This window comes from Chiloscyllium plagiosum, unplaced genomic scaffold (assembly GCF_037043375.1).
Source record: "Chiloscyllium plagiosum isolate Xiang-an unplaced genomic scaffold, Cpla_swu_hap1 HiC_scaffold_221, whole genome shotgun sequence".
In the NCBI taxonomy this organism is placed as follows: domain Eukaryota; kingdom Metazoa; phylum Chordata; class Chondrichthyes; order Orectolobiformes; family Hemiscylliidae; genus Chiloscyllium; species Chiloscyllium plagiosum.
In genome coordinates this window covers 291-72,379 of record NW_028270360.1, presented here as the reverse complement: position 1 = coordinate 72,379, position 72,089 = coordinate 291, and the positions used below count along the sequence as shown (strand labels likewise).

The 72,089-nt window shown below is 41.9% G+C and overlaps 2 protein-coding genes and 1 long non-coding RNA gene across 4 annotated transcripts in view; all 3 read left to right on the top strand.

Annotated features, from left to right (window-relative positions):
• Positions 1-18,127, top strand: part of LOC122557539 (sodium- and chloride-dependent neutral and basic amino acid transporter B(0+)-like) — a 51,909-nt gene extending 33,782 nt beyond the window's left edge. For both annotated transcript variants that reach the window (XM_087985756.1, XM_087985755.1), the window contains 6 exons: positions 3,604-3,729; positions 6,104-6,222; positions 11,036-11,135; positions 13,449-13,558; positions 13,665-13,835; positions 15,250-18,127. In XM_087985756.1, coding sequence (XP_087841882.1) covers positions 3,604-3,729; positions 6,104-6,222; positions 11,036-11,135; positions 13,449-13,558; positions 13,665-13,835; positions 15,250-15,387 — 764 coding nt within the window. In that variant the 3' untranslated portion in view covers positions 15,388-18,127. The remainder of the gene's footprint in view (positions 1-3,603; positions 3,730-6,103; positions 6,223-11,035; positions 11,136-13,448; positions 13,559-13,664; positions 13,836-15,249) is intronic.
• Positions 18,128-28,408: 10,281 nt separating this feature from the next.
• LOC148133728 (uncharacterized) lies at positions 28,409-29,832 on the top strand. The gene is made up of 3 exons (XR_015756185.1): positions 28,409-28,621; positions 28,880-29,059; positions 29,728-29,832. It is a non-coding gene; the product is annotated as an uncharacterized LOC148133728 (long non-coding RNA).
• Positions 29,833-34,805: 4,973 nt separating this feature from the next.
• On the top strand, positions 34,806-71,478 carry LOC148133727 (sodium- and chloride-dependent neutral and basic amino acid transporter B(0+)-like; the record flags this gene model as incomplete). Its single annotated transcript, XM_087985757.1, has 4 exons — positions 34,806-35,528; positions 43,609-43,762; positions 48,126-48,257; positions 71,311-71,478. Coding segments are annotated over exons 1-4 (532 nt in total), but the record flags the coding sequence as incomplete, so codon positions are not given.
• Between the last annotated feature and the right edge of the window lie 611 nt (positions 71,479-72,089).

The window sequence follows — 72,089 nt, the reverse complement described above, 5'->3', positions numbered from 1 at the left end:
TTACGCGCGAGGATTGATCATCTCATACTCAGCGACCCAGAAAAAATTAAAGTGAGAACAACAGCATCTGCTTGAAGCTCGCTTAAAAGTGGCTGAAACAGCATACGTTGACAGACCTTCTATTATCAAATTGCAAAGGATTACGGCCCTTAGGACATCTCTAAACACCACGCTTACCCAAATGGCTAAGAGGGAAATATTATTTGCAAAACAAAGGTTATACGAATTTGGCGATAAACCTGGTAGATACTTAGCATTTCTTGCAAAGAAAAAGAAGGCCCCTCAAACTATCACGTCTATCAAGGAAAATACCGGTATTTTGACTCATGATCATTAAGGGATTAAAGCAATCTTTAGAAAATTTTATTCTGATTTATATAAATCACAGGATTGTGAAGACAGGACTAGGAGGATGCAATCATTTTTTAAAAACCTGACCTTTCCGGACCTAACTCAGGAAAAGGTATCGGTCTTGAATGTTCCCCTAACAATCCAAGAAATACTTGACACAATCAGGCAACTTCAGAGCGGTAAGGCACCTAGCCCAGGTGGCTTTCAAGCTGAATTCTATAAAGAATTTACAGGAATATTGGCTGGTCCACTTATGGACATGTATAACTACTCATGCAGTCAGGGCTGTCTCCCACCTTTGCTGAAAGAGGCAAATATTTCTCTTATCCTGAAAAAAGGAAAGGACCCAGAAGATTGCGCCTCATACAGACCAATATCCTTGCTAAATGTAGATTTTAAAATCCTTTCTAAAATGTTAGCATTGAGGCTAGAAAGGGTATTGCCACATATCATAAAGGAGGATCGGACGGGGTTTATTAAGGGCCGTAGATCATCCAATAATGTTAGAAGGGTTTTGAATGTGATTCAAGCCTGCCATCAGGGAAAGATACCAGGAGTAGTAGCCTCATTAGACGCGGAAAAGGCATTTGACAGAGTTGAATGGTCATATTTGTTTTACACATTGGAAAGGTTTGGTGTTGGAAAGGTGTTTACCAAATGGGTCTCAACACTGTATAGTGATCCCAAAGCAGTTGTGATTACCAATGGATTAGGCTCGGATAGCTTCAGTATGGATAGGGGCTGCCGTTAGGGATGCCCTTTCTCACCATTGCTATTTACGCTAATAATTGAGCCATTAGCAGAAACTATATGGGCTGACCCTAATATAACAGCTCCGAGGATTGGTACAGGTAAACATAAAATTACCCTTCTATTCCTCAGTAATCCTTTGATGTCCATGCCTCGCTTAATCCAAGTTATTAATACATTTAGTGTATTTTCAGGCTATAAAATTAATTTCTCAAAATCGGAGGCTATGCCAATGGGTGGCCTTGCTAGTATACCCCACTTATTGGACGGATCCCACTTTCCCTTTCGGTGGTCCCTGGAGGGTTTTTTATATTTAGGCATTTTTATAACCCCAGTATTTGGTCAGTTATACAAGGCTAACTTTGTGCATTTACTGGAAAGGATAAGGCAGGACCTCCAGCGATGGGGAGGCCTTCCAATTTCCTGGCTAGGTAGAATAGCATTAATTAAAATGAATGTCCTGCCCCGTCTCCTATACCCTATGAGAATGCTTCCGGTGATGCTGCCGAGGCTGGCACTACGTAAATTATATGGCTGGTTAGGTTCCTTTATCTGGAATCATAGACGGCCCCTCATTAAGCTGAAGAAGCTACAGCATCCACAGGCAAGAGGAGGATTGGATTTCCCAGATTTTAGGAAATATCAGTTAAGTTCCCGATTAAGTTACATTGCTGATTGGGTCTTGTCTGACCCGCAAACAATCTGGCTGGACATCGAGGCTTCTCAAGTAAAATGCCCACTTATTAACCTTTTATTTTCAGACAAGAGGAAAATCATTTTGGATCACTGTAAAATCCCTATAATACTAAACACAATTAAAGCTTGGAATATAATGCGGCAAAATGAGGGCAACTCACATAAAACATCCCCCTATGCTCCGATAGTGGGAGCATGGGGATTTCAACCAGGATTTACAGATGCCACTTTCAAACTCTGGAGATCCAGGGGTAGTTCTTGTTTAGGGGATCTATTTAAAGAAGGGGTCCTGATGTCTTTTGAACAGCTGCGTCAGAAATTCGGATTACCAAATGGAGACCTCTTTCGATACTTCCAAATTCGAGATTACATACAGAAAAAGACTACGTTATTAGATAGTCTTTATAAATCAGATAGAGAATGTAGAGTGCTATGGCCAATGGGGGTATCTTCCGTCAGTACTATTTATCATTTACTACATGATGAAGTATCGGGAGATATGGACAATCTGCTTAAAACATGGGATCAGGATTTGGGACTAGAAATCTCTACAGAAACGTGGAATGACATTTGGGAAAACGCCAGAAGAATCACCATCTGCAACAGAACTCAAGCTATTCAATTGAAGATACTTCATAGGGCCCATACAGCACCGGATCGATTGGCAAAATTTAAGGTAGGAGCATCTCCAATGTGTCACAAATGTAAAATAGAGGTGGGCACTCTTGTACATTGCCTATGGACCTGTCATAAGATCCAAAGATATTGGACTAAAGTAGCAAGTGCTCTGACAGAAATCTTAGGAATGGAAATTAGAGTGGACCCTGTATCTCTCCTTTTGGGCTTTTCGAACTTGGATATGCACGGGAAGAGATTATTTTCTATTCTCTCTTTCTGTGCAAGGAAAAATATTTTGGTAAACTGGGTGGCTGAGGGCCCCCCTGGACTTTCAAATTGGCACAGATCAGTTATGGAATGTATTCCCCTTACAAATATGGTGCACCAAAAGACCGAATTATTCCATAAAATATGGCAGCCCTTCTTGAATTATATAAATACAGATATTTCGGCCATCCTAACAAGGGCTTTTATTTAATTGAGATGGCGAACCTGGCTGGTCCGGGGCCCCTTGGGAGAGGAATCCCGCACGAATACATATGATGTTTTGTTACATATGATGTTAATACATTCCGAGCATGTATCTCACTACCCAATTTCTGTGTTATCCGTCAGGTTTTTTTTTTCTCTTATTTGAATAATGTAATTATACATTCTGGTTAGTTGTAGGTTAGATTAGTAGTTAATTGAGTTTCGATTTTTTTTCTGTCGGTATTTTTCTTTTGTTAAAGTTTGGTTATTATTTATTTAAGGTTTAATTGTATATCAATGTTTATACTAGGGTTTTTTTTTATTTTGTAAACTTGTAAAAATGTTAAATTTTCAATAAAAATATCTATAAAAAAAAACAGGTTTCTTTATAATTATTGATTCCCAATGAAAGTAGGCATTATTCAACAAATGTATCGAACTGATTTAACTTAGTTTGAGATATGAAATTACTGGACTTCGACATATCCAGTTCACAATTAAGATGTCACAATCTCACCACTCTGATTTACTGATCTCATGCCCATACATTCATCCTTATATTCAGGGTGTGCCACATGGTATGAAGTAATTGGAATGTCTCAGCTGAGACTTTTTGAATTTGCCTCAACATCAGTGACTATACGGAATTAAATGTAGCAGTGTGTGTTGATTGTACGCAGGATTAATATTAATATTTGTTTTGTATCCATTGTTCAGGGTTTGGTTTGGCCTTTATTGCCTACCCAGAGGCCCTTGCACAGTTGCCATGGGCAACTTTATGGTCCATTTTATTTTTCTTCATGCTGTTCACTTTGGGACTTGACACACTTTTTGCAAGTTTTGGTAAGAATGACATCTTTTAAGTTCAACAACAATGTTACTTAATTTAACCAATCTCTTTCTACTTCTATAAAAGGAACTTATTTAAACTATTATATTTGGAATCTGGGGTTGGGAATTACGGCTGATGATTTTAATGCATGAGAAAATAATGTTATTCTATAGTCAAATTCTCCACAATGTCTTAATGAAACCTCAGCTTGGTTGAATGAAGTGTGTTCCAAGTTGTAGGAAAGAAATATTCAGATCATTGTTACCTAACATCTGGAAGATTTACAGTGGTTTTCATGTTTTTTTAAAATCTGCATTCACGTTCAGTCGCTGTTCACAATTTTGTTTTTCTTTATTCATTCATGGGATGAGGTCATTGCTGGCTAGGCAGCATTTATTGCCCATCTCTAATTGCCCAGATGGCAGTTAAGAGTCAACCACATTGCAATGGGTCTGGAGCCACATCTAGGCCAGACCAAGTAAGGATGGCAGCTTCCTTCTCTAAAAGACATTAGCAAATCAGATCAGCTTTTTCAACAATCAATTCATGGTCATCATTAGATTCTTAATTCCACCAACTGCCGTGGCAGGATTTGAGCCTGGGTCCCTTGGACATAATCTCTGGATTAACAGTCCAATGGTAATACCACTAGGCCATTGCTTCCCCTTTCCTTGTTCTTTCTGTTGTATCATACAACTCATATTTCTGTTTCTGCCCAGTTTCTGCTGCCAAGTTCTAGATGTCTCAATATAATAACTATCATTTTTGATGTACATCTAGATGCCTCTCATCAGGAACGGGATTTGTTAAAATGCATTGAGCCGCAATTATGTTGTGATTCAGTTATCAGACTAATGTGGAGGCCTAGATAAATGATCTGGAGACATGAGATCAACCCTCACCTCTGTGTCAAAAAAGAACTGCAGATGCTGGAAATCAGAAACAAACAGAAATTGCAGGAAGAACTCAGCAGGTTTGGCAGCATCTGTAGAGAGGAAGCAGAGTTAATGTTTTGTGTCCAGTGACCCTTCTTCATAAAACAGCATTCTGAAGGAGGGTCACTGGATCTGAAATGCTAATTCTGCTTTCTCTCCACAGATGCTGCCAAACCTGCAGAGTGTTTCCAATAGTTTCTGGTTGTGTTTCACCTCAGTGTCTGAGGAATTTGAATTCAATTAAATAAACCTGGATTAAATAACACTGCTGTCAGTAATTTTGACTGTAAAGCTATCATTGTGTCAGAAAAACCCATCTGACACCTAATGCCTTTTATAGAAGGAGATTGTGTGTGAGAGACCTTCTTGAAAACCTCAGAACCATAATCATATGCTAGACCCTGGAATCCTTGATATGCATTTTGCTTCAATGCTTTATGTTATTAAAGAATCCAACAGAATATTTATTGCAGCTCACTGTTATATGCAAACATTATATTCATGTACGCTTCTCGGTGAGTATGAAAGTACTCAATTACAACATGCAGCACAGTATGTCATGCTTGAAGTGGCCCAAGTCAAGATAGTTTCTGAGACCTTTCTGCTCTTAGGTCACATAATTATGCAGGGGTTATATAATGTCCTACAAGTTATTATATTAGATTAGATTCCCTTCAGTGTGGAAACAGGCCCTTCAACCCTCTGAAGAGTAACCCATTTTCCTACGTTTACTCCTTACTAATGCACCTAACACTACGGGCATTTTAGCATGGCCAATTCACCTAATTTGCACATCCTTGGACTGTGGGAGGAAACCAGAGACCCTGAGGAAACCCGTGTAGACATCACAACCCACACTCATTCCACACAGACAGGCACCCAAGGCTGGAATTGAACCTGGGTCCCTGGCACTGTGAGGCAGCAATGCTAACCACTGAGCCACCTTGCTGCCCCACAGTGACGTGGTGACATATTAATTGTGAGGCATGAAACAACAACTCTTTCTGAAATAAAGTGGCAAGCCACTCAGTTGTGGTTCATTGCTCCGATAGGAAAAATAAACCAGATGAACTGCCTGGCATCAGAAACAGCAAAGACACAACCTTCCCAATCAGTGCTGCAAACTCTTCTGCAATGCAATTTGGGAGAGCTCTCCCACACATTGTTGAACCAAATGTCTAATATTGTCGTTCCCACTGAATCACAGCTTATAGCCCACATCTCAGAATCTTCTATCACCCACCCTGAGGTGGTGAGTTACTGTCAGGAGACATTAGCAAGCCTCCATTTTCCAAACATTGCTCTTATATGAGCAATGACACCCATAGACAGAGAAATCTCTCCCCATTGGCTCCTTCAGTCCTCTTGGCTGCCATCTCTCTGGTGGTGGATTTATCTAAGACTTGGTATAAATCATTAATTAATCACTGATAACTTTTGTTTTCAATAGAAACAGTAATAACAAGCCTGCTGGACCAGTTTCCTGAGTTCCTTCGGCCAAAGCGCCTTTATCTGACAGCTGGTCTTTGTTTGTTATTTTATTTCCTTGGCCTTCTGTTTGTAACACAGGTAGGTTGTAGTTTAGTCATTTGCTATGTTTCCACATGAGCAATCAACCCTCTCTAGACAAGCATACTCAGTAAAATGAGACACTGTTTCATAAATCACAAAGAATTAAGTTCAGTCTAAATAGGCTCCCAGCATTTAGAACCCCACAGCTGGTTTGGTTTTGGACCAGGGATGATCATAAAAATGGATAATTGGCAGTCCGGAATAAGAAGAATTAACTGGAGGAGAGCTGACTTCAATGGGCAAGAATGGAGCGAAGCCAGAGAGACTGGAACAAAATTATGGGGGGAAAAACAGTCACTGAACAAAGGGCTATGTTTAAAATAGATATGATTCAGGTACAGTCAAGGTATGTTCCCTCAAAAAGCAAAAGGAGGACAAACAAATCCAGAGCTCCGAGGATGAACAAAGGAAATAGAATACAAAATGAAAAAGAAAGAGTGAGTTTATGACTAGTGTCAAGACAAAAACTTCAAGCAGAACACTGAGGTTCAAAGGGGAAGTGAAAAGCATATTGGAGAAGTGAAGGGGGTTTAATAAGAAGATTAAGGTCAGAGGTAAAGCCCCCATGGGCCTACTGTGCCACAGAGAGGTGACGAGTGATGGTTTAATGTGAGAATCACCACACCTCAGGGAAGGGGAGAGGTTGATTCTTCATGGTATCTTCAGCTGGTGCAGGAATTGAAACGCACCTCTGACATCTCTCAGCATTTCAAGACAGCTGTCCAGCCAAATGTACTAACTGATGAGAAAGCACGGTCAGCCAAACATAACAAGGAATTCCCAAGTCTTCTATAGGCACATTGATAACAAAATGAGGATTGAGTCAATTAGGGTAAAAAAGGTGGTTTACACAGAGAATCATAGAATCCTATAGTACAGGAGAGGACCTTTGGCCCTCAAGTCTGTACAACCAAAATTATATTAATTCTACATTAATCTCACATTCCAGCATTTGGCCCACAAGTTGAAATATAGGACATATGGAGACAAGAGACATGATTAAGGTGTTAACTGAATACCTTGCATCTGTCTTTACCAAGGAGGTGGAAGCGACACCAGTTTTAGTGATGGAGGAGGAAGCTCTGTCACGATAAAGATCAATATTCATCAGGAAGAAGTTTTGAGTAGGCAATCAATACTTAAATTGACAAGGTCCAGAAGCAGGTATCATGCATCCAAGAACATTTAAGGAAGCAAGTGTAGAAATTAAAGCACCACTGACCATAATCTTTCAGCCTCCCCTAAACTCAGGGGAGGTGCTAACTGGTTAGACAATTGCAGACGTTACGCCTTTATTTGTAAAACAAAACCTGTGAAGGTAAGCCCAGCAATGACAGACAATTCAGCTTAACTTCAGTGGTGGATAAAAATCTGGAAACAAATATTAATGACAGAATCAGTTGAGGCATAGAAAAATATGTGGGTTAATTAGAAACAGTCAGCATGGATTTCTAAAAGGCAAATCATGGCTGACTATTCTTGAAGAGGTAATAGAAAGGATCGATGAGGGTAATGTCATTGATGCGGTGTACATGAACTTTCAAAATGCACTTTAAGCAATGTTACACAACAGATTTATGAAGAAAGTTATAGCTCACGGAACAAAGGAGATAATAGCAGCCTGGATACAAAATTGGCTGGGTGAAAGGAAATGGAGAATAATGATCACCAAATATTTTTTGGGCTGTAGGAAGGTTTGTAGTGGAGTTCGCCAGGGATCGGGATTGGAACAAAAACAGAAATTGCTGGTGAAACCCAAAAAGTCTGGCAGCATCTGTAGGGAGAAAGCAGAGTTAATATTTCAAGTCCAGTGACTCATCATCGAGAAATGGTAACTCCACTTTCTCACCAGAGATGTTCCGTACCTGCTAGGTTTCACCAGCAATTTCTGTTTGTGTTTTTGATTCAGATGTCCAGCATCTGTAGTTCCTTGTTTTACATCAGTCGTGGGAGCCCTGCTTTTCCTGCTTTATTTGTAGGGTATAGACCTTGTCTTGTAAGGGACATTTTCAAAGTTTGGAGATGACATGAATCTTGGAAGGATTGTAAACTCTAAGCAGGAGAGTTGAAAAGTCCACAAGTTCACAGACATGTTGGTGGAGTGAGCAGGTAGCTTCCAGGTGAAGCTCAATGCAAGAAGTTTGAGATGATCCATTTTGGGGGGAGAAAACATTTGACAGATTGTGTAACATCAGGGGTGCAGTACTTAAGAGGTGCAGGAGTGGTCTGGGCAGATTTTCACAGATCATTGAAGATAGCAGGACATGTAGAGAGAACAGTTAATAAAGCATATGGTATCCTGGGCTTTAATAATAGAGTTATTAGGGTATAATAGCAAGAAAGTTATGCTGAACTTGTATAAGAAATTTGTTAATCTTCACCAGGTGTGCTAAGCACTGTTGTGAATGCTACAATATTCAAAGGATGTGAACACTTTGGAAGAATGCAGAAGAGATCGACAAAAATGATTCCAAAATGAGAAAGTTAATTTATGAGAATACATTGGACAGATTGGGTCATTCTCCTTAGAGAGGAGAGGAGGGGTCAAGAGAAGATGTGACAGACATTGTCAAACTCATATGAGGTCTGAATAGAGTAGATAGGGAGAAACTGTTCTCCTTTGTGAAAGGATCGAGAATGAGATGGCTCAGATTTAAAGTGATTTGCAAATGTAATTAGGAAGATCTTTTTCACATTCAGGAATGGAGTGCACAGCTTTGAAATGTGATGGTGAGTCAATTGAGGTATTGGTGATTATTTAGTTGGAAAAAGGGTGTGAGGAAGGGGTGTGTGGCAGGAGTCATAATGCTTGCTGGGGAAGCAGTGTGGACATAATGGGCTGAATGACCTCCTTCTGTACTGTAACAATCTATGATTCTATGATGCTATGTGTAATTGGAGTGCCCCCAAGTTGCCCCCTGAAAACAACACACTCCCTTCTTTCCTTCCCACCATTTTATGCACGTCTTTATAAACGAAATGTGGATTCCCACCGGCTTGCTTTGCAAAATCCATTTCCAACTCCCCACCCTCAGTACTCTTGTCCCTTGATGAAGATTTCCAATTCCTTCCTGAAAGATCATCATTGAGCTGAAATGTTAATCTTATTCATCTCCCTGTTGAATCTGTCTGCCCTGTTGAATAATTCTAGAATTTCCTGATTTCCATCTCAACCTTCCAGCACCTGAAATTCTTTGCTTTGTAAATCAACTTGCTTTTGTGCCTGGTGCCTGCTTTATCTTGGTTGTGGGGAATGCAGTTTTGGAAAGTGCTCTTGCAGGACACTTGCCGAAGTGGTGAATGTTGAACGTGTTCCATGGTGAGTCAATTAAACAGGCTGCTTTCTCTTGGGTTGTGTCACGCTTTCTGTGATCAGCAAAGTCCATAAGCCTCATCAATTGGATCACAAAACTGTAGAATAGATATCAGAAGGAATGGCCATCAAACTTTACAGCACTGTGGTCAGACCTTACCTTAACTATTGCATTCAGTTCCTCCCAACAAGACAGACAGACACATGGACACTGGAGACTGTAATGCTAGGAGCCACAAGACCGACCCCTAGAATTGGGGTTTTGAGTTATGAGGAAAGATTCAAGAAATTGTACTTTTCAGGCTGCAGATCAGTCCATTTTGAGAGGTGATCTTATGCGGTTATAGAATGTGATTTTACTCAGAATATTAAATTTATGAGATTAGGGAGCTTGGTTTAAAATGAGGAAAAGCAATTTGAGAATTTATATCTGGAATTCTGCAACACATGAAGAATGATTGACACACAGCACTAATTTCTGCATTGAGCAGTGGAGGCTAAAATCTAGAAATCATTGAAGAAGCAATCAGATGTTGCAATATCAGGGTGTTCACCAATTATCAACGTCTGTATGAAGATGGAGTGATGACCTTCCTCATCCAGGATAAAGCTGTGGTCTCTATTATTATTGCTGCCCTTAATTCCCACGATCGCAGCAATAAAAAGAAAATATTTCGACTAATGTTGCAGATTTAATTTAATAAAGACGATTGCAATTTGAGCAGAGGGAAGGTTGATGATGAATATGTTTCAAATGGGAATGTAGTAGAGGTCATGGGAAGGGGAGATATCTAGAGGAATTTTGTGAACATTTCATAAATATCATTAGTACAATGTTCCCAGGAAGTTAAAACAGTGAATAAAATGTTAAAAGGCATGGAAAGGATCATAATATATAAATCCAGAGAGGTGTTGCACCTGACCGAGATCACATCTGGACAGAATCATAGAATCTCTACAGTGTGGAAATACCATTTAGTCCATCAAGTCTGCACTGATCCTCTGAAGAGCTGCCAACCCAGAACCATCCCCTACCCTACAACCCTGCGTTCCCCATGGTTAATCTGCCTAACCTTTGCATCCCTGGACACTATGAACAATTTAGCATGGCCAATCCACCTAATCCACATATCTTTAGACTGTGGGAGGAAACCAGAGCACCTGGAGTAAACCCACACAGACATGGGGAGAACTTATAAACTCCACACAGACAGTCACCCAAGGGTGGAATCAGACTTGCAGTCCTGGCACTGTGAGACAGCACTACTAACCACTGACCCACCATGCTGCTACATACACATTTGATTGTTTATTTCAGAAAAGCAAAATGGAATACAACTAATTCTAGCCCTTCAGGGAATAAGAGTAAATCGAGCAGACAGGGTATTTTGCGGTTGAGAAAAGATAAATTCTTCAAATCCTTTTAATGTCTGTTTTAAAAATTTGAATGTTATGGTTTTTCCATTTAATGCTTTCTAATTTTCCATTTTATTTTAGACTGGGATTTATTGGTTACATTTAATGGATTATTTCTGCACTGGATGGATTCTCATTACAGTTGCTCTGTTGGAACTCATTGGTCTCAGCTGGATCTATGGTAGGTATGACTGGAAAAAAATAATTACAATTGAAATGTATTTATGAGAATACTTTCACCTTTTCAGAGAACACTACAAAATCTACACTGGATATTGTGCAGATAACTATAGGGTTTGAACAGTTAGTGAGGGTTTAGACTTGAGTCAAATGAATAATGACAGGCAAAAGTTTAGGATTATAAAATTCATGAACGAATTTTATTGAACTATGTTTCAAAATCACAAGGCTATGATACCAGATATAACAGGTGAACAACATCATGCATGTCCCACAGTGAAAAGCAAAATTTAGAAACTAGTTGACTTGCTATTCAATCATGCCCTCACTTGATAACTACCCCACAGCAACTGAATCCTTCCAATCCAATTAACCTGTGGCACGCTTGCCTTCATTGGAAGTGGCATTGAGTATAAGGGTAGGCAAATTATGCTGCAGCTTTATGGAACTTTAGTTCGGTCACACTTGGAGTATTACGTACAGTTCTGGTCACCACAGTACCAGATGGATGTGGATGCTTAGGAGAGGTTTACCAGGATGTTGCAGGGTATGGGGATTTTAGCTATGAAGAACATTTAGGCAGACTGGGTTTGTTTTCATTGGAATATAAAAGGTTGAGGGGCAACTTGATAGAAGTTTAGAAGATTGGGATGGCATGGATTGAGTGGAAGGTATGAGGTTTTTTCCTAGGATGGAGGGATCAATTACTAGGGGACACACTTTCAAGGTGTGGGGGGATGTTTAGAAGTGATGTACAAGGCATGTTTTTCACACAAAGGGTGGTGAGTGCCTGGAACACGCCTGCTAGAGGAGATGGTGGAAGTAGACACAATAGCAGCATTCAAGAAGCACCTGGACAAATACATGAATTGGAAGGGAATAGAGGGATACAGATCCTGTTAGTGGGGACAGTTTTAGTATGGAGGAGCAAAATGTGTAAGCGCAGGCTTAGAGGGCCGAAAGGCCTATTCATATACTGTTGTGTTCTTTGTCCATTCTGACTGTTTCAAAACCCCCAAATATTCCCTTCCACCTTCATAACAGAAGCATTACATGGATAGATTCTTAACATTGTTTCAAGACTTCTCACTTCCCTGACCACAATGATGATCCTACAGAACCAGGACATTCCCTTAATGAGATTGTTCCTGTGAGTGTCTTGATCATCATAGGGATTAGGAACATTAATATGCTTCCTGATCCTTTATCTTGGGACACAGGAATAAGAGTAGGCCATTCAGTCCATTAAACCTGTTCCCCAATTTAATGCCATCATAGTTCAGTCAATACTCCAATGTCTTTTATCTGTGCTATCCATAACCATTCATTCCTTTGGACAAGTGTCTTGATCATTTTCTTGCTCTTATGGTGCCCTAAGAATACAGCCAAGGGAATACTATTTACTGATTACCTGTTTACAGGAATTAACATTAGCTATTGTTTCCACTCCCTTAACCATTGTTCACACAAAGATCAAGCTCATCAATTCTAAAGTGATGAATGTAATTTCTTAGCCGACATTTTACATTTCCAGATTTTGGGAGACCAGACATTGGCTGGAAGCTGTCCACCAGGATCAGGCAGATGTCCCAACACACTGGTTATATGGGAATTACCTGGGAATGTATGATACTGATGGAAATACCCAGTGTCAAAAACCCTCTGAATAAGTTCCAACTCTGAGTTAGAGACAGAGACTTCAGAAAGTTCTGACTGACTTATAATTACCAGGAAATGTTAGAGGGATTAAAATCTGCTCTCATTATAAAAATGACTCCCTCAATCATTCACATTGATCTGACAATGAATAACATTAACATTCTCCCACCAAGTCATTCACCTGTGACATCACTTCCCATGGGCATGTGACCACCCACCACTCACTATTCCAGGCAACACATTCCTCTCATCTCCACTATCAAACACTCCCAACTCCATACCTGACCAGATCCAAATCTTCCACAGCCCTGCTCCAGACTCAACCAACATGCCTTCACCACACCATCAATCCCCACTCACTTGGCAACTTAGGCCTCAACCTGCCACCTCACTTCATCTCCCATTCACCTTGAACACTTGTCTTCTCGAAACAGTGTGAGAGTTCCTTCAAAACCCTTAAATCTTGGAGTACAGATAATCGATTTGGTGACAGGGACCACTCTTTTCATCCTGTTTGAAATCTTCAGCGATCCTTTCTCTGTTTAACCTGTTCATCAGTGCCACCTGTACAAGATGAACTTCAACAGTAAACAAGCTGCCCTGAAGACAGGACAGAGTAAGTGATGGTGTCTCTCTGCTTCCTTGTTGTTCACAGGGACAAACAGATTCATCAAGGACATTGAGATGATGATTGGGGAAAGGAATTGGCTCTTCTGGCTCTGGTGGAGAGCCTGTTGGATTCTGATCTCTCCATGCATTTTAACCGTAAGGAGATGTTACATCTTTGAGTGATTTAAGCTGAATGTAAAAATGTACAGTTAGTCCCTTTCATCAGGTTACTGATTTTACTTTCTGTGTTTATTTCACTCAGGCAATCTTAGTCTGGTCCTTAACAACATTTGCCCCTCCAACATATGGACCAATTGAATACCCTGTCTGGTCAATAGCGCTGGGCTGGTGTATGATCATCTTCTGTATTATGTGGGTACCCATCATGGCCGTGGTGAGAGTTGTCCAAGCTGAGGGCGCCACCTTGTGGCAGGTGAGGAAATGTTTGAAAGATCAGGAAACAGTTTCTGTGACAGTCTCTCAGACTCCACTCTCTTTACAGCAATTTTTAGTAATACAGTGCCTCTACTGCTACATTATATCCCACTATACTCCCAAGAAGTGTCATAATGTAAAATCTCACATCAAACCTCATGACATATTATACAAGGAGAAGACTAGAAGCTTGGCTGAACCAGTCAGTGTGAAGATATGTTGAGAAGAAGAAAAGAGAAATAGAGAGGTGGAGATATATGGAGCAATTCCAAAGTTTAGAGCTTTGACTGCTAGAGACAGACTTGGAGGCATGTAGATATCTCGAAGCTTGCTGGATTTGAGGTGATTACAGAGGAAAAGTCCTGGATATTCATGGAAAAGGGAGCCAGGTCTATGCCGAGTCCAAACCAATCCAGAGTCATTTAAAGATGGCAATGGGTTCTGATTCCAGACGTCAGCCCCCTTCCAGGTGTGGCCAGTTATCGCTGGTCTAGAGTAAGTGCACAGTTAACAATCCCACACCACTACATTCCCAAGCTGACTGGTTCCAAGAAGCAAGAACCTTCAAGCAACCCTCAACTTTTAGTGAAGATGGGGCAGCTTCACCATGGCCCTGGTTCACAGCCTCTCACAGGCTTTAGACATTAATCTGGATTTGGGAATTTTTGTGAAAGGTGAGAACAAAACCTCTTATCTATGTCTATTCTGTGTGCCCATGCCCACTGAATGTTAACCCATGCTCGTTCACCCAGGTGGTATTTAAAACAAGATTTGTGAATGGGTATTTGCTTTTGTCAGCAGCTGCATAGTTGCCACTGTGTTTCTAAAGGTCATTGGTTATATGGTTTAGTCAGTAAGTTTGGTTGTCTATTTCAGAACAGTCTTTTGGGGCTGCTCTTTAACCCACAGTAGCTCTTGTTGGAAATGCATTACCACAATGTCATCAGTGCACAATGTGTCTCGAGGATGTGTGATCAGGGTTTTGTTAAAAAAAACTGACTAATTAGTGTTGTGTTCTCAATAAAATGATAATCTTTTAGATGTAGTAGCTACTTCATAAGATGAGAATAAATTGATTACTTGTTAACGCTGTTTACATTGAAAAACTGTTCCTGCAATAGAGCATTTTTAAAAAATTTCGGTTCGACTTAATTTCAAGATTATTTGGATATAATATGTGTCTCCAGAGTATTTCATTGCAAATGAATATCACGATTCAGTCAATTTAGACATGGGAGTCTGATCTCTGTAATAAACACACAGATTGAACATGTTTCACTATAATATGACTTGCCAAGTATTAGAATAAACTGCAATATAATATGATTAGGAACAGCTTTCTTTTACAGTGGAATTAATTGGTGGATAAATATTGTGCAGGAATTGTTAAATATTTCACTTCTGTTTCATAGAAAATTTCTGCTGCATGTACATCAGCTCCTGAATGGGGCCCACACCTGGAACAACACAGAGGGGAAAGATACAGGAAGAAGCCTGACTCTACAGAAGCTCTGAATCATGTGCAACGTCTTGTCACTCCTGAGATTTGAGGAATTTTGAGAAAATGTTTTGTTCACTTGGCCAAAAAAGACCCTGATAATTGCTTTTTCTTGTTTAAACCCTCTGTAATTGCAATGGGAGTTTTTCAGAACTGTTTTCAGCTCCACCAAGAGCCAGGGATCACCTTGGTTAAAGTTTTCTTTGAGCCTTTTCGCCTCTTAAGCAGTTCCTTCAGGTTGAGGATGGTAAGGTTGATTGGTAAGTCCAATGCGTGATCTGTAGACTCAGCCTCATGCGGTTTAGGTGGGCTGTTTGAGGCTGAGTGCACTCCTTCTGATGCTTTAATTTCATTTCTGCACACTCGCATTGATTCTCTTCATCTGTTCGGTGTCCTCTCAGATAAGATTAGATTAGATTACTTACAGTGTGGAAACAGGCCCTTTGGCCCAACAAGTCCAAACCGACCCGCCGAAGCGAAACCCACCCATACCCCTACATTTACCCCTTACCTAACACTACAGGCAATTTAGCATGGCCAATTCACCTGACCCTGCACATCTTTGTGACTGTGGGAGGAAACCGGAGCACCCGGAGGAAACCCACGCAGACACGGGGAGAACGTGCAAACAGGCTTCACCATTTTGGATGTTCACAAACTAGATACTCCTATGAGACAGCAGAGGTCTTTTATCTCCTCAGGGAACACTTTGAGGACATGCTTCAGTGTTTCTGCTGTCCTCATGGGAGTCTCCTGCAGTGACTGAGACTGAGTAGAACAGTTATGGGGAAGTTTGGTATCAAGCATGTGAAAGCTATGGCCTGCTCAGTGCAACTGATATGAGGTAATTCTTGGCAGGTTTGCTTTGGCAAAGGCATTGTTGATGGACCTTTCTTGACATTGAATGTGGAGGAATTTGCAACATTACCGCTGCCAGTACTTTTGAGGTGGTTTCTGCCAGTTCTCCAACTCTCTGAAGCATATAGGAGCACAGAGTTGCTACTATCTAGCAGGACCTCAGGTTGCTAGTGTTTTAGATTAAGTAACATTTGATTTTTTGTGTCATGAAACTTCAATCATGCTCCTGCTTCAGTCCCTGGGTGCTGATTCATACCCAAGGATTCCAACCATTATATATTGTGGACAGGAGTTCCTGCTCTCAGAACAACCCCCACCTACAGTCTGCAATGGCTGGGTTTCCTTCTATAAACCACAGGATGTGTTAAGAATTTCACGGGGGGTCCTGCTCCACATAGATTTTTATCACTAGCACTGACTGAAAACACTGTCTGACCATGTGTGATGCTGATGGTAGTGTCCTGCTGGCACAGTTCAGTCATGACTTATTGATTGGTCCCATCTCTTCACAAGGACACATGTTTAAATCCTTCAATCTCAACTGATCAATCCAGAAACTGGGGAAGTCCTTTCTTTGCTGTTAGTGAATACTTGCGTCACTGTTGGCAAACCATCAAAAACTATTAACAATGTTTCACGGTGATAAAACCAGTTAACTCAATGCCCCCAGTTGGTCAAGTTTTTGGAAAATTAGTGAAGGTTGTCAAGAAGATACAGGGCTCGACCTGACCCCACTCTCGAGACAAGCCAGAGGCAAGTTAGGACATGGCAAAGATCAGAGCAACTCACCCTCTGACAAGACAAAGAGAGAGACAGAGAGAATCAACCCATGAAGAGAGAGGAAAATGCAGGAAAAGAATTAGATGAACCAGTGAAAGTTATGAGTATCCGGTAGGTATTTAAGTTTCTCTAAGAATTGGGTAGTTAGAAATGAAGTTAAAATTATAAAGTTTAGTTCTTAATCTGTGTTGTCTTCAAATAAAGTTGTGACAGTTACACTGACTGCTGGCTTGTGCTATGTCATCTTTTCCCTGTTTCAAGAAGAGTTATCTGGGTAAACTCATTTCACGTGTACTGGTTGACTGAGTCTGCAGGGTCCTAGACACATCGTGAATCAGACAACATTCACCATGTCAAACCAAAAATGAGAAAAATAAAAGAAAAATAATAATGGTCTCAATGACTGAACACAGAGCAGTGACAGCATTAAGAGAGTAACTGAAAGTGCAAACCTTTTATGCCAGAGTTTCACATATCATGAGTCATGTAACTCCAGAAAGGTATATTCTGGCCTGAATCTATAGCATAATGCAAGAGTGAAAATGTGTCTCAGGAAGAACTTTGTGTATGTCAGAATGGAGTTTTAATTCAGTTAAAAAACCTGGAAAGTATAAGTATGATATGTAATGATGATCTATTGATATTTCTAAATAATGGTTTATAATGATGACACCTTGATTCATTAATGTCTTTCTTGAACAGCAAAAACCCTTCCCCATCCCGGCTGTAATTTCTTCCAAAGTCTTCTGTTGGACAGAAGATACAAAGACTTAAACAAATGTATCAACAAACCCAAGAACAGCTTCTTCCCCGCCGTTATTAGACTTCTGAATAGACCTCTCAAATTTCCAATTTAATACTAACCTTGTTCTTTGTGCACCTTTTCTGCAGCTGTAAGATAATATTCCACGCTCTGTTCTAGTACCCTTGTGCATTTTGTATGGTATGGCCTGCCTGTATTGCACAGAAAATAAAACTCTTTATTTTCCATTGAAAGGAGGGTACAGCTGCAGTATCAAATTTGTTTGCACATTTGCCATTATAAATATAACGATAAGATGACATAACATTAAAAAGTGGTCAATTTGTAAGGATGCACAATAATATATGTATCTATAAAGATGGAAATAGAGTAAATGAAACCTCGTATGCACACACACACATACAAGTCTATGGGATGAATTTGCATTTGCAGAATTGTAATTGTATCTAAACAAACAAATATTACTCAGTGAAGAACCCTTTGGTCTCTGACACATAACATGGTTCATTCAAACATCATTCCAGAGTCATGAACATGTAATCCAGGATGACCCTTCAATGCGGTACAGAGGGCATCTTCAAAAATGGGACTGGTGAATTCAAGGGTCCATTTGTCAGGTGGATCTAAATGTTTCCCCTTTTTGAGGCAGTGCAGGAAAGCTGTTTCCAGTGACCCCCAGGGTAATGTTTATCCACAAATATCAATAGTATCTCTTCGCTAACTCATTGCTATTTATTGGAGCTTGTTGTTCTCAAATTGACTGCTACACTTCCCCACATCACAACATTTAATACATTTCAAAGCAACTGTATTCACATTGATATATTTGACAAGTTTTGGTTTAAACCTCTGACTCAAGAAGAAAATTAAATGAAATTACTTGTTTAAACTGTTACTAAGCATGAATTATTCAACAAACACCAACCTTTAACATGTGCACAGCTTTTCACACTCCAACAGCTCCGAGGCTGGCAAACTGGCCAAAGGAACATTCCAGTAAAAACAATGGTATCCCAGCAAGAACCAGCATGAGTATGTAGGGAATAAGGAATGCACCTGGAAAATATAGGAAAGGATTTTAATGGAGGATATAATCATCTGTTCAAGCTGAATCTCCTCCTTTCCACCAGGTAGGTTCCATTGAAATTCTGCCTCTTTGAAAGTCTGACCTGGGTTCAGATTTCTTGTGTAGACCAAGATCTAAGATTACCACAATATATCTCAGGACTTCACTGGCTCAGCTTCCAATACATCAGTCTGGAAAATCTCACATTTGGCATTGGAGTGGATTGTCACAGAAAATCATGGCCCTATTTTAGAGAAATACCTGTTGTATTTCAGTACTGAGGGAAGGTAAGTAAGTAAAGTAATGAGTGAGGGGATATTGGTAAGCGAGTCGGTAAGGGACTAGGGTGTTAGTTAGATGAGGGAATTGGGATATAAGTGGGTAGTGAGCGGGTGGTTGTCAGCAGAGTAAGGGGGTAACACAGCAGGTTGTTGGTTGAGGGGAATGTGACAGATGGGAAAGGGGGTTTAGTGAGTCAGTGGATTGTGGGCACAGGTATTAGATGTCCACAGACAGAGGATGGGTCAGCTATCCAGTGGGCACAGGTCAATTGTTGTATGTTGTTGACTATCCAGAGACTGGCAGCTCATGGTTATGCCAAATATCCATTGATGTATCTGCCAGTCTATCAATCCATTGATCCATGTGTCCTTTCATCTATGAATCTATCATTCCATCTCTCCCGAAACAGCAATTCAAGGTGCTCATTCCCGATTCATTACCAATGATTGCTGTCTGATTTTGGGGTATAAATATATGTTAATATACGGGAGATGATGAGTCCTTGATGCAGCTGCTAAAGTTAGAGTTAACTACAAAAATATTCTCACGTTTTCTTTCTCCTGGAATTAGAATATTTTCCGCTTCCTTACAAAATTGTGTTACGACATTTTTATGCATTTGTTCTTCATATGATCATCATTTTTCATGACATCCTGATCTCAAGGCCTCATGCTGTTAGAACACAGCTTTCATCGATCTAGGGTTCTGGGGTTTTGAAGAGCACTTGAAATAAGCAAGTTAGAATGTAATTCTGAGTTCCAGAGTCTGACTGAGAAAACCAGTAACTGAGGATTTCAGATACGGTGCTGTAAATATACCTGACGTAGATAATGCAAGCATTTCAAACAATATCACTTTAAAGAATATTCAAAATTCATAGATTAACAGTTCTACACAACTGGATTCTGGATCAGTGGTGCTGGAAGAGCACAGTAATTCAGGCAGCATCCGACGAGCAGCAAAATCGGCGTTTCGGGCAAAAGCCCTTCATCAGGAATAAAGGCAGAGAGCCTGAAGCGTGGAGAGATAAGCTAGAGGAGGGTGGGGGTGGGGAGAAAGTAGCATAGAGTACAATAGGTGAGTGGGGGAGGAGATGAAGGTGATAGGTCAGGGAGGAGAGGGTGGAGTGGATAGGTGAAAAAGGAGCTAGGCAGTCGGACAAGTCCGGACAAGTCAAGGGGACAGTGCGGAGCTAGAAGTTTGAAACTAGGATGAGGTGGGGGAAGGGGAAATGAGGAAGCTGTTGAAGTCCACATTGATGCCCTGGGGCTGAAGTGTTCCGAGGCGGAAGATGAGGTGTTTTTCCTCCAGGCGTCTGGTGGTGAGGGAGCGGCTGCCAGGGTTCGGATGTTTCATTTTGAAAGCCATCTATTAGATGTATCTTGTTTTTTTTCCTGATTCAAACCCAAACTCCAAAACACTATACAGCTAAAAACCCACGGGACTGAATTCATCATAACCAAATTCTGAATGAAATGAAACATTTCCCTTTTCTTGTTGACTTGAATATTCTTTCTAAAGAAATGAAATAATTCACTAAATTTTACTTTTCTCCAGATGCATTTAGGATCCATTACAGTTCCTCCTCCATTTCTGTAAACCAGGTAAGGGAATCTCCAGACGTTGCTCAGACCCACAGCGTAACCAATCACTGAGAGCAGGTAATCAGTCTCTGAGGACCAGTTCCCTCCCTCCACATTCTCATCACCTTCAGCCACACTTTCATTAATAATAATCTGAGGGAAAGAAAAGAAATGATCAGTTCAGAAATAAGAATTTCACAGACTAAAACTCATGGTAAAAGTGCAATTCTCTATAAGAATATTAGATAAATGAGCAGAATTAGGCCATTCAGCCCATCAGGTCTGCTCTGCTATTCCATCATGGATGTTATGTTTCTCAATCCTATTCTTCTACTTTCACCTGGTAACCCATGATCCCTTTACTGATCAAGAACCCTATCTTTCCCCTACTGTACACTGGTGTTTTCTGTTTAGCAGCAGTTTGTTGGTAGATTGGAAACACACTCAGACTCTGAAGAGAGACTTTGCAGTTCACAACAATGAAAATCTCAAAACCCATAGTATTTCTCAGGGTTTTACATGGGCTGAATGTCATGTTTTGATAAAATACTCACCCTGTCCTTTGGAGGATGTGTTTGGTGGTCATTCTGTGGGATCCCAAGTACAATCCATTGACTTTGTTCCATTTTTGGACAAGGAAGAATGATTCTTCCACTTGCTCAGGTGTTGGATGGAAGCCTCAAGGAGGGCACTTTTGTCTGAAGCTCCCTAATAATTGTGACTGGAGTTAAAGCTGATACAGCTTCTCCGTTAGAGGTGACACCTCCACAATCGGAAGCCAGTCCCTTAGACTGTCTGAAAGGGGTGTGGCTCGAAAGCTCTCAGCCAGTTCTTGATGAAAATCCCCGAATATTTCTCCTGTTTATTGGTCAATTTCCATATTAAACATTTCTAATGCAGCATATCTTTCAGAACACTCCAGGTCAAAGTGCGGCTATTTTGCATGGACAGGTTTGAGTGCTGCAATCGTTCTGAAGGGAACAGGACAAAATGAATTTACTCCAAGTGGGAGCTCAGGCAAAGCAGAAAGCTGTTTGAACTTATTTGTTTAAAAATGGGACAGTCCATGCCAATACCAGAAAACTAAAGATGCTAATGTTCATTTCACATGTAACATGTATTTGCAATATTTGGATGTGCCCAGTGACATTGAGAGAGTGAGAGGGGGACTGATGTAGTGATATTGTCACTGGATTAGTAATCCAGAACATTAGGTTAACCATGTGGGTGAAGAGTTTAAATCTAAGCAGGGCATTTGGTAACATTTAAATTCAATAAAATGAGAAATTAAAAAGCTGGTCTAATAGTGAGTATGTAACCACTGGTGATTGTCATTAAAATGCATTTGGTTTACTAATGTCCTTCACGAAAGGACGTAATTGATTCTTACTTATTTTGAGAGCAAACAGAACATCCGACATCAACCTAAGCACCAGACAGGACAAACACAGCCCTGCCGACCCTGTGATGTCCTCCTTACTTACATCTGGGGACTTTTTGCTTAATCAGAATAGACTCTCCTATCTCTGCATCGTGCACCATTAGCTAATACTTCCCAGTTTATTTCCTCATATCTCCCCATGTGATAGTAAAGCTCTTTCAGGTAATTTCAATTTTTCTCAGGAAGATAACCCAATCATTTATCCCAATTTTTGACAACTTCCTCATTGTCCCATTTAATTTGAGGAATATCCAATTCAGAAGCCTCTGAACTTGGATCTTCCTTCTGTGCTGTCATCATTAACACCTTCTCTTGCTTTCCTTCCCTGTCAAAATACTTTTGAGTATCCCACAAGACACACTCTGTGAGGTTTCTTCCTGTCTGGGGTCCATATCAAGTAGTTTACCTCACTCAATGTCCTTTCGATTTAATAAGATCCACTAAATCTTGCTTTTAAAGGTTCACCCATTACTGGAAGTACCACTAATACCTTATCCCTGATAGCAAAATAGCGATATTTTGATTTCTTATCCACTTGCTGAGTTATTGCGAGCTGCGGTACTTTTAAATGCTGTCGAGCCAACTCCCCAGCTCAATTTAATCATTCTCTAAAATTTGACACAAGGTCCAAATGGGTGGTCTCTGAATTCTGACTTATTAATTTCTCCTTAATCAATTTTAGTGGTCCTCTCACTTCATGTCCAAAAACTAATTCAAATGGACTGAATTAGTTGGATTCATTTGGCATATCTCTGATCATAAAAAGAACAACCAAATTCCCTTATTCCAATCATCTGGATAATCCTGACTATAATCCCTCAACATGGTCTTTAGTGTTCAATGCCATCTTTCTAGCGCTCCCTGCGATTCTGAATGGTACGCAGTAGATTTGAATTGTTTTATGCCTAAGCTGTCCATAACTTCCTTGAATAGTTTGGATGTGAAGTTTGACCTTTGATTTGACTGTAGCTCTGTTGGTAGTCTGTATCTAGTGAAAACTTTGAGTAATTCCTCTACAATCCTTTTAGCTGTGATATTGCTTAATGGAACAATCTCTCGAAATCTTGTTGATGTATACATTATTGTTAACAAATAATGATTCCCACTTTTTGTTTGTGGTAGGGGACCTATGCAATCAATTAAGAGTCTGGTAAAAGGTTCCTCAAAATCTGGAATAGGTATTAAAGTTACAGGTTTTATTACCGTCTGTGGTTTTCCAATCACTTGACATGCATGACACGGCTGGCAAAATTCAACTACATTCTTGTGCAGTTCAGTAAAAATGTCTTTGTATTTTAGCTTGTGTTTTCCTCACTTCTAAATGACCTCCAAGTGGTGATTCATGTGCCACCTGTAACATTTCCTTTCTATACCCCACTGGCAATACAATTTGATGAATCTCTGCCCATTTCTCGTCTGCTTGAATCTGTGATGGTCTCTATTTCCGAATTAAGACATCATTTTTCAGGTAATAGCACACAGGGATAAATTCAGACTCCTTCTCTGTATATGCCTTTTGATACAATTGCTTTAAATTTTCATCTTTCTGCTGAAACTCAATGAGTTTTGCACAGGTAAAGATATTTGCATGATTATTTGTATACTCCTGTTTTATCTTAACTAACTGCTCAAATACAGTCTCTGCTAATGCCACTTCAGATTCCTTATCTGTACCCTTTGATCTCTCCTCCTTCAACTGGTGACTCTGTGACCTCATTACTATACAAACAGGGAAGATTCCCAAGTAAGATTCTTGCAGTGCTTTAGTTGACCAGGGTCCCTCCTTAGATTATTTAAACGTTGTCTATAGGCTTCTGGTACCAATTCATATGCACTTAAGATTGATTCTTTCCCCTCCTCATACTCCCCAGATACCTGCTCTGATAGTGATGTGAATTCCTCACTAGCTCAACCCACAAGTTTGGTTTGGATCAACAAAACCCACACGCTGACTGGCCATTACATTTGTTTAGATTCTTTTTCAAATGAAATGAAAAGGGCTTCCACATTCTTCTCATTAAATTTAGGCCTTGTTTGAACATACTTAAACAGTTTCTCACTAGGCTTCTGACTACCAGGGGCTTGCTCATCCTCACTCTCTTCCTCACTAGACCTACCTTCAGCCTGCATCTCCATCCTTTTATGCTGACTTCCCTTTTTAAGTGTCAATTTCTAAAGTTCAATCTCTCTGCTTTTTCTTTCTCTTCTGCTAAAGCCCTTCATTTGCTTTTTCTCTCTCTTCTGATTTTAATTGTAACTCAAACTGTTTCATTTCTGCTGCCCTTTCCTTATCTCTCCCCTCCATCTCAAACTGCTTCATTTGCAATCGAATTCTTGCCATCGCTACAGATCCTGATAGTGTTTCCAGCAAATTTGAATACTGAGCTACTGCTGAATTCATCTCATCTTTCCTCACATTAGGAGGTAAATTCAACCCTAGCTTGTCTATTAATTCCTGTAGTTTGGTCTTATCTGCCTTTTGTAAAACCCCCAAGGTCACTTCTTCCACCTCCAGGAACTCCTTGGTGATTGAAAGAGCCATTGCCATCCGAACACGGTTTAAACCAACCAAATCAACACCCGAAATAAAAGACACTAACAACTACCACTCACTGTTTAAATCCTCAAAAAGCCCCCAGTCTGTCATGGACTAGGTCTGACTGTAACTTTACTATTTGTTTAATGAGGTGTACAGTGGATATTCCTGGAGAACATCAGCTTGGTCGACTGCTAGGTTTTAAACAAACAAAATTTATTTGCAAAATTATAAAATGAACAGAAAACAGAATACCCGATAACTTATCCTATCCAAACCCTACCTAATGATGCTGTTCTGAAAATTCTTGCAACAATCCCAGTACACAGATCCCTAAGCACAAACAGTAAACAATGGCACAGGCAGCATACAGTTCAAAATCAGAAGGGCAGAAGGGCAGAGAGAAGGCTTCCAGTTCCCCCCTCCCGAACTGACCTGAACAGCTAGAGGCTGGCCACGTCCTCTTGACAAGACCAAATTTTCAAAAGCTCTTTCAAGCTTTTGATCTGAAGCACTATTTGTTCGGGGAAACAACAAGGCCCCGGTGAACCATTCAAAGTTCAGACACGATGGAGTCTGGCCAATTATCCCCTCTCTGAAAAAAAAACTCAAGGGCAAACTAACTTGTACCAAACCAGCATTGTGACAACTGTTGGGGGCTTATAATCCAACCCAATCAAAGTGATCACCCCTTTCTTATTTTTAGTTCATCCATATAGCTAGACAATCACCCAGGAATATTCTGTCTCAGTACAAGTTGAATTCCCTAATCAAAAACATCACTCCCTCACCTCTCTTGTGCCCCTTTCTATCCTTCCGATAGCATCAACACGCCAAGCATTAAGCTGCCAGTCCTCATTCTCCCTCAGCCAAATTTCTGCAAAGGGTATGATATCCCCGTCCCATTTTCCTACCCATACCCTATGTTCACCTGCCTTACCTGTCAGTCCTCTTGAAATAAATGTGTTTAATTCATTGTTTTTTCCTCATAGCCCGCCATGCTCTTGCCTGCCTTGTTTATTGAACTTTCTCCCTTTATCTTCTGTATCAGCCTCAACCTTCTCTCTTTTCTCATTGTTGCTCCCACCCCTGACCCCCATCACGGTTTAAGAAAGTGCAGTCAGAGAGGAGAAGGGTATTATTAAGCAGGAGAGGGGTCAGAAGGGATTTACCAGGATGTGGCCAGGTATGGAAGGTTTGAGATATAAAGAAAGGCTGAAACGTTTTTTCACCAGAGAGTAGGAGGTTGAGAGGTGACCTGATAGAAGTTTATAAAATAATGAGAGGTATACATAGAGTTGATGGTAGTTGTCTTTTCCCTAAGATGGGGAATTTCAAGACTAGGGGGACATTTTTAAGGTGAGCGGTGAGAAGAGAGAGATTTGAATAAGACATGAGGCAATTTTTTTACACCAAGAGTAGTTTGTGTGTGGACTATACTTCCTGAGGAAATGATGGATGTGGGTACAATTACAGCATTTAAAAGATATTTTGATGGATACGTGAATAGGAAAGGTTTGGAAGGATATGGGTCAAGAGCAGGCAGGTGAGACTAACTTAGTTTGGGATTATGTTCAGCAATGGACTGGTTAAACCAAAGTGTCTGTTTCCATGCTGTATGAGTCTATGACTCTATGACCAATCAGAAAGAGGCTGGCAAAAAGTCAGGAAAGCCCCAGAGTGCATTGCGATCCGGAACAGATTAGTGTTGGATCACCACATTTATTTCTGGAGAAGGTGGGACGTACACAAGTGTTCTGGTTTGCTGAGGGTATTGCTGATTGTGATGGTGGGATTTAAAACTAATTTTTGCAGGGGTCTGGGACACTAAGTGGAGGTTCAGTAAAGGTTGACGTACTGAAAAGTATTGAAGAACCACCACTGCAGTGCAGACATTCATGCAAATATATTCAAGTTAGTGCAGAATGGAGTGTGGCAAAGATGGATGGGATTTTTTAATGCAAGGAGTCTTGTGAGTAAGGCAGAGGAGTTGTGTGTGTTTATTAATGTATGAGGATCTAATATCATTGCTATCACAGAGATGGTTGTGGTTGAGGAAAGAACATGATTGTCAGCACAATATTCTGGGTTATAGAATCTTCAGATGAAATAGGGGAGATGGATGAGGGTGTAAAAGAGCTAGTGTCACAACATTGATCTGAGAGTCAGTTACTCCCGTAAGCAGGAATAATATCTTAGAAACAAACACAAACAATGCTGCAGAACACAGAAGGTCTGGCAGAATCAATAGAGAGATAAACAGAGTTAATTAGTTGAGTCCAGTACAAGGCTTCTTCAGAGCTGAAAGTTGTAGGAAAATGGGCCTTTATACTTTTGTCAGAGGCAGAGGAGGGTGTAGGGGCCAGAGGACCATTGCAAAAGACAGGGGGCAGCAGCAGCAAGAGAGGACCTCCTTCGGGTGATTGATGGCGGTGGCAGCTGCCATGGTGATCGGTCTTCCTGTGGTTTTTTTTATTTCTGCACGGGAGTCGGTTGGGGCAGGGCCCCATGCAGTCCCAGATCCTTGGCTGGCTCTGGCTCTAGCACTGAGGTCACAGATGAGGCCTGAGCCAGGATCCCGATGACTGGTGGCAGCTTCGTAGGGAAAGCAGTATGTAGGAGACCAGGCCCATGGCTCCAGCTCAGACACAGAGGCTTGTGGGAGACGTGGCAATGGTGGGTCCATAATTAAGAACCCAGAGCCCAATGACAAAACCCTGGAGCCCGTTACAAAGACCCTGGCTGATGTCAAGTAGTGAATGGAGGAGGAGTGGAGTGTAACAAGAAGAAGAGGGAAAGATGAACTCAAAAGCAGTAAAATTTGCATTAAACTCAGTTTTTCAAGATGGCGCTGAATGTGGTGACACTGCATTTTGCACAAGAAAAGACACTTTTTGTTGTATTTTTATATGCAATCATCACACTTCCACTGGTGTTTGTGATTCAGCCAAAAGATCATGCACCTAGCAAAGCTTCTAATGAGCCAGCCAGATGGCTGAGCTGATCAGTAAATAACATTTGAAAGCAATGTAAGTTTTTCAGTAATTAGCTCTGGATCTCACACTGAGAGAGCCCTATATAATCATACAATTCAGAATATTGCCTTACCCTATCAATAACCTACTCCAATACAGATGAAGACTTTTTGAATATTAATGTGCTGCTCTTTCAATTTGTGACTTGACGATAGTCAGAGGCAACAGTGTAGGAACCATATTATTTAATGGTTACTTAACTTTTCCAACTATGGAACTATTACACGTCACTTTAGTAAGCACACTTTAGGCAATAACATTTCATGATGGAATGCTAAGAAAGCAACACAGATTTACTTCTCTCTTATAATCTTCCAACTTTAAACATTTGGTGAGAGGTGAGACTGCCAGATCAATGGACACACAATCATGTTTTTCCCAAATCCATGTACATTTCACCTTGTATAAGGATTACAAAACTACAGCCACACATTCAAAACTAATTCAAATTTCATTATGTAAAATGAACTCGGGCAGCAGGGGATGACAATAATATTTCTAATATGGGAGAAGACCCGTTCATTTTTAGAAGAAATCTTAGATAGCTTTTCTTTGACTGAAGTTCAACTTGGTTTGGATTCACTTGGGAGCTATTCCTTTTAAAACCAGCACTTTGCCCAAACTCTGAGGACAGGGAACTTTGATCGTAACTGTTCTGAAAACAAATCATTTAACTCAATAGAAATGTTTAATGTGGAAATTGAATGATTAGCTAAGCAGAGTTACACTTGTTATGAAACACAGTAAGAGGCTGACTTCTGACTCAACAAGAATAATCCATTCATGAGAAGTTGGAGGACTTTTGGCCAAAAGGAGTGTCCTCATTTTACTTCCAATTCTTGTGCAAGTGGAAGAATAGTTCATTGATGTCCGAAACTGGACCGAAGGCATTTATTTCGGTTCTTACTGAATGACAATCGGCCAAACCTTCCACAGGACACGGTGAGTATTTCAACAAAACAAAACAGTAAAAACCCATGTAAGACAATGAGAGATACTGTTGATTTGTAGATTTTGGTCGTTGTGAATTGTAGACTCTCTGTGGACCTCTGGCTGTTTCTAACCTGACAGACATTGCTGCTAAATAGAGAACTGCGCAATTTTCCGATAGTCGTGGGGAGTGGTGACTATATATTTCACTTGAGATCTAGTCTGAGAAAGATTAATGTCTGAGCTTGCCATTTCAATTCTTTCTCCCAGGATACCGCCAATGAACATGGTGCTGTGGGTGATGAGAATGTGGAACGGGGTAACTGGTCTTCGAAGACTGATTACCTGCTCTCAATGATTGGTAATGCAGTGGGTTTTGGGAATGTTTGGAGATTTCCTTACCTGGCTTACAAAAACAGAGGAGGTATGGTAGACAAATTAAAAGTATCGGTGAGTGAGAAAGGCAGAACTAAATGGATCGATTTGTTGACTTATCCTGAAAATTGTAGTTCAGTAAATAACAAATGTTTATTGCACTAAAAATAATGCAGTAAATAATGCAGGGTTAAACTATTCCAATGTGAAATGGTAAATTCAATCCCACAGCTAACAAGTTTGTATACTATTTTCTTATGAAGAGGGAGATATGTCAAGGTAATAGTTTAAAATTAGCAATGTGATGCATCAAATATAGGCTATTTATAAACCAAAGTAAATGGTTCATTTATTAATTTGGAATATATTTTCAAGTGATATTGTTTAGAATGCATGAGCCATCCACATCAGATATATTTACTGCACAGTGTGTGAAATCCTCAGAATAGCAGGCTCCTTAGTCAGGCCCTGTGTTCAGGCTTGTACATCAAACCTGCTCAAATCAGGGCTCTTCACAACCCACATCATTGGATTGATGGAAACCAAGGATAAATGTATAAGAAATGTCACAACATAACTGCGTAAAGTGACCTGAAAAGATATCTGATTGTGTTAGAGAGTGAAATTCACAAAATGGGAATTTGGGCATTCGTAGAGATTTCAGGGTAAATTTTAATCCAACCCACACAGTGTAAGCATGGAGTTTCAGCTTGAAAATTGAAATCCTTTCTGCTATTTTCCAGGTGCATTCCTTATTCCTTACTCTGTCATGCTGGCTCTTGTTGGGATACCATTGTTTTTCTTGGAGTGTTCCTTTGGTCAGTTTGCCAGCCTCGGGCCTGTTGCAGTGTGAAGGGCTGTGCCTATGTTACAAGGTGAATGTTTATTTTATCAATACAGTCACAGCAAATTCAAAAAAGTAATAGTGATGATTTAATAAATAATAATAAACCTCCCTTATCTGACAAAGGTTAAAGCCAAACTTATAAAGTAATGTTGCACTCTGATCTGCCATACACGTTATTAGATGTGGTACATGCTGTCTATTGACTTTTTGGCTCATAGTTTGTAAGGTTTTTTATAAAAATGATGAATTGGAATGCAGGATTGGGGGCCTAACACAGCAGAGTGACATCACTGGTAAGGCATAAGTTCATTGGTTGATAATAGCTACTAACTTGACTTTATTGGCTACTTTCAGGTTGAAGGTAAATAAGGGAAATAAGGTTACAAATTAAAAGATCAGTTGGAATTTTTTGAAAAAAATCAAATTAAGAACTTTTTAAATAAAATCGAGATCCAGGGCTAGGCAATATCTTGTAACTGCATGAAATTGGAGTTGGTGGACCCTACTGAAGTTCAATGTGACCACATCTGTGACAAGTATTGGTTTCTCTTGTGTATGACCTTTGTGAAGAATTTCAAAACATTTTTCATCACAAGTCAATTAGGAAGAGGTCAGTATGTAGTATCCTCAAGACCCTGTGGGAAAAGGACAGATTAGTCAGCAGACTGTCAAAGTCATTTCGCAAAATGCCTCATCGCCAGAATTTTCCAACAAGCGCCATAACATCGCTTGGCTCATGGTGAGAAGGGCAGTACCTGAGAGATTCTTCACGTATGCCTTGATTCTCTGCACCACCGTATGCTGCCTACAAAGTGGCTTCAGGAGGGGGAGTTTGTGACTGTCTCACATCTCCTGCTAGAATATACCTTTGCAAAGGGAGACTGGAGAGAGATGCCACACCTGTGTCACTCGCCCATCTCCACCACCTTGCAGCTGTCTGCACTGAACCCACTGTTATAGGAGTCACCATTCCTCAGGCGCCATCTCATCACTGCTGGGCCCATCTCACTGCTGCCTCCAATATTGGGTAGAGTGTTGGGCCCCGCAACCAGGAGTTCCCACTCCGGTCCTCCCGTGATTCCAGCCAGGAGTCTCCTGCTCCGCTGCTGCCTTGGTGACACCAGGTGTCCCCGCTCTGGGCCTACTGCGAGCTGGAGTGCCTCATTCCACTGACAGGCCAGTCTGCTGCCATGCCAAGATTCCCGCTCCTGCCACTGTCCTCCAATATGCCAGCACTGGCACCTTGAAGAGTCCATCACCTCAGTCTCCAATTGCTGGAGGAGCAGGAGAATGTCCTTGCTGCCATCACTGCCACCTCCAATTACCGGAAGGCTGCTACCACTCCGTGTAAAGCCTGCTGTTGTTGCCTCCGACCAACCCACCAAAGAAATGAAAAGAAAAAAAATCAAGAAAGAGCATAAATTAAAAGATTTTTAAAAAGTAGATGGAAGTGGATGAGCTCTAGATAAGAGTCTGCATGCAGCCCTGCCACACTGTCGCCATCTTGGAAAATTGAGGGTTTGCAGAGCAAAAATGATCCTGATGAGAGTTATGTCCAGGCCTCACAGCAGCAGTCAGGATGTGGGTCAGAAAATAAATCAGGAGATAGAAAAGGCATGTAAAAAATGATGCACAATTACAATAATCATGGGAGTCTTCAAGATACAACTGGACGAGGAAAATCAGGTTGGTAGGGGATCCAATAAAAAAGGGATTTGTAGAATGTCTACGAGGTGATTTGTTCGAGCAACTTGTGACAGAGCCCTCCAGGGGACAGGCAATTCTGGATTTGGTGCTGTGTAATAAACTATAAGCCGATTCGTCTGATCTTGATCATTTGTAAGATTTTACAGTCCATTATTAAGGATGAGATTGTGGAGGGTTTGGAAGTGCATGGTAAAGTAGGGCTGAGTTAGCACAGCTTCATCGAGGGTAGGTCATGTCTGACAAATTTGTTAGAATTCTTTAAGGTGGTAATGAGCAGGTTAGACGAAAGAGAACCAATGGATGTGATCTATTTGAATTCCCAGAAGGCCTTAAATCAGGAGCTATGTATGAAGCTACTAAATAGGATAAGAGCCGGTGGTGTTAGGGGAAAGGTCCTGACATGGTTAGATTAGTGTGGAAACAGGCCCTTCGGCCCAACAAGTCTACACTGACCCTTCAAAGAGTAACCCATCCAGACATGGATAGAGGATTGGCTGACTGGCAGAGGGCAGAGATAAGGGATAAATCCACCAGTTCCACAAGGACTGTTGGGAACACAACATTATACATTAACAATCTGGACAAACGGACTGGGGTCTTCGTTGCTACGTTTGCAGTTATCGCAAAGATTGGTAGAGGGACAGGAAGAGCTGAGGAAGTGGGGAGGCTGCAGAAGTACTTACAGTAGTGAGGAGAGTGGGCAAAGAAGTGGCAGATGGAATACAGGGTGGGAAATTGAGAGAGTTATGCAATTTGGTAAGAAGAATAGAAAAAAAGACTATTTTCAAACTGGGGAAAGGCTTTGGAAAACCAAATCAAAGGGTAGGAGTTTAGGATTCCCTTAAGGTTAACATGCAGGTTCAGTTGGCAGTTAGGAAGGCAAATACAGCGTTAACATTCATTTCAAGAGGGCTAGGATATAAGAGCAGAGATATGCTACTGAGGTTGTATAAGGCTCTGGTCAGACAGCATTTGAAATATATGAAAATGTTTGGACCCCATGTCTCAAAGGATGTTCTGGCCTTGGAGGGGTCCAGAGGAGGTTTACAAGAGTGATCCCAGGGATGAAGGGATTGTCAAATGAGTAACAGTTAAGGACTCAATGGAGCCTAGAAGGATTTACAGAATAATGAAATTTACAGAATAATGAATGGTCTGAATAGAGTAGACCTGGAGAAGATGTTTCCACTAGTAGGAGAGACGGGACATGAGGGAACAGCCTCAAGTTGAAGGGACAACTCATCAGAACTGAGATAAAGAGGGATGTCCACAGCCAGAGGGTGGTGACTCTGTGGAACCCATTGATGCAGCAGGTTGTGGAGGCCAAGTCATTGAGTATACTCAAGACAGAGATAGATAGGTTCTTGGTAAGGGGTTCAAGAGTTATGGGGAGAACTCAAGAGAATGAAGTTCAAAAACATATCAGCCATGACTGAATGGCAGAGCAGACTCAGTGGGATGAATGGCCTAATTCTGCTCCTATATCTTATGACCTTATGGCCTAAGACTGGGCATGTGTGATTATCACCACTCACAATGATAATGGTGTCCTAAAGAATTAGTGAGAGGGCGTATAAATGTGTAGACAAGGAACATCATTCTTGTAATCTTGACATAGAACTATAACATAATTAACATTTCCTGTTTGAAATCTTTACTGTTGGACACTGAATGTTGAAGCAGCCAACATAATCGATTAAACAAAACCGATATTTCCCCAAAGGTGTGGTCAGCCAGGGCAGTCTCCTTGTTCTGTCCTGTGCTCACTGAAAGAAAATCCAATTTGGTTGAATGACCAGCCAAATGCATGTCAAATACATTATTTTAAATCAATAATTCACAAACCAGACTCCCGTGTTCTTTCTTCTGTTTTCAGGTGTGGGGATTGCTATGATGCTTCTGATTACAATGTCCAACATTTCGTACAACTGCATCATTGGCGACAGTCTGTACTACCTGTTTGCTTCCTTCCAATCACTCCTGTCATGGGCAGACTGCTTCAGTTGGTGGGGAGCAGGTGAAACATACAGCAGGACCCCCAAAGGTACAGTGTTAGCTTCTACTGGGGAAAGTGTACACACCGACTGTTCATTGTTCATTCTGTCAGTCTGAGTGAGGGAGAGAGATGGACAATAGTTTCAGTGACCATCCTCATTGTGACCATACAGCAGAAAGACTCGGATAGAAAGCAGCAGCAGGAATCATGGCTCTGAGTCACTGGAATAGCAGGACAGTCAGTCAGAAATAAATAGTGAAACATCAGAATTTAACAGTCTTTCACATGTCTCACTTTTACTTTCACCTTGTCAATAAGTGTGTCTTGTGTTCTTTCTGACTGCGTTCATTGTTTGTATCTCTCTCCATCCCTGTATTGTGTCTCACACCGACTTCCTTTTCTGTTTATCACTGTTTTTTGCAGCTATCATTTTCTTAACTTCTCATTTTCTGAGTTTTTCCAAATATCTATCATCTCACATATATTTCTTACACAGTCTGACTCTAAGACACACAGTTTTTGTTGCATTTATTTAAATGTCTCGTCTCTTTCAATTTCATCTCATGTTCCACAATAACACTATTTAACTCAGGATGTCTCATGTCACTATCAAAGGTTACCTCTGTGTGAATTGACAAGACTTAATGTGAAATCTTGACGTGAGTCAAGTTGAAATTTCTGAAACAGAGGACAAAATACTTCAGCCTTGAAAGAAAATCTACTTTTAAATAAACTGGGATTGTGGGTAATCCCTGACCATACTGTACAGACTGGGGCTGTGGGTGATCCTGGACACCAACTACAGTCTGCACAATACAGTAATAAATCACCCACAGTCCCAGCCTGTACAATACAGTCAGGGATCACCCACAGTCCCAGTCTGTACAATACAGTGATGGATTACCCATAGTCCCAGTCTTCTATTTTCTATCTTCTATTTTCATGCTGTTTTTGGCCACTCTGTATGCCTTTGCATTCAATTTGATAGCCTCCCTTATTTTCCATGGCAGATTACCCCTTTTCTTACAGTCCTTCCTTTTCACTGGAATACACTGTTGCTGAGCACTTTGAGATATCCCCTCGAACCCCGAGTTCCTCTTCTCTCTGTACCTTGCCAATTTGGTTTGACTGGAGTCTCCCACCGACTCAGTGGAAAGACTTACCCTCATGCCCATATAGGGACACCAAAATATTTTGGAGTCTGGCAATCGCAGGCTCCCGTTATATTGGCTTGTATGGAGGTCACAAATCAATTCTCTTGTAACTCACGAGTCACTTTATTACTGTCTGAGACAATACATGTGTGTAGCTTATATATTTGTTGTCACAAAGCAAAAGCTAGAACCTATTTGTACACCCTCATGGCTCCTCTGGCACTGCTGAGGACGGACGCTGTCCAGGCGCTCTGTTCCCCCTCTCACTCTCGATGTCATCATCACGTTCATGATATTGGGTTCACTTCTGCAATGGTCGAACTCTGGAGTTCTCCCTGGCTCCACGGCTGAGCGTCATCTTTTTATTCTTTTCCTTATCTCTTTCAAAATGTCTGTCTCTTCCCCACTGGCTCAGGCTCGGACACATATCGCATCTCTTTACCTTAACAGCCCTGGCCCAGGGGACCGAGGTAGCATTATCTCATTACTCCTTGTCAAATAGGTTTTTGCATTACTTCATTTGCCTTGCTTTGCACAGAATTTGGTTAGTACAAACTGGTTTCAACTGGCTCAGACCACTACTTGGACTCCGGCAAATGTAGTTCACAGTATTTTTCTGCAGTGTCGACAGCTTGTGTCCCCCTCTCTCTTTTCCTGCAGACGGTGTCTAACGTGCTATTTCCTCAGTGAGTGACCTCCTTTCAAAAATCTTCGTAGAGCAGAGCACCAACTCCTGCGACAGGCTGCAATGGTATCCAGGAGATGATGCAAGAATTAGGAGAAGCAGCAAGGATTCCGAGACATCATATTTCAATGACTTTTGAAAGTAACTCAATGCGAGTGAGTACTGATTGCCACTGACTGGTGCTGTGGTGCAAAGTGCAAAACGTGTGTGCAATTTAGCACTTTACTTAAAGTTACCATTTTTAAGTCTGAAATCTCTTTGATAAGGCCATTACATCATAAGATATATTAGCAGAATCAGGCCATTCAGCCCATTGAATCTGCTCTTCCATTCAATCATGGCAGGGCAAGTCAACCAAATTAAGGCCACTGCTGCGCAACAAGTGAGATTAGCCAATTAAGTAATAGACTGGTTGGGATTAAAAGGTTTGTTTCCACGCTGTATGACTGACTTAAGCAGTTATGCAAACCAGTTAATAAGAGACTGATCTGAACCCCAATAGAATAAATAAGGCAAGTTAATGGAATGGAATGCTCTTATGCAGCATAGAAAGAGTTGAGAGAGGCGAAGGAGATGCTTTTATTTTACCCCCCACCCTACCCTTTTTATTTCTCTATCTTCAACCTCAAGCTGACAAGGGATTGAAAAACTGCATGAAATGGGTGAGTTTTTAAAGCATTCAAGGCTGAAAACCATAGGAGAAAGAGGACTGCAGATGCTGGAGATCAGAGCTGAAAAAATGTGTTGCTGGAAAAGTGCCAGTCAGGCAGCATCCAAGGAGCAGGAGAATCGATGTTTCGGGCATAAGCCCTTCTTGGATGCTGCCTGACCTGCTGCGCTTTTCTTGAACACCATAGGGAAAGCATTAATTCAGGAAATGGGAAATGGAGCAAGTATGAGATGAGCAGGGGCCTTGGTAAGTAAAATCAGGTGAGTAATTATACTATTCATTGTATAAAGCAAAATCTGGTCTTCAGTTTAAGACTGTAGAATGTTTAAGGAATTGGTAAGGTCCCTGGTATACACTAATGTTCTTTATACTGGAGGAAGTAAATAAAAAAGTGTAATTTAAGGGGAGGTAGTGGTAATGGCATTAGACTAGTAATACAGAACTGTGTCTGTCCAATATATGACTCCAGATTTACAATGTGCCTGACTAGTTTATAATCAACCTGTATAACTTTCGAGCCAGGAATCCACTTCAAGGGCAATGAGGGATGAACAACAATTGTTGGCTTGATCACTTATGCACACATTCCATGAAAGAAGCTTTAACACATCATGAAACCACACTGCTGCATTGCTATACTGAGCCCTACCCTCTCCCGAGATACCCTCTTCCTGGTAATCTATTTGCAGAATCTCTGGATTTTCCTTAACCTTTATCTGCCAATGCTGTCTCATATCCTGTCTTTGCCTTCCCTGATTTCTCTCAAGAATGTCCCTACACTTTATATTCATTTAAGAGATTCAATTGAATAAAAGTTGCCCATATCTGAGAAGATTTTATTCTTAAGAATATCTATTTTTATTCATCCATTGTTTCTAATCTTACCAGCCTTACCCTTCACTCTAACAGGAACAAAATATCTCTGGTCATCACATTCTTGAACACCTCCCACTTGTCAGACATCTTTTTACCTGCGAGCAGTCTACACCAATTGATTTTTTAAAAGTTTTTGTATCACCACATTAAAATTTGCCTTACTCCAATTAAAAACTTGAACTTTTTCCAAAGGTTTATCCTTTTCCATAACCATTTTGAAACTAACAGAATTATGATTGCTAGACTCAAAGTGCTCCTCAGTCACCAGCCCTGACTTATTGCCCAAAGGTCTGGTTTTGCTCCTTCTCTAGTAGGTGCATTCATATATTGATAAAGAAAATACTCCTGAACACTTGACAAATTCTTCACCATCCAAATCTTTAACACTATGGTAGTCTCACTGGCTGGAAAATTAAGATCCCCATTATAAACCTTATTATGCTTACTCATATCTGAGATCTCCTGGCACATTTGTTTCTCAATTTCTCTTACTATTGGGGAACCTATATTACAATCCCACCATAAGGATCATCAAGGGAATTGACTTTATCTGGGCTCTCACTGACCTACCATCAAACACATGCTCCAAAGGACATGGTGAGTTAACAGAACAATAAACAGTAACCTCAAGTAAAACAGAGGTGTGGATGATTTGGGAATTTTAGTTGTGAATTGCAAAGCTTCTTTGAGGATTCAGTTTACAAACTGATTGCTGGCAAATGGGAAACAAATACACCAACTCCATTGGGTAGAAACTGTATATTTTGCTTGGGTTCCAGGTGGAAAAAGCTAAATCAGCCATCATCCACTACAAATCCAATGGCTCACAATTACCTGGACTAGAACCCTCACAGGGAGGCAGTGAGGACCACAGATGCTGGAGATTAGAGCCAAAAAGTGTGGTGCTGAAAAAGCACAGCTGGTCAGGCAGCAACTGAGGAGCAGGAGGGAAGGTTTTGAGCATATGCTCTTCATCAGGAATGTGGGTGGGGTTGGGGGCAGGGGATGGATTGGGTGTAGGTAGCTGGGAATGCGACAGGTTGATGAAGATGGTGATAGGTTGGGGCAGATAGGTGGGAAGGAAGATCAACAGGTAGGTCAATTCAAGGTGGTGATGTCAGGTTGGAGGGTTGGATCTGGGATTGGGGTGGCGTGGGATCAGGAACCTGTTGAAATCCACATTGATCCTGTGTGGTTGGAGGGTCCCAAGTTGGAAGTGGTGGTGCTCTTCCTCCAGGCATTGGGTGGCTAGAATCTGGTGTTGGAGGCGGCCCAGGACTTGCATGCCCTTGCTGGAGTGGGAGGGAGAGTTGAAGTCTTCATCACAGGGCAGTGGGGTTGTTTAGTGCACGTGTCCCAGAGATGTTCAATGAAACAATCTGAAAGTTGATGTCCTGTCTCCCCAGTGGAGAGGAGACCACAATAGACCCAGTAGATGACGTGTGAGGAGGTGCAGGAAAATCTCTACTGGATGTGGAAGGATCATTTGGGGCCTTGGATAGAGTGAGGGGGGAGGTGTGGGTGCAGGTTTTATATCTCTTGCAGTGGCAAGTAAAGGTGCTAGGAGTGGAGGTGGGTTGGTGGGAGGCAAAAACCTAACAAGGCAGTAGAGGGGGGGGAATGGTCAGGGGATGTGCTGGGGACTAATCAGGAGATGTTAGGGGTTCAGTAGGTATCCTGGAATAAAATTGCTATTCCTCATACCAATCAGTATCAACCCTTCCTCAAATAGGGTCAGTGTGCCAGACATAGGCTTGCAATACCAAGTAGAATGCAAGTTCTTTTTTACAACATTGTTGCTTTAATCCTTTAAATACTCAACCTTAATGGCCTTACGCTGTTTGTTTTTCATCTTCCCATTCACACTCAACTATGAACATCTCCCAGCCTTTGGGAGTTCCATCTGCTGTGCATACCTCTATCCTCTGAACACATGCATAATTCCTTCAACTGAATTCCTTCGGTAAGGTATCTTTTCATCTGATATCAGCTTTATCGTTCCATTCTTAAATCAATGAATTAATGCAGCCATGCTCCAAAGTAACTGAGGCAATGAGACAGGTCACTGACTGTTTAAACATATAAAACCAGTCGATCCTGCCAATTAATTCTGACTGTGATATTCAGGGCTAATAAAATTGGTTTTTAAAAGTAACTAATAATTACCCATAATTGAGGGTGCAAACATTTTAAGACATGTTAAAAATCAATATAAACTAGAAATTCATTTCTTAAATCCAAATTTTAAAATGTAAATTGTATAGCTTCCAACTCAAATCCATTTATAATTACCTGGTTCTAGTCCCTTAATTTAAATCCCAGACAGGTTCCTTAAGCGGTCCTGACCAATCATTGCTCATTTACAATGTTATAGGCTGTGAAATAACTGCAGCTGTGTTAAAAGGTCTTGTCTACTCACATGGTAACAAAATACTTCTAATCACAAATAATGGCTGAATCCAAAGACACATTAACAGTAGGATATCTGTTCCATGATTTTTCAAAACAATGTTGAACTGAATCTTCAATTGTCTGAGGGAGGGAAATTGATACAGAATAAAGTAATGACTGGTACTCCATAATCACCAATGAAATGAGATAAAACAGTTTTAAAATTAAGTGGAAACAAACCAGTCTGAAACAAAAATTAAATCTGCAAGTATCATTTTCTGAAAATAATACTGTTGGTTTGGAATATTTTGGATCTACCTTTATGCTTCCAATTTTACAATAGTTAACTAAATTATCTAAAGTTCATGCAATTCCTCCAATCAATGAGTCTGAGGTGATTTTCCTTAATGTTTGGTTTAGATTATTATTAAAATTAAGCAGACACCTGTTCTCATCCTGGAACAAAATGATTCTGCACCTGAGGCCAGAATTTATAATGCTACTGCTTATACTTCCTTTAGTCAATTCTTTCATTAGTCCAACATGTAGGGGTAAAATTGACCTTTGGCAGGAGTATGAAACTATTGGGAATTCGAGAGCAGGTTTATGCTGATGTCAAATTGTAATGTTGTCTTTTCCCATATTGAATTGATTCAAATTTAAATAAGATTGGCTTTAATGTGAGCATAAAATGTGGCTAGTTAGAAATTGACAGTAGGGTCTATAAGGAGGGTGGGTTAATATTTAATTTCATAAATCAGATGGTTCCTTAACTTTGAGAAAATCAAATTCCCAAAATGCAAATCAAATTCAAAACAGTCCTGGATCTCGAGCTCTAGGGAACAAAACAAACATTCCATCACCAACAAGCAAATGTGCATCCAAACCAGACCACAAAGGGTTAACCTTTCTGCAAGCTGCAGAGAATCAGCGTTGAGTCATGAACATTTTCCAATTTTGTTCCTATCTCAGTTTTTAGCTTTTGTTTATTCCTTGCTTGTAAGGGTATCGAGGCATTCACATTCCAGAACAGTCAAAGTTAGGATATCGACCGGTGACGGCAGGATGATGATATCCCCTACCTTACTCTTGATTTGAACATATTTACCACAGTGCTTCTGTGTTTTCCTCGATAGCAACCAGACACAGGCCACCCTGCTCAGCGAGACTAAGATTTACTTGTCCCCGGGAGCAGCCCTTCTTTTGCATTTAGAGTTCAGCGATCCCATTATTCTGAAAGCAAATAAACAAGCAAAGAACAAACAATAAAGCAAACAACAAAACCATAGACAAACCAGGACAAACTGAGACAGGCAACAAATATTGGGATCCCTGTAAGTCTCTCAAGGCAGACGCCGCCGAATTAGTCACAAAGTCCGGCGCGGTCTCCTTCAACACAACCTTGCCTCAGCGTCTCCCAGCCTCCGTAACCACAAGGGAACCCAGCTCCCTTCTCGCGCTTGTTGGCTCAGCATTTTCTGCTTACATTTCAGATTTCCAGCCTCTGCAGTATTTTGCCTTTTAAATTTCATCGACGGGTTGATGTTTTTGACTATATTTTTCAGAGCGTACAAAGCAAGAATACATTTTGGCTCAGAGGAAGAACGGCAGGTCAGGCAGCATCCAAGGAGTAGGAGAATTGACGTTTCGGGCCTTCCTGAAGAAGAGCTCATGCCCGAAACGACGATTCTCCTGCTCCTTGGATGCTGCCTGACTTGCTGCGCATTTTCAGCTCTGATCTGTAGTCCTCACTTTCTCCCTCAGGGGAAGAACGGCCACATAAGAGTGATTATATAGGCCATAATTGATTGCTCCCACGAGGAGGTTGAACAGTTCATCCACTACACTAACACCTTCCACCCCAACCTCAAATTCACCTGGACAGTCTCGGACTCCTCCCTCCCCTTCCTAGACCTTTCTGTTTCTATCTCAGGCGACCGAATCAACACGGACATCTACTACAAACCAACCGACTCCCACAGCTACCTGGACTACACCTCCTCCCATCCTGCCCCCTGTAAAAACGCCAACCCATTCTCCCAATTCCTTCGTCTCCGCCGCATCTGCTCCCAGGAGGACCAGTTCAAAATACGTACAACACAGATGGCCTCCTTCTTCAAGGACCGCAATTTCCCCCCCGACGTGGTCGACGGTGCCCTCCACCGCATCTCCTCCACTTCCCGCTCCTCCGCCCTTGAGCCCCGCCCCTCCAACCGCCACCAGGACAGAACCCCACTGGTCCTCACCTACCACCCCACCAATCTCCATGTACAGCGCATCATCCGCCGTCACTTCCGCCACCTCCAAACAGACCCCAGCACCAAGGATATATTTCCCTCCCCTCCCCTATCAGCTTTCCGTAGAGACCACTCCCTCCGCGACTCCCTTGTCAGATCCACACCCCCCACCGACCCAACCTCCACTCCCGGCACCTTCCCTTGCAACCGCAGGAGGTGCAACACTTGCGCCCACACCTCCCCCCTCACTTCTCTCCAAGGCCCCAAAGGAAACTTCCATATCCGCCACAGATTCACCTGCACCTCCACCCACATCATCTACTGCATCCGCTGCAGCCGGTGTGGCCTCCTCTATATTGGGGAGACAGGCCGCCTACTTGCGAAGCGATTCAGAGAGCACCTCTGGACCACCCGGACGAACCAACCCAACCAACCTGTAGCACAGCATTTCAACTCCCCCTCCCACTCCACCGAGGATATGCAGGTCATTGGACTCATCCACCGCCAAACCACAACAACCCGACGGTCGGAGGAGGAGAGTCTTATCTTCCGACTGGGAACCCTCCAACCGCAGGGGATGAACTTGGACTTCACCAGTTTCTTCATCCCCCCTCCCCCCACCTTGTCTCAGCCTGATCCCTCCAGCCCGGCACCGCCTTCCTGACCTGCAGTCGTCTTCTTGACCTCTCCGCCTCCATCCTACTCCGACCTATGACCCTCACCTTGACCTCTTTCCACCTATCACATTTCCAACGCCCCTCCTCCAAGTCCCTCCTCCCTACCTTTTATCTTCTCCTGCTGAACACTCTCTGCTCATTCCTGAAGAAGGGCCTGTGCCCGAAACGTCGAATCTCCTGTTCCCTGGATGCTGCCTGACCTGCTGTGCTGTTCCAGCAATAAAGTTTCAACTTTGATCTCCAGCATCTGCAGACCTCACTTTCTCCTCCATAATTGATTAACAAATAGCAAACTGTTAATTGCAGGATAATTAGCAAGCTAGGCACCTTGCCCAGTCATTAGCTTCAGTCACGTAATGTCTGGACAGCGTCGGTTAGTAGCTGATAAGCAGGCGTTAGTAGACAAATAGGTCCTTGCAAAGAGAAGAATAGCTCCATCCAAAGAGAATAATTTATCAGGTATCAGTACAGTTGCAAGGCCAAGTGTCTTAGCCGGGCATAGGAAAACACAGGCTTTTAGCAAGCAGGCACGAAGATGAGATGCAAAATGGTTTCCAGGCTTTTAATATGTGACAAAATGGCTGCCACAAATCTAACAATTTCCCACACTCAGTGCACAAATTGAATTAATGCTGTGGCCATCTATTTGCATTGCAAACCATCCAGCCAGCCAGCTGAGCTAACAATATCCTTCAGCGTGGTGCTGGAAAAGCGCAGCAGGTCGGGCAGCATCTGAGAAGCTGGAGAATCGCCGTTTTGGGTAAAAGCCCTTCATCAGGAATCTGCCCAAAACTTCAATTCAGGTTTGGGCTTTTGCCCAAAATGTTGATTCTCCTGCTCCTCAGATGCTGCCTGACTTGCTGTGCTTTTCCAGCACCACATTGTTGACTGTAATCTCCAGCATCTGCAGTCCTCACTTTCGACTAACAACGTCCTTTATCTATTGTAGGTCCAATTATGACCTCGCTGCTTTGAACTGAGTCAATCAAATTTCATTTACTCATTGTCCCTATCATTTTCCCCCCCTTCCCTGCCATTAACCATTCCTTTGTCTAACTTTCCTTCTCTCCCTTTGGTCTTGGTCGGCTCATTTCTCGTCATTTTATTCCTGATGAAGGGCTTTTGCCCGAAACGTCGATTTCGAAGCTCCTTGGATGCTGCCTGAACTGCTGTGCTCTTCCAGCACCACAAATCCAGAATCTGGTTTCCAACATCTGCAGTCATTGTTTTTACCTCATTTCTCGTCATCAGCTTTTATACAGTTTCTTCCGAGGTACTATCAGTTCTGAAGAAAGGTCACTGGACTCAAAACATTAACTCTGCTTTCTCTCCATGCATGCTGCTAAGACCTGCTGAGTTTTTCTAACATTTCCTCTTTTTCCAGGCTGCCACCAGTGAATGTGTGCACGAAGGTGACGAGAACGTCGAGCGAGGTAACTGGTCCTCGAAGACTGACTACTTGCTCTCAGTGATCGGTTCTGCTGTGGGTTTGGGCAATGTATGGAGATTCCCGTATCTGGCTTACAGAAATGGAGGAGGTATTGTCATGAAATCCAAAATACAGGAGAGAAAAGCACAAAGAGAACAAATAAATGGCGTAAAAAATCGCATTCAAAGAACCAGAGAGCATTTTAACCTGCAGTCACCAACAGTTATACCAGCCGCCCTTATTGCACATTTGCACAGTGTTCAAGTTTCAATTATAAAAACAATATGTCTGCAATTTAACAAAAACATACAATCACAAACGGGCCCCACAAAAATAACTGACCCATTTGACAAGGTGGAGGTTGCTGCTGACTTCAAGGCATGCAAATAGTGACTGGTAGATTACTTTAGTGTCAGTTGTGATTACTTTTGGAGACTGTGGAGAGCACACAGGAAGAGAACTGAGGACAGCATCTCAGAAAGGGCTTCAATTTCAAACTTGTTGCTCCAGTGACCTTCTTGGGAACTTTATTTGAACTCCTTTGTGTTTAACAGCAGTTCAATAAATTTGAGAGGATAGCTGAGATCCTACATTGTGGATGAAAGTGTTGTTTCCTATCGAAATGATAATGTTTATGCACTTAACACTGCTATTCAACTAATGATCTTCCATATGACTGATGCTCATGTCAAATTATGGATCTCACAAAGAATCAGAGAATCCCGACAGTGCAGATAGAGGCTATTCGGCCCATCATCTCTGCACTGTTTATTCCTGTATCCCTGCGTTTCCCTTGGCCTATCCACTTGGTCTGCACATCCCTGAAGACTAGGGACAATTCAGCATGGCCAGTCGACCTAAACTGCAGACCTTCAGACAGAGGAAACCAGAGCACCCAGCGGGAACTCATGCAGACGTGGGGAGAAGCTGTAACCTCCCCACAGTGTGAACAGCCCGGATGGTGCCGCTCTCTAAACTGGGGATCCCGGTGTGAATAGTTGATAGGCAGAAGGATTTCAGCCGCTATCTCTGTAACTTTCCAATGGGGGTAGGGCAGTAACGGCCAGATTTGACTATGGGAGAGCCATCACTGGGAGTAGTTGATGGACAGGATCGGGGTAGTTTATATAATGAGGAGGATGTTGATTGAGGGAGTGTATGAACCATCGCCCCCTTCCCACCGGTATTTACAGATGTACTCCAACAACACAAGCCGCACCACGTGACTGTCGTTCGTGGGCTCTCGCGCGCTCCAATTCGAACTCCTGACCGTTGGACACCAGCTGCTGCGGAGCGCGAACGCACGTCAGAACTACAACTCCCATGAGGCATCGCAGACAACCAAGCTGCTGGACAGTTCTGCGCAAGCGCGGGGTGTCCAACGTTAGCATGGGTAATGTAGTCCTGCGAGGAGTCAGTGTTAAGGTGCAGAGTCAGACTTAACTGTTGTTGAGGACTGAAAGGCGCAGGAAAATGGTGTTTTTGACGTTATGTACAGGAGGGAATAAGAATGAGGGGAACAGATAGTGGGAATGCCCAGAGGCGGAGGTTGCTAACCGTTGTGAAGTAGCGATTGTACACATTGCTCAGAGCAAAATCAACAAGATATAGGCTTGTGGGCAAATGGAAGAAAACTGGAGAGGGCAAACAGGGCAGCACTTATATAGTTCATGGTAGGGCCCTGCAGAGTGCTGCCGAGCAGAGACAGAGGGATGCAGGTTCACAGTTCCTTCAAAGTAGAGTCGCAGGTAGACAGGATTGTGAAAGAGGCGTTTGGTACACTTACCCTCATTGGCCAATACATTGAGTATAGGAGTTAGGATGTACTTTAATGGCTCTCCAAGACATTGGTCAAGCCATTTGGGTCATCTAGTTGTCATTTGGATAAACTCATCTGGACATTGGTGAGACCTCTTATGTAATACTGTACTGAATTCAATTCTGGTCCGCTTTCTATTGGAAAGATATTGTTAAACTTGAGAGGGTGCAGAAATGTTGTGGGGATTGGAGAGTTTGAGCTATTGGGAGAGACTGAATAGGCTGGATAAAGTTTAAAAATTGCACAACACCCAGGTTATAGTCCAACAGGTTTATTTGGAAGCACTAGCTTTCAAAGTGCTGCTTCTTCATCAGGATGGGTATATGAATAGGAAGGGTTTGGAGGGATATGGGCTGGGTGCTGTCAGGTGGAATTAGATTGGGTTGGGATATCTGGTCAGTATGGATGAGTTGGGCAGGAGGGTCTGTTTCTGTGCTGTACATCTCTATGACTATAACTCTGTGTGAAGCAGGACCATAAGACACAGAATTTATAGCAAAAGATTACAGTAATACAATGATACATTGCACAAACCTAGATTGTTATATCTTTCATCTTTTAGAATGGATTTGCTGTTTTTGGTTTTTTAATATGTAAATCCCAGAACTTTTAAGTCACATTTTCCAGATAACTTAAAGTTTTGTAACAAAAGTTGACATTTCAGCTCAGACAATGCCTTAAAGGTATGAGGTTAGAGTATGTATGTATCCCAGTCTTGAGTCGGACTGGTTCTATTTCCAAAGTGGAATTTTTAAAAAAAACATGGATTGACTGCCTGCATTGACAGCCAGAGGGTTGACACGATACCTCCATTACACGTGGGGACACCACCCACCATGAACGTGGCAGGTACTCATGAAACTCACCTTTTGTGATAAAATCTTAGGTTATCTGGAGAATGTGATTTAAAAGAAGTTCTGGGACTTACATATTAAAGAACTGAAAACAGCAAACCCAATCTAAAAGATGAAAGACTTAACGATCTAGGTTTGTTCAATAGATCATTGTAATCTTCTGCTTTAGATTGTGTCTCTTCTGGTCCTGCTTCACAACCACATGATGAAGCAGCAGCGCTTCGAAAGCTAATGCTTCCTAATAAACCTGTTAGACTATAACCTGGTGTTGTGTGACTTTTAACTTTGTCTGCCCCTGTCCAGCACTGGCTCCTCCAAACCATGAATAGGTTGGGGCATTTTTCCCTAGATTATTGGAGCAGAGGGGCATGGAAAGGGTGAATAGACAAGGTCATTTTCCAAAGATGGGCATGTTCAAAACCAGAGAGTATAGGTTTAAGGGGTGTGGGGAAAGATTTAACAGGGAATCAAAGGGCATTGTTTTCAAACGGAGGATGGTGCTTGTATAGAATGAGCTGCCAGAGGAAGTGGTGGAGACTGGTACAATTACAACATTTGAAAGGCAACCTTTATATCAGATACATGAAGAGGAAGGGTTTAGAGGGATTTGGGCCAAATTCTGGTTAATGGAGTAGATCAGATTGGGATGTCTGATCAGCACAGAAGAGTTGGACTGCAGTGTCTGTTTCTGTGCTGTATGACTCTGTGTTAACCACCGACCCATTGTATTGCCCCAGTCTGAAGGCAGACCCTCAAATAATGTAGGTGTTTGAAGACACTCTCTGCATGGCCATCTGTAGTTTCCTGCTGTGAGAGTCAGCAGTTTGCACCAGTCAAGCTTCAGTCACTAGTGCAGGAATGCAACATTAGGCTGAGTGGTAATATCTGAAAGGAAGGCAGTAAAGGCTTGTGCACGAGGGTGAAGAGTTCACTGGTGTAAAGCATGCTTGTGAAGATTTTTGGTTGGTGGGTTTTATTAATTGATTTTGGTCAGGAACTTCCTGGTAGGAGAGTTTGAAATGAATGTGATGCTGGTGAATGATTGGTGTGTGTTAGGGTGGGGAAGTCTGTGTTCATTGAGGGATGGCCTCATAATCTCACTGTACCCATGTAGATGGGGTCAATATCTCCTCGTCCCTATCTCCTCTTTCCAGTTTCTGTCCCTTCCTGTTTCCAAGACAGGAAACAGTGCACAGAGGTAATGTTGCGGCTCTCCAAACACCAGGACAAAATGGAGAATGTGCATCACCCCAAACTTGGACAATCTCTCTGACACTCTGGTAAAGACTGCCCTTTTTATGGTGTCACACTGTTTTGTTACATTCACGATTCTTCTCCCTGGTCCATAAGCATGACAGAAACAGCTCTCCTGAGGGAAATGGAATCAATGTAAGAAGTATCATTGGGCAGCACTGGTTGTACTTTCACTCCAAGCTCCAACCCTATAATGAGGCCCTTTCCAATCTCCTGGCCATTGGAATCATGCATTTTCCTTCTGACAGTCACATTAAGGCTGCCAAGTACAATTAACGAAGCTAAATAAAAGCAAAATACAGTGCATGCTGGGTGTGTGAAACAAGTGGAGAATGCTGGAGAAGTCAGCAGGTTTTAGAAGCAACACTGTTGTATAGGTTCCTGAATGTTGATTGTATTCAGATCCTGTGTACAATCTGCAGTCACACTCTTCTGTCAACAACATTTCATTCCTGTATTAATACGAAATGAACTATTAGTTGTGAAACCTGGTGACATTAACATTCAAGCAATCTATTTTACTTTCCCTTTTCTATATTTTGCAGGTGCTTTCCTTATTCCCTACATTCTGATGCTGGCAGTTGCTGGAATGCCAATGTTTTTCCTAGAAACTTCCTTTGGGCAGTTTGCCAGCCTCGGACCGGTTGCAGTATGGAAAGCCGTGCCCATGTTACAGGGTTAGTGTTCACTGAACAATCTTGATTTGGCAATAGTTTAAATGAGCAATTGTGTTTTATACCCATGAATATAGTCACTATATTTCCTTCACCAGATGTTGGTGTCAGGTCACCTTGCAGCGATGTTGTTCACAATTAAAACAGAGTGGAATATCCCCTTTCACTGTTTCAAATTCACTTTCTGAAACGGTGGTAGAGGCAGGAACTGCTACAACATTTAAAAACTATCTAGATGATCACTTGAAACACTGAAAGATATGCTGGGAAATGGGATTAGAGTAGATCAGTTCTTGATAACTGGTACAGATACAATAGGTTGAAGAGTATCTTTCTATGCTGTAGCACTGTATGTCTTTAATTGAGGTAGAGGGAGTGGAACTGCTGGAGAGATCAGTTTGTTGACTCCTGAATTTGACAGAACCTATTTGTAAACATGATATTGTAGGTGATTCTGCTGGGATCTGCAAGAACCTCTGAAACTTGAGTGAGTGAATTAGTGTAGACGTTTTCCAGTGTAATTATCTTAAGGAGATTTTAATGGAACAGAGGAACCTCCTTGTTATCCAAACTGGTGAAAGACCTTTGTTTGCTGCTCCATGTTCATAATGTAACCATGTTTGTGTACTATTTTCAAACAGAGAGCCTTGCAATGAGATTTAAGTACAACAAAAGTTTCCTGCAACAATCCTATGTCCCTTGATACATAGATATCTATCAGTTTCTGTCTTGGGCATGCTCAACTATTGCGTTTCCATTGTCATTTGGCGCAAAGATTTCTAAATAGTCACTGCCCCTATTTTCGATTGATAAAAATTCCAAGAAATCATAGTCCAAAATGACCTACTCTTTATTCTAATATAGGAAAACTTCCTCCTGCATTGACCATGTCAGTCCCTACAAGAATTTTGTATGATGGCATTAGATCACATCTCATGCTTCTAAACTCCATCTGCAAATTTCGAAGTATGATGTTTAACCCTGACTGAAGAAAAGTCATAATGAACTTAAAATGTTAACTCTGTTTCTTTCAGCAAGGATGCTGTCAGGTCTGCTGAGTTTCTAGAGTGTTCTGTCTGTTTGTTTCAGATTCCCAGCATCTGCAGTATTTTGTTTTTCTTCAAATCATTCCTATCGATTATGAATAGCTGCGGTCTAAACACTGACCCCTGTGGAACCACACTAGTTGAAACTTACCAAACTAAAATTGAATCAGTTGTTCTGATGCTCTTTTATGTTCATTAATCAATTCTCAATTGATGCTAATTTATTTTCCCCGGCCCTCAACTCCCATGTGCTGTAATTTTTTTCACTACCCTCCAATGTGGAACCTTTTTGAAAACATTCTGAAAATCTAAACCAACAACATCTATCGGTTCTTACTTAATATATTATTTAGGTCCTTAAACTCTCCCAGGTTTGTCAAAAATGATTTTCTTTTCCTAAATCCAGGTAGACTCATCCAAATCCAATCATTATTTTTGAAGTGGGCTGGAATTGTGTCTGCTTCTAATGGATTCACATTTGCTTTTGGTATTCTTTTCCTTTTTACACATATATGAGCTTTTACATTTCTCACTCATTTAGTGTCATAGTCTATTTTCTCAATGTCTTGCTTGGTCCTTATTTGTTAAAATGCTCTGAATCCTTAATTTACTTTCTTTTTGAAATTTAATAGGTATCTTCCTTAGATCCAATATGATCTTAGATTTGTTTTGTTACCCCTGGTTGGAACACTTTCCTTGGGGTGCTTCTGTGCTTTAAAAGAAGGTATTTTTATTGCTAATTACAGAGAGTGAAGTTAGCTAGTACGCCTCCGCCCTCATCCAGAAGCAAAATTAGCAGTGAGCTTAGAGCCAAAGTGAGCCTGAAAGTGCTATAGGGGTGGGCAAATATGAAACACAGTGAAGAACATCCCACCCAGTGGTGAGACCAGACAATCTGATTGTTATAAGAATGGAATCACACTCCTACCTGCACCAACTGTTTGATGGTGTGCACAGTGTAATATTATTGTCACCTGAATCTTTAACAAGTCATTTGACTATTAATTACTTGCTTATGGTGAGAGAGCTACTGACTTTAGCACCCACCAATGCTTCATGCTTTGGGAATGAGCTCAGGAGTGTACAGGAATGTTGCGGATTAGCCTACAATTGTTTATAATATTTATCCCCACCAAAACCATATGCTGCAGTGACCTGTGGTATCCCATCATCTTTATTTGTCTTTCGATGTTAACCATTGCTTCTCTACTGTCATACTTTTCATTTTGGGTCGTAATCCATCATAGCCAATTTTTCTCTTCACAGTTTCATAAGCCCCTTTGTTTATATTTAATATCATTATTTCTGATTGAACAACATCGCTTTCAAACTCAACGTAAGCTGCTACCATATACTCTGTTATAAATAAACCGGTTTATTGCACTTAAAAGAAACAGTAACTGTAGTCAGTTATACAAGAACTAATTTAAATAGTCTTATTACAAGTGTAAAACAAAAAGTCAACCTTTTTATAAATCATAATTAAACTCAGCATTCCAGATCTGTATTGAATTCAACTTTTGCCATCTGTTATGACAGGAATCTTCGGGGGGGTTTAAACTAATTTGGCAGGGGGATGGGATCCGGACTTGTAGTCCAGCAAGTAAGCTAGCTGTGTGTCAGGATGCCCAAGACTGTAGGGAGGCTGTGGAGAAGGTAGCACTGACAGGGACTACTTGCGGACACAGAGATGGGCTCAAGTGCGTATACTTCAACGCAAGGAGTATCAGAAATAAGGTGGGTGAACTTAAGGCATGGATCGGTACCTGGGACTACGATGTTGTGGCCATCACGGAAACGTGGATAGATGAGGGACAGGAATGGCTGTTGGAGGTTCCTGGTTACAGGTGTTTCAGTAAGATTAGGGAGGGTGGGAAAAAAGGAGGGGGGGTGGCATTGCTAATTAGAAATGGTATAACGGCTGCAGAAAGGAAGTTTGAGGGGGATCTGCCTCTGGAGGTAGTATGGGCTGAAGTCAGAAATAGGAAAGGTGCAGTCACCTTGTTGGGTGTTTACTATAGGCCCCCCAATAGCAGCAGAAATGTGGAGAAACAGATTGGGAAACAGATTTTGGAAAGGTGCAGAAGCCACAGGGTCGTAGTCATGGGCGACTTCAACTTCCCAAATATTGATTGGAAGCTCTTTAGATCAAGTCGATTGGATGGGGCGGTGTTTGTGCAGTGTGTCCAGGAAGCTTTTCTAACGCAGTATGTAGATTGTCCAACCAGAGGGGAGGCTATATTGGATTTGGTACTCGGTAATGAACCGGGACAAGTGGTGGGCTTGTTAGTGGGTGAACATTTTGGTGATGGTGACCACAATTCTGTGACTTTCACCTTGGTTATGGAGAGAGATAGATGCGCACAACAAGGTAGATTTTATAATTGGGGGAAGGGAAATTACGATGCTGTAAGGCAGGATTTGAGGAGCATACGTTGGGAGCATAGGCTGTCAGGGAAGGATGTGGTGGAAATGTGGAACTTTTTCAAAGAGCAGATACGACGTGTCCATGATATGTATGTACCTATCAGGCAGGAAAGAAATGGTCGTGTGAGGGAGCCTTGGTTGACGAGAGAGGTTGAATGTCTGGTAAAGAGGAAGAAGGAGGCTTACATAAGGTTGAGGAAACAGGATTCAGACAGAGCAGTGGAGGGATACAGGATAGCCAGAAGGGACCTGAAGAAAGGGATTAGGAGAGCTAAGAGAGGGCATGAAAAATCGTTGGCGGATAGGATCAAGGATAACCCCAAGGCATTTTATGCGTATGTGAGAAACCTGAGAATGACGAGAACGAGGGTAGGTCCGATCAAGGACAGTAGTGGGAGACTGTGTATTGAGTCGGAAGAGATAGGAGAGGTCTTGAACAAGTACTTCTCTTCAGTATTTACGAACGAGAGGGACCGTATTGTAGAAGAGGAGAGTGTGAAATGGACTGGTAAGCTAGAAGAGATACCTGTTAGGAAGGAAGATGTGTTGGACATTTTGAACAACTTGAGGATAGACAAGTCCCCCGGGCCTGACGGGATATATCCTAGGATTATGTGGGAAGCAAGAGAGGAAATTGCAGTACCGTTGGCAATGATCTTCTCGTCTTCACTGGCAACGGGGGTGGTACCAGGGGACTGGAGAGTAGCGAATGTTGTGCCCCTGTTCAAAAAAGGGAATAGGGATAACCCCGGGAATTACAGGCCTGTTAGTCTTACTTCTGTGGTAGGCAAAGTAATGGAAAGGGTACTGAGGGATAGGATTTATGAGTATCTGGAAAGACACTGCTTGATTAGGGACAGCCAGCACGGATTTGTGAAGGGTAGGTCTTGCCTTACAAGTCTTATTGAATTCTTCGAGGAGGTGACCAAGCATGTGGATGAGGGTAGAGCAGTGGATGTAGTGTACATGGATTTTAGTAAGGCATTTGATAAGGTTCCCCATGGTAGGCTTATGCGGAAAGTCAGGAGGCATGGGATAGAGGGAAATTTGGCCAATTGGATAGAAAACTGGCTAACCGGTCGAAGGCAGAGAGTGGTGGTAGATGGTAAATATTCAGCCTGGAGCCCAGTTACAAATGGAGTTCCGCAGGGATCAGTTCTGGGTCCTCTGCTGTTTGTAATTTTTATTAATGACTTAGATGAGGGAGTCGAAGGGTGGGTCAGTAAATTTGCAGATGATACGAAGATAGGTGGAGTTGTGGACAGTGAGGAGGGCTTATGTCAGCTGCAGAGGGACTTAGATATGATGCAGAGCTGGGCTGAGGAGTGGCAGATGGAGTTCAACCCTGCCAAGTGTGAGGTTGTCCATTTTGGAAGAACAAATAAGAATGCGGAATACAGGGTTAATGGTAGGGTTCTTAGTAAGGTGGAGGAGCAGAGGGATCTTGGGGTCTATGTACATAGATCTTTGAAGGTTGCAACTCAGGTGGATAGAGTTTGTAAGAAGGCCTATGGAGTATTATCGTTCATGAGCAGAGGGATTGAATTCAAGAGTCGTGAAGTGATGTTGCAGCTGTACAGGACTTTGGTTAGGCCACAGTTGGAGTACTGTGTGCAGTTCTGGTCGCCTCACTTTAGGAAAGATGTGGAAGCTTTGGAGAGGGTGCAGAGAAGATTTACCAGGATGTTGCCTGGAATGGAGAGGAAGTCGTACGAGGATAGGTTGAGAGTTCTCGGCCTTTTCTCGTTGGAACGGCGAAGGATGAGGGGTGACTTGATAGAGGTTTATAAGATGATCAGAGGAATAGATAGAGTAGACAGTCAGAAACTTTTTCCCCAGGTACAACAGAGTGTTACAAGGGGACATAAATTTAAGGTGAAGGGTGGAAGGTATAGGGGAGATGTCAGGGGTGGGTTCTTTACCCAGAGAGTGGTGGGGGCATGGAATGCGCTGCCCGTGGGAGTGGTAGAGTCGGAATCATTGGCGACCTTTAAGCGGCATTTGGATAGGTACATGGATGGGTACTTAATCTAGGTTAGAAGTTCGGCACAACATCGTGGGCCGAAGGGCCTGTTCTGTGCTGTATTGTTCTATGTTCTATGAATCGAACTCTGGTTCCTAGAACATTATCTTGGTCTCTGGATTAACAGTTCAGCAATAATATCACCTGGCCATTGCCTCCCCCTATAAATTATCTGTAAGGTGCTTAGAAATGTCTTAAGTTTACGCAAAAGACTATATAAATGGATACCTTTCTTAACTTTATTCATAGTGAAAGGTAATGTCCTTAGTGTTCTAGCCTTGCTGTTAAGATATGCTGTTTCATTGAGTAGATGATTCTTTGTTGTTTTCATAGGATTCAGAACAGCCCCTCTGCCCTTGGTATGACATTAGGACAGGCCAGTACAATCTCAGACTATTGGCTTTATTTTTAAATTATTTCTCAGATCAACATCCATTTCAGTCTCTTCATGTTGGTCCCCACCCCCTTCTAAAATACGTAACTGATGACAGCATATCTGGAACACTGAAAATCTCAGCCAATATTGTTCAGGATTTTGTTGCAAATGCAATGAAAATGTGACATTTGAAGTTGAATGGACTCAAGAATTTTATATTTCAATAATTAGAAACATATCTATCCAAATTAAGGTGATTGGAATTAAAGTACAGCTTATACTCATCCATCAGATAATTCGAGAATTATGGACACACAAACTGAAGTAGATAAGATTGACTTGTCCACCAACTAAATCTATGTGAAGGAATATTGTACCCTTATTCAGGAAGGGCTGCAAAGAAAAGCCTGGAACTATAGACCAGTAAGCCTAACATGTGTGGTGGGTAAGTTGCTTGAGAAGATTCTGAGACATAAGATGTACATGCATTTGGAAAGACAGGGTTTATTTAGGAGTAGTCAGCATGGCTTTGTGAGTGGGAGATCATGCCTTGCAAATTTGTTAGCGTTCGTCGATGAAGTGACCAGGAAAGGTTGACGAGGGCAGGGCGATAGATGTAGTCAATATGGATTTCAGTAAGGCACTTGATAAGATTCCACATGGTAGGCTTCTCTGGAAGGTTAGATCACATGTAATCCAGTGGGAGCTGGTAAACTGGATACACATTTGGCTTGATGGTAGGAAGCAGAGGGTAATAATGGAAGGATGCTTGTCGGTTTGGATGCCTGTGATTAGTGGAGTGCTTCAGAGGTTGGTGCTAGGCCCATTACTGTTTGTTATCTATATCAGTGATTTGGATGAGAATGTACAAAGCATGATTAGTAACTTTGCTGATGACACTAAAATAGGTGGTAGCATGGACAGTGAGGAAGGTTATCATAAATTGCAGCAGGACCTTGATCAGCTGGGGAAGTGGGCCGAGCAATGGCAAGTGGAGCTTAGTATCGATAAGTGTGAGGTCTTGCATTTTGGAAAGTCAAATCAAGGTAGGAGTTTCGTGGTGAATGCTAAGTCCGTAAGGAGTGTAGTGGAACAGAGGAATCTTGGAGTTCAGGGGTTCACAGTTCTCTGAAGGTGGAGTCACAGGTAGACAGGGCAGTGAAGAAGGCTTTTGGCACACTGGCCTTCATCAGTCAGGTACTGAGTATAGAAATTGGGAAGTTGTGTTGTAGATATGCAGGGCATTGGTGAGGCAGTGCTTGGAGTATTGTGTTCAGTTTTGGTCACCGTGTTATTGGAAAGATGTTATTAAACTGAAAAGAGTGCAGTAGACATTTACAAGGATGTTGCTTGGATTCAATGGTCTGAGTTATAGGGAGAGCTTGGACAAGCTAGGACTTTTATCTTTAGAGTGTAGGAGACTGAGGGAGGACCTTATCGAGGTGTATCAGATTATGAGAGGCATAGATAGGATGAATGCACTCAGTCTTTTCCTGTGGGTTGGGGAATTGAGGACCAGAGAGCATGAGTTTAAGGTTAGAGGGTAAAGAATAAAAGAGAACGTGAGGGGCAACTGTTTTATATGGAGGGTGGTATGCATATGGAATGAGCTGCCAATGGAAGTGGGTATATTAACAACATTTAAAAGACATTTGAACAAATACATGGATAGGAATGGATTAGAAGGATAAGGGCCAAGTGCAGGGAAATGGGATCAGCATAAATGGATACTTGTGATTTTTGAGAAGATTTGTTGTTCAGGTTGTAAGTTTGCTCGCTGAGCTGGTAGATTTGTTCTCAGACGTTCCATCACCATGCTGGGTAACATCATCAGTGAATCTCCGTTGAAGTGCTGGTGTTCTGTCCCGCAGACATGGGACTGCTGGGTAAGTGAGGCCTTTCAATACCCTTTAATCTCTGTACCAAACTAGTCGAATCGGAACCGGGGAACTGTTTATGACTCCTCTGAGAAAAACTAAGGGCACAGAAAGAAAAGAAACAGCTTTTAGATAAAAAGGACCAGCTCTGTGACACCTCCCCCCATTTTAAAAAAAAACATCAATATCAAAAGATGGCTTCATGTTTTTTTTTTATATAGATATTTTTATTAGAAATTTAACATTTTTACAAGTTTACAAAAATAAACAAAACTCTCAGATATAAACATTGATATACAATTAGCTCAAATATACAATAGCCAAAATTTGACAACAAAAAAAAACAAAAAAAAAACAAAACAAAACAAAACAACAACAAAAAAAACCCAAAAAAAAACAAACAGACAAAACTCAACTATCTACTAATCTAACCTACAACTAACCAGGGTGTATATTTAAGTCTCTTACATGCTCGGGATGTGTTAACATCAGATATGATAAAACCCGTATTCGTGCGGGATTCCTCCCCCGAGGGGCCGCGGACCAGCCAGGTTCGTAGTCTCAATTAAATAAAAGCCCTTGTTAGGATAGCCGAAATATCTGTATTTATGTAATTCAAAAAGGGCTGCCATATTTTATAAAATAATTCGGTCTTTCGGTGCACCATATTTGTAAGGAAGTCAAGGGGAATACATTCCATAATTAGTCTGTGCCAATTTGAAAGTCCAGGGGGGCCCTCCGCCACCCAGTTCATCAAAATATTTTTCCTTGCACAGAAAGAAAGAATAGAAAATAGTCTCTTCCCGTACGTGTCCAGGGAGGGAAAGTTCGAAAAGCCCAAGAGGAGAGATACGGGGTCCACTTTTATTTCCGTTCCTAAAATTTCTGTCAGGGTACTTGCTACTTTAGTCCAATATCCACGGATCTTATGACAGGTCCATAAGCAATGTACAAGAGTGCCCACCTCTATTTTGCATTTAGGACACATTGGAGATGCTCCTGCCTTAAATTTTGCCAATCGAACCGGTGCTATATGGGCCCTATGAAGTATCTTCAGCTGGATAGCCTGGGTTCTGTTACAAATAGTAATTCTTCTAGCATTTTCCCAGATATCATTCCACGTTTCTGTGGAGATTTCTAGTCCCAGATCCTGATCCCATGTTTTAAGCAGATTATCCATATCTCCCGATACTTCATCATGTAGCAAATGATAAATATTACTGACGGAAGATACCCCCACTGGTCGTAGGACACTACATTCTCTATCGGATTTATAAAGACTATCTAATAACGTAGTCTTCTTCTGTATAAAATCTCGAATTTGGAAGTATCGAAAGAGGTCTCCATTGGGTAATCCGAATTTCTGACGCAGCTGTCCGAAAGACATCAGGACCCCATCTTTAAATAAATCCCCAAGACATGAGATACCCCTGGCTCTCCAGAGTTTAAAAGTGGCATCTGTTAACCCCGGTTGGAATCCCCATGCTCCCACTATCGGTGCATAGGGGGATGTTTTATGTGAATTACCCTCATTTTGCCGCATTATATTCCAAGCCTTGATTGTATTCAGTATTATAGGGTTTTTACAGTGATCTGTAATGATTTTCCTCTTGTCTGAGAATAAAAGGTTAATAAGTGGGTATTTTACTTGAGAAGCCTCGATGTCCAACCAGATTGATTGTGGATCAGACAAGACCCAATCAGCTATATAACTTAATAGGGAACTTAATTGATATTTCCTAAAATCTGGGAAGTCCAATCCACCCCTTGCCTGTGGAAGCTGTAGCTTCTTCAGCTTAATGAGGGGTCGCCTATGGTTCCAGATAAAGGAACTCAGCCAGCCGTATAATTTACATAAAGCTGTCCTCGGCAGCATTACCGGAAGCATTCTCATAGGATATAGGAGACGGGGCAGGATATTCATTTTGATTAATGCTATTCTACCCAGCCAGGAAATTGGCAGGTCTCCCCATCGCTGGAGGTCCTGCCTTATCCTTTCCAATAAATACACAAAATTAGCCTTATACAACTGACCAAATACTGGAGTAATAAAAATGCCTAAATATAAGAAACCCTCCAGGGACCAGCGAAAGGGAAAAAGGGAACCGTCCGCTAAGCGGGGTATCACAGCAAGGCCACCCATTGGCATAGCTTCCGATTTTGAAAAATTAATTTTATAGCCTGAGAATGCACTAAATGTATTAATAACTTGGATTAAGCGAGGTATGGACATCAAAGGGTTACTGAGGAATAGAAGAACATCATCTGCATAAAGGGTAATTTTATGTTTACCTGTACCAATCCTTGGGGCCACTATGTTAGGATCAGCTCGTATAGCTTCTGCTAGTGGTTCAATTATTAGCGTGAATAACAATGGCGAGAGGGGACATCCCTGACGGCAGCCCCTACCCACACTGAAGCTATCCGAGCCTAATCCATTGGTAACCACAACTGCTTTGGGATCACTATACAATGTTGAGATCCATTTGGTAAACACCTGTCCAACACCAAACCTCTCCAATGTGTAAAACAAATATGACCATTCGACCCTATCAAATGCCTTTTCCGCGTCTAATGAAACCACTACTCCTGGTATCTTTCCCTGATGACAAGCTTGAATCATATTCAGAGCCCTTCTAACATTATTGGATGATCTACGGCCCTTAATAAACCCCGTCTGATCCTCCTTTATAATATGTGGCAGTATCCTTTCTAATCTCAGTGCTAACGTTTTAGAGAGGATTTTAAAATCTACATTTAGCAAGGATATTGGTCTGTATGATGTACAATCTTCTGGGTCCTTTCCTTTTTTGAGGATAAGAGAGATATTTGCCTCTTTCAGCGAAGGCGGGAGACAGCCCTGACTATATGCATAGTTATACATGTCCATAAGTGGACCAACCAGTATTTCTGTAAATTCTTTATAGAATTCAGCTTGAAAGCCATCTGGGCCCGGCGTCTTACCATTTTGAAGGTGCCTAATTGCATCAACTATTTCTTGGGGTGTAAGAGGAGCATTTAGGACCGATACTTGTTCCGGAGTTAGGTCTGGAAAAGTCAAATTTTTTAAAAATGACTGCATCCTCTTCGCCCTATCTTCACAATCCTGTGATTTATATAACTCAGAATAGAATTTTCTAAAGGTCGCATTAATCTTTTTATGATCATGAGTCAAAATACCCGTACTTTCCTTAATAGACATAATCGTCTGAGGGGCCTTTTTTTTCTTTGCAAGAAATGCTAAGTATCTACCCGGTTTGTCGCCATATTCATATAATCTTTGCTTTGCAAATAATATTTCCCTCTTAGCCGTTTGAGTAAGTGTAGTATTTAGAGCTGTCCTAAGAGCTGTAATCCTTTGCAATTTAATAATAGAGGGTCTATCAGTGTATGCTGTTTCAGCCGCTTTTAAGCGGGCTTCAAGCAAACGCTGTTGTTCTCCTTTTAATTTCTTCTGGGTCGCTGAGTAGGAGATGATCAAGCCTCGCGTGTAAGCTTTGATGGTCTCCCACATCATTGACGGGTTGCTAGCTGTACCTGAATTAATTTCTAAAAAAGTTTTAAATTCTTGAGAGAAGTACTTTACAAATTTACTATCTTTCATTAAGAAGGGGTCCATACGCCAATGCCGAGGGGATGTCCCACTGTTCCTCGCCTTAGTTTCCATATATACAGCAGCGTGGTCAGAAATTGCTATATTACCTATTTTACAGGATGATATGGAATTTAAAAAAATTGAGGGGGCAAAAAACATATCAATTCTGGTATGACATTTATGTGGATTAGAGTAGAAAGAAAAATCTCTACCCTGTGGATGAAGACATCTCCATACATCTACTAATCCTAATTCTTTGTTCAGATCCATCAATTGTCTAGATCTGGGAGATACTCCTGCAGTACTCTTGGGAATCCTGTCTATTTCCGGATCCATAATACAATTAAAGTCTCCCCCTATAATTATATGACGGGCATCAAAAGCCATCAATTTTGAGAAGGCTTCTGTTATAAATTTAAAGGGGTGTGCCGGGGGGCAGTACAAATTTAAAATCCCATATTCCTCTCCATTTATGAGAGCTTTAATCAAGATATATCGTCCAGATTCGTCTTTTATCTGCTTTAGGATTTTGAAAGGGAAATTCTTCCGAACAAGAATAACAACTCCCCTGCTTTTTGAGCTAAAAGAAGAAAAAAAGGCCTGATCAAATCCGCCCTGTCGTAATTTCAAGTGTTCTTTATCTGACAGATGCGTCTCCTGTAGGAGAGCTATATCAACTCTTTCCTTCTTAAGATTTGATAATATTTTCTTCCTTTTAAGTGGCGAATTACTCCCTTTGACATTCCAGGTGCACCACTTAACCGATTGATCAACCATAATCCTCTGGGCCAATCCGAGACCCCTCGGGAGGGGGAACCCTATCCAGAACATCCCGAGCATGGAACATGTAAAATTTACAAAAATAAACCCTCTTTAATACACCCACAACAATACAGTAAAAAACTATTTCTAAATAAAAAAAATATAAAACGTATCTAAGTGGAGACTTTCCCCCTTGTTCCCAGGGGGCATCACTTCCTCTCCAAAAATCCCTCATATCCTCTCCCAACCAATGCCCCACCCTTGACCCAGGCACTCCTCAATAAAGTGAGGAAAATTCAAATATAATACAAAGCTAGAGTTAACAGTGAGCACCCCACCCCCACCCCTACCAACACCTGGGTATATTTGGTAATGTTAATACCATATATAAACATATAACTATAAAATTACCAGTTCAACAAATAATAATTAAATATGATAATACAAAATAACGAAGGGAAAAACAACCCCGCTCCTAAAGACAGAGGTAAAATCGAATAAGGTAACCACCTCCCCCCACCAACATTAACCAAATCCCCCAACTTATATATACATATATATACATACACATACATATATATATATATATATATATATATACATACATACATACATACACACACATATACATACACCCCTCATATATACATAAAATAATAACAGAAAACAACTCCAAAGGGGGGGGGGGAGAAAATCAAATCCCTCTCCCCACCCCCCATAATAATATTAAGCAATAAGGTAAGAAAAAAAAAGGGAGGGGATATAAACCAAAACGGGGGGGGAAGGCAGACCAACATCCATTATGTCCTACAGTTTATCTAAGAGAGTCCAAGAATTCCTTAGCCTTTTCTGGTGATCCAAAGTTATATACAGAACCTTCATGGTTAAAGCGTAACATCGCTGGGTAGCGTAAGGAGTACTGTACATTTAAGTCCCTTAAACGCTTCTTCGCCTCGTCGAATGCTTTCCTCTTTCGAACCAGAGCCGGGGAAAAGTCCTGAAATAGCATGATCTTGGATCCTTTGTAGATCATAGCTTGGGGGTCTTTTCCGAGATTTCTAGAGGCTTCTAGGAGTATCTGCCTCTCCCTGTAGCTCTGCAGCCGGAACAGGACCGGGCGCGGGCGCTGGTTCGAGCCGGGCCCGCGTATTGCTACCCGGTAGGCCCATTCCACCCTTACCTGGCCTGATCCAGCTTGCAGATTTAAAAGTTGTGGCAGCCACTGCTCCAGGAATGCTGTAAGCTGGCCTTCCTCTTCCTGCTCGGGAAGGCGCAGCAAATGAATATTTTTTCGACCACCTCGATTATCGAGGTCGTCAATATGATTTTCCAAGGTCCGGACTCGCTGCTCGAGAGTCCGGACCTGATCCACGGCCGATTGAGCAGTTGTCTCCGAGGTCGCGGCCTTTAGTTCCGCCCCTCCGACTCGGCGTTGAATTTCTTCAATTTCACGGTCGTGCTTCTTCAGCGCGGCCGACAACGACTCCCAACGGTTCCTGGATTCGACGATAAAGGCATCGATCTTCGAGTCAAGCTTGGAAAGCATTTCTGCAAGACTTGCTACTGTAGGTAAGTCCCCCGGGGCGGCTGTGGACGCCTCTGCTGCAGCTGGAGAGTGTGGGGGAGGGGTTCCTGCTTGCTGAGAGCTGCGGGCTCCCTTCCCTTTAGTCATTTTAACTTAGGATAAAGTTGCTTAAATGTAGCTTAAATGTAATATTAAACCACTAATTCAGTTACTCAACTATTATAAATGAATTATAAATGATTTGGTGAGCTTGGTAGGGGGTAGGTGACCCACTGTGCCCAAGTCTTGGGAGGAGCACTATAGACTCAGTCTTACTGGGTCGCCGCCATCTTGGATCCCCCCCGGCTTCATGTTTAAAACTCTTCAAAAACAAACTGGTTATTCGTCTAAAACACACATATACACTGTACTAACTATAAACATGCAGACCCACATGCAAAATAAGGCCGTGGCACACCCGCCACCAAACACCTCCCATATCTCAATCGAGCCTCGGTAACGCATTGGCAATCACATTTTTGCGACCTGGCATTTTTGTTTTTAAATGTTTCCACAAATGTCAATGGGTTATGATCAGTGTGTATGATTGTCTCAAATGCATTGCTGGTAATATAAACACTGAAATGTTGTAATGCCAATACAAAGTCTCTTTCTCCACTGTTGAATATTTCTGTTGATGAACGTTCAATTCCCTGGAAAAGATGGGTCTTTCGGTTCCCTCATCATCCTTCTGCAGGAACACCGCACCGCAGCGGCACCCACATCACTGGCATTGATAGCCACCTTGAAAGGCTTCATGTAATCCGGTGTGGCTAATACTGTGACAATGGTTAACACGGCTTTTAGGCTGTCAAATGCCTTTTGACAGTCCACTGTCCACTGAAACTTCTTGCCCTGTTTAACAGTTTGGTGAGTGGAACAACCACACTGTTAAAGTTTGGAACAAACGTTAGGTAAAATTCACTCAATCCCAGGAACTGTAGTACGCTCTTTTCGTCATTCCCCAATGACTTTTGTTTTTGCATCCCATGGGGTCATTTATCCATGTCCAATAACACGGCCCAGGAAGGTGACTTGGGCTTTGGCAAACTCACTTTTAGCTAGGATTACCACCAAGTCTGCCTTCCGAAGTCGATCGAACAATTCCGATAAACACAGTATATGTCCCTTCCATGAGTGAGTAAAAATCATCAGGTCATCAATGTACACCACACAGTTGGATAATCTGGCAATGATCTTCTTCGTCAGTCTCTGAGATGTGGCTGGAGCGTTTTTCATACGAATGGCCTGACTTTGAACTGATATAGTCCATTTGGCATTACGAAAGCCGAAATTGCCTTTGCTCTCTCTGACAGAGGTACTTTCCGGTAGCCTCTGAGTAAGTCCAACTTAGAACTGTAAGTTGATTGTTCCATTTATTTGACAGTCCTCCAACCGTGTAATTGGATATGCATCAGTCTTTGTAACAACATTGACTTTGCGATAGTCCACACATAACCGTTGGGTACCATCTGGCTTTGACACCATGACTTTGGGTGAGCTCCAGTCACTGTAACTCACTTCGATTGTGCCACCTTGGAGCATGCACTCTATCTCCTTCTGAAACTGTGCCAACTTTAGCGGGTTATGCCTATAAGGATGTGGCTTAATCGGAACAGTGTCTCCTATCTCTAGATCATGCACAATTAGGTTAGTGCTTCCCTGTTTATTTCTCCATATCTCCCCACGTGATAGTAATAACTCTTTCAGGTCGTTTCAAATTTCTTGTGGAAGGTAACTCAATAATTTATCCCAATTTTTGACAACTTCCTCATTGTCCAATTTGATTTGAGGAATGTCCAATTCAAAATCCACTAAACTTGTTTTTCCCTTCTGTGCTGTAATCATGAACACCTTCTCCTCTTGCATTCTTTCCTGATCAAAATACCTTTGGAAAATATTCACATGACACACTCTGTGCGAGATTACTTCCTGTCTGGAGTCCATATCAAGTAGTTCACCTCACTCAATTTCCTCTCGATTTGATAAAGTCATAGAGATGTACAGCATGGAAACAGACCCTTCGGTAGGGGACCTGTGCAATCAATCAAGACTCTTGTGAAAGGTTCCTCAAATGCTAGAATAGGTATTAAAGGTGCAGGTTTTATTACTGCCTGTAGTTTTCCGATTAGCAGACATGTATGACACATTTGGCAAAATTTAACTGCATCATTGTGTAGTCCAAGTCAGTAAAAATGTCTTTGTATTTTAGCCAGTGTTTTCCTCACCTCTAAAAGACCTCCATTTGGTAGCTCATGCGCCACTTGCAGCACCTCCTTTCTATACTCTTCTGGCAAAACAATTTGTAGAGTCATAGAGATGTACAGCATGGAAACAAACCCTTCAGTCCAACTCGTCCATGCCAACCAGATATCCCAATCTAGTCCTACCTGCCAGCACCTGGCCCATACCCCTCCAAACCCTTCCTATTCACATACCCATCCAGATGTCTTTTAAATATCGCAACTGTACTAGCTTCCACCACTACTTCTGGCAGCTCATTCCATGCACGTACCACCCTCTGCGTGAAAAGGTTGCCTCTTCGGTCTCTTTTATATCTTTCCCTTCTCAACCTATGCCTGAAACTCTGTCCATTCCTCATCTGCTTGAATATGTGATGGTCTCCGTTTCCTCATTAAGACATCATTTGTTAAGTAATAACTCACAGGGATGCATTTGCACTCTCTGAATGCCTTTTTCTTATCTGATCAAAAGAAGTCTTGGATAAAGCTAACTCAGCTTCCTTATCTCTGCATTTTGATCTGTCCTGCTTCAACTTGTGCCTCTGTGATCCTATGATCACACAGTCTGGGAAAATTCCTGGATAATTATTCTTCTTTTCTTCAGTTGCCTGTGTCCCCACTGACTTTTCAACAAGAGTAAGCAGCATGCCTACCGGTGAATCAACTATATCATTTGCAAGGACAAATTGTATTCCTGGAGTTGTAAGTTTGTCCAGTACTCTTACCACAAATTCTCCTGTCTTCTCTGGACTCTCTTGCCTCACTTTACATGACTGAGCACTTTTTGTCTCACCATGAATTCCTGTTACCAGTACTTTTTCTGGCAATAGTCCCTCAGGAGTACACACCCCCTCATCCTTCAGCATTACAGACCGAGAGGATCCTGTGTCCCTTAATATTGTCCCCTCTTTACCTGCTACTCCTGGCCTATGTGAATAAACGTAACCCTTGCATGTGTATTTTTTAAGCAGATCTGGCACTTCCTCCTTAAATCAACCTCTGATCATCTTTGAGGCAGTTGTCTAACTTCCCTTGTGATTTTTGTTAATAGTCCAAAAAATCCTCCCAGACTTGTCTGGTTTTCCTACCTCTGGCTTTCTGCTAGCCCACCAACACTGATTTTACATGGCCCACTTTATGACAATGAAAGCACCTGAGCTTTTTAACTCCTTTGTCTCCCTCAAGGGTTTCTTTTTTACCCTGTGGTAAGTTGTCTTTATGATCTTCACTGAGATTTACCTTGCCCCTTCTACATGAGGATATCTCTCTGCCCCAGTTTCTATTCCTCATGGACTGAACTTGATCCTGGAAGCCAAACCAAGTTTTATGGACCAGCTCATAATCATCAGCCCCTTCAGCTGCCAACCTTGCCATTTTAACTGTCTGCTCTTCCACATGAGTTTGCACTACTTCCTGGCAAAGGTTACCTTCAGCCTTTGTTTCCAGCCTTTTAAGCTGATTTTGCTTTTAATTGTCAGTTTTAGAAGTTCTCTTTCTTTTTCTTTGTCTTCTGCTGCTCTCTCCATTCCCCCTCTTTTGCTGCCCGTTCGTTTTCCCTCTCTTCTGCTGCTCTCTTTTTCCCTCTCTTCTGCTTTTATTCATAACTCAAACCGTTTCATTTCTGCTGCCCTTTCCTTTTCTCTCACCTCCAACTTGAGCTGCTTCATTTGCAATTGAATTCTTGCCATCTCTATAGATTCTGATGGTTTCTCTAGCAAGTTTTACTTTTGTCGGCGGTAGTTGGAGTGGGAGGTATGACAGTGAGGACCAGAGGCCTGACTGGAAGGTAAATTTTAAAAGATATAAAGGTTTGCCTTGTGTATAGACAGAGCAGACATGGGACTGCTGGGTAAGTGAGGCTTTATATTCAGGTAAAGCAGTGTTGCTTTACCTGAAACACTACTCTATAGTGTCTCTCACGTGTTGTCCTCCTCTAACCAAAACAAAATTCTTTGCACCCAGTGGTAGGTGACTGAATTCTTGTTCTTTTAGTTTTTCAGTAGTCTTGTCGGGAATTTAGAATAGTAGGAATAGAGGTTAGGGTTGTTTAATGTTCCTCCTGCAGAATGTGGGAGGTAAGGGTCACCAGTAGTGTCCCTGCTGACTGCATCTGTGGGAGGTGCACCCAACTCCAGCTCCTTGAAAACCGCTTTAGGGAACTGGAGCTGGCGCTGGATGAACTTCAGATCATTCAAGGGGTGGGGTGTGTGTGTGTGTTATTGAGAGGAGTTACAGAGACGTAGTTGCACCTCAGGTAAAAGAAGGTAGATGGGTTACCATCGGGGGTTGGAAAGGGAAATGGCAGGCAGTGCAGGGATCTCCTATGGCCATTCCTCTTAACAACAAATGTACAGTTTAGATACTGTTTGCGGGATCGACTTACCAGGGGTAAGCAATGGGGCACAGGTCTCTGGCACAGAATCTGTCCCTGTTGCGCAGAAGGGAAGTAGGAAGGGGAGCAGAGCATTAGTCATTAGGGATTCCATGGTTCGGGGGACAGATGGGAGGTTTTGTGGGAATGAGAGAGACTCATTCTTTGGTGTATTGCCTCCCAGGTGCCAGGATTCGTGATGTCTCTGATCGTCTTTTTGGGATCCTTGCAGGGGAGGGGGTACAGCCCCATGCCGTGGTCCACTTAGGCACCAATGACATAGGTAGGAAGAGAGATGGGCATTTAAAGCAGAAATTCAGGGAGCTAGGGTGGAAGCTTAGAGCTAGAATAAACAGAGTTGTTATCTCTGGTTTGTTCCCCATGCCACGTGTTAGCAAAGCAAGGAGTAGGGAGAGAGAGAGGAGTTGTACACGCGGCTACAGGGATGGTGCAGAATGGAGGGCTTGGGTTTCCTGGATAATTGGGGCACTTTCTGGGGTAGGTGGGACATCTACAAATAGGATGGTTTTCACCTGAACCAGAGGGGTACCAGTATCCTGGGGGGGGGGGGGTGGGGTTGGAATTTGCTAATACTGTTCAGGATGGTTTAAACTAATTTAGCAGGGGGATGGGAACCAAAGTTGTAGTTCGAGTATACGGAGGATGAGAGTAGTGATGTCAGAACTAAGATTTGAAGGTCGCAGGAAGGCCCCAGCAGGCAAGAAGTTGGTTTGAAATGTCTCTACTTCAACAGCAGAAACATCCAGAATAAGGTAGGTGAACTTGCAGCATGGATTGGTACATGGGATTTTGATGTTGTGGTCATTTCAGAGACATGGGTAGTTTCAGTAAGAACAGAGAAAATGACAAAAGAAGGGGTGGTGTGGCACTGTTAGTCAAGGACAATATTACGGTTGCAGAAAGGACATTTGAGCACCACTTTACTGAGGTAGTATGGGCTGAGATTAGAAACAGGAAAGGAGAGGTCAACCTGTTGGGAGTTTTCTATAGGCCACCAAATAGTTCAGAGATGTAGAGGATAGCATAGCAAAGATGATCCTCAATAGGAGCGAGAGTGACAGGGTAGTTATTATGGGGGTCTTTAGCTTTCCAAATATTGACTGGGACATGCTATAGTTCAAGTACTTTAGATGGGTCAGTTTTTGTCCAATGTGTGCAGGAGGGTTTCCTAACACACTATGTAGACAGGTGAACAAGGGATGAGGCCACATTAGATTTGGTACTGGGTTATGAACCCAGCCAGGCATTCGATTTTGGAGGCAGGTGAGCACTTTGGTGAAAGTGACCACAATTCGGTTATGTTTACTTTAGTGATGGAAATAGGTATATACACAGGGCAAGAGTTATAGCTGGGGGGAAAGCAATTATGATGTAATTGGTCAAGATTCAGGATGCATAGGATGGGGAAGGAAACTGCAAGGGACGGGCACAATTGAAATGTGCAGCTTATTCAAAGACCAGCTACTGCAGGTCCTTCATAAGTATGTACTGGTCAAGCAGGGAGGAAGTTGTCACGTGTGAGCCATGGTTTACTCAGGAAGTTGAATCTCTTTGTCAAGGGGAAGAAGAAGCTTATATTAGGATGTGGTGTGATGGCTCAGTTAGGGTGCTTGAGAGTTACAAGTTAGCCAGGAAAGACCTAAAGAGAGAGAGCTAAGAGGAGCCAGGAGAACCCGAAGGCTTTCTATAGCTATATCAGGAATGAATAAAATGACAAGAGTAAGATTAGGGCCAATCAAGCATAGTAGTGGGAAGTTGTGCATTGGTCAGCAGAGATAGGGAAGTGCTAAATGAATATTTTTTGTCAGTATTGACATTAGAAAAAGACAATGTTGAGGAGAATCCTGAGTACTAGACTAGACTGGATTGAGGGCATAAGGAGGAGGAGTTAGCTGTTTTTACACTTTTCAGAATTGCTAAGTCCCCTGGGCTGGATGGGATTTATCCTAGGATTCTCTGGAAAGCCAGGGAGACGATTGTCGAGCCTTTGGCTTTATCTTTATGTCGTCATTGTCTACAGGAATAGCGCCAGAAGACTGGAGGATCGCAAATGTTGTTCCCTTGTTCAAGAAGGGAAGTAGAGACAACCCTGGTAATTGTAGACCTGTGGGTAAACTGTTGGAAAGGGTTATAGGAGATATTATTTATAATCTAAAGATGAATAGAGATTAGGGATAGTCAACAAGATTTTGTGAAGGATGGGTCGTATCTCTCAAACATTATTCAGTTCTTTGAGAAGATGACCGAACAGGGGGGTGAGGGTAAAGTGGTTGATGTGGTGAGTACGGATTTCAGTAAGGCATTTGATAAGGTAGGCTTGGAGAAAATATGGAGGCATGGGAATGAGGGTGATTTAGTGATTTAGATCAGAAATTGGCTTGCTAAAAGAAGACAGAGGGTGATGCTTCATGGGAAATATTAATCCTGGAGTTCAGTTACTAGTGGGGTACTGCAAGGATCTGTTTTGGGTCCACTGTTGTTTTTCATTTATATAAATGACCTGGATGAGGGCACAGAAGGATGGGTTAGTAAATTTGTGGATGACACTAAGATTGGTAGAGTTGTGGATCTTGACAAAGGTTGTTGTAGATTACAGAGAGACATAGATAAGCTGCAGAGCTGGGCTGAGAGGTGGAAAATTGAGTTTAATGCAGATAAGTGTGAGGTGATTCACTTTGGAAGGAGTAACAGGAATGCAGAATACTGGATGGTAAGGGTAAGATTTTTGGTAGTGTCGATGAACAACCAGACCTCGGCCTCTCAATACCTCGATTCTTGAAAGTTGCCGCCCAGGCCCAGGTTGATAAGGTTGTTAAGAAGGCACATGGTGTGTTGGCTTTTATTGGTAGAGGGATTGATTTTCGGAACCACGAGGTCGTGCTGCAGCTGTACAAAACTCTGGTGCAGCCCCATTTGGAATATTGCGTACAGTTCTGGTCACTGCATTATAGGAAGGATGTGGAAGCTTTGGAAAGGGTTCAGAGGAGATTTACTAGAACGTTGCCTAGTATGGTGAGAAGTTCTTACAAGGAAAGGCTGGGGGATTTGATGCTGTTTTCGTTAGAGAGAAGAATATTGAGAGGTGACTTAATTGAGACATATAAAATCGTCAGAGGGTTCAATAGGGTGGATAGTGAGAGCCTTTTTCCTCAGATGGTAATGGCTAGCACGAGTGGACATAGCTTTAAATTAAGAGGTGATCGATATAGGACAGATGTCAGAAGTAGTTTCTTTACTCAGAGTAGTAGGGGTGTGGAACGCATTGCCTGTAACAGTTGTAGACTCACCAGCATTGAGGACATTTAAATGGTCATTGGATAGGCATATGAACAAGACTAGAATAGTGTAGGTTAGATGGGCTTCAGATGTCGGTGCAACATTAAGGGCCAAAGGGTCTGGCCTGCACTGTAATGTTCTATGTTCTATTAATTTTAAATGCTGACCTACTGCTGTAATTATCTCTCCTTTCCTCACAGAAGCAGGCAGGTCCATTCCCAGCTGGTCTGCTAATTCCTGCAGCTTGGTCTTATTCACCTTTTGCAAAACTTCCAAAGTTACCGCATCCACCTCCAGAAAACTTGTGGCAACTGAAAGAGCCATTACTATCCCAAACTTTGTCTCCCCAACCAAAACAACCCCCAAGCTAAAGACACTAACACCTTTCACTTGCTATTAAACATCCCAATCTGTTATGAACTCGGCCAGACCACTCAAAACATTCTTAAACAGGCAGCCCAGACCATAACTTTGCAATTTGTTTCGGTAAGTGTACAGTGAAAATTACCCGGAGTAAGTTAGCTCGGTTGACTACCAGGTTTTAAAACAGATGAAAATTTATTCACATAATTACACAATGAAACACAAAGAACAGAATAAAGAGCCTTGACAAAACTCAGTCTATCCAAACTAGACTTAATTATGTTATTCTGAATATAGACAACAGTCCCAGCAAGCAAACCCCCTTAAACAACAGTGAAAATGGAACAAATGCTCACAGGTTGAAGTTAGAAGGGCAGAGAGAGAGAGAGCCTGTTTCCATGCAGCTGAAATCCTAACTAGTTCTGGACTGAACCGCTCAGCTAGAGAGCATCCAAGGAGCAGGAGAATTGACATTCCTGAAGAAGGGCTTATGCCCAAAACGTCGATTTTCCTGCTCCTTGGATGCTGCCTGACCTGCTGCGCTTTTCCAGCAACACATTTTTCAGTTCTGATCTCCAGCATCTGCAGTCCTCACTTTCTCCCCACTCAGCTAGAGAGCTGACCACTCCCCCTTTCGTGATACAGGTCACTTCTAAACCATGACCACTTTGGCCTGAATTCTTAATTGTTTACATATAAACAAAAAAGGCCTCTCAATACCCTTTAATCTCTGTACCAAACTAGTCTAATCGGAACTGGGAGCTGTTTACAACCCTTCTGAGTAAAAAACCAAGCACACAGTGTCCTTGAGAAAAGGAACAGCTTTTAGAAAAATGGGGCCAGTACTTTGACAGATACTTGTGATAGTTGATAATGTCTTTTAGTGGCTACTTGGTACTCGTGTATCCTGGTGGCTAGTTTCCTGCCCATCTATCCAATGTAATGTTTGTTGCAGTCCTTGCAGGGTATTTTGTAGATGGACATTTTGATCGGTATGGAGCAATTTGGGCCAAAGGGCCTGTCTCCGTTCTGTAGGCCTCTATGGCTCAATCACTCTAATTTATTTCAAAGCAGTTTCAAATCTAATCTCATGCTTCTTGTTCAATTTTAAGGTGTGGGCATAAATGCTGTTATATTTGCAGTATTTGGCATCATTTCATATACCTGCATCCTCGCCTACAGTCTGTACTACCTGTTTGCGTCCTTCCAATCACCCCTACCATGGGCAGATTGCTTCAGTTGGTGGGGAGTAGATGAAACATGCAGCAGGACTCCCAAAGGTACGGTGCTCAATTCTGTTGGGACTGATTACTCATTCTGTCAATCTGAATGAGTGAGAGAAATGGACAATCATTTGTGACCATACAGTAGAACATCTTGCATAGATGTCAGTAGCAAGAATGTTATTGAGTCACTGGACTTCCAAGGATAATCAATGATACCTTTTTGTGACTATAGTGTAAGCTTTAATGAAAACCGTAATTTCTGTTGCAGGGAATTTAGTACACTTTGGGCTATAATTGTAAATTGTCTGAATTCTGACCTGAATTTCAACTTTTTCATGTTCTTAATGTTTTTAATGTTCTGACTGTCGTCTTCAGACAGGGAATTACACTGTACAATCTGTCTGTGCCCAGTTGAGGTGGGATGCAAGCTTCTTGCTGCCTGCTCATCAACATGGTTGCCAGGATCACATTGCTTTATGACACAGGAACAGACCATGTGGCAATTGAAATTCTGTAATTCAACAGGGGGGAGTGAGGGCTGCAGCAGAGATGTGTAAGTGTTGGGTGGTCTGGTATTTGTTCCCCTCATACAAAGATGACATTTTTTGCTCTTGAATACAAAGCACTCTGTTGGCCTGCTCCTTCTGACGGACACTGCTCTGTAA